General features: G+C 41.4%; 1 protein-coding gene across 1 annotated transcript; it reads right to left on the reverse strand.

The window, feature by feature from the left end:
• Nucleotides 1-369: 369 nt before the first annotated feature.
• LOC140495505 (N(4)-(Beta-N-acetylglucosaminyl)-L-asparaginase-like) lies at nt 370-36102 on the reverse strand. Its single transcript, XM_072594599.1, has 9 exons — nt 35855-36102; nt 26470-26623; nt 25359-25471; nt 21973-22085; nt 21723-21840; nt 20288-20363; nt 16746-16853; nt 9926-10059; nt 370-3633 (listed from the first exon to the last, which is right to left on the reverse strand). Exons 1-9 carry the CDS (start codon nt 35970-35972, stop codon nt 3539-3541), a joined length of 1029 nt encoding a protein of 342 aa, XP_072450700.1. The 5' UTR covers nt 35973-36102; the 3' UTR covers nt 370-3538.
• Between the last annotated feature and the right edge of the window lie 35987 nt (nt 36103-72089).

A 72089-nucleotide genomic window follows, 5' to 3' on the forward strand; every position in this document is an offset into this window, starting at 1 on the left:
GATTCCCCTTCCTATCTCTGTAACCATCACCAGCCTCATACCACTTGGCAGTTTCAGTATTGCACCAATTCTTATCTCTTCTGTACCTGCACGATGAATCACACATGAATTCATTGCTTACCCCAATCTCAGAATTTCCCTCCCTTAATCTCTCTACCTCTCTTTTCTCCTTTGAAGTTTGACCAAAACTTACCTCCTTAATTAAGCTTTGGTGACCTGCCTTTGTGTTCGCTTATCGGACTCAATATCAAATGTTGTTTTGTAAAACACCAGAGAAGCATTTTGGGACATTTTCACCATGTTAACATTGCTTCATGTTTTTGATTTATAGAAACGTTCAGAAAATCAAATCATTCACAAAAAAAAGTGTGAAAATCTCCTTAAATTCTTTAATATCAGTCACTGTATGTACAAAACAAAAAAAAATCAACTTTAAGAAAAGAAATTAATTTATTTCATTTTTTCTGACAATTGCAACCATTTCAGATTTGGAATGGATATAAAAGATCAGAAATAAACACTGACTTGAGGGGAGATATGATCTGATGATCTTATTGAGTATGGTATAGCTATGTTGCAAGGATTGAGCTTATGGTGACATATATCAAAAAACACTGAGTTTTTTTGAAGAAGTTGCAAAGAGGATTGATGAGCAGTGGACGTGATCTACATGGACTTCAGTAAGGCGTTCTCCAAGGGAGACTGATTAGCAAGGTTAGATCTCATTGAATACAAGGAGAACTAGCCATTTAGATACAGAACTGGCTCAAAGGTAGAAGACAGAGGGTGATGGTGGAGGGTTGCCTTTCAGACTGGAGTAGTGGAGTGCCACAAGGATCGGTGCTGGGTTCACTACTTTTCATCATTTATACAAATGATTTAGATGTGAACATAAGAGGTATAGTTAGTAAGTTTGCAGATGATACCAAAATTGGAGGTGTAGTGAACAGCGAAAAAGATTACCTCAGATTACAACGGGATCTTGATCAGATGGGCCAATGGGCTGAGAAGTGGCAGATGGAGTTTAATTTAGACAAATGCAAGGTGCTGCATTTTGGGAAAGCAAATCTTAGCAGGACTTATACACTTAATGAGAAGGTCCTTGGGAGTGTTGCTGAACAAAGAGACCTTGGAGTGCAGGTTCATAGCTCCTTGAAAGTGGAGTCACAGGTAGATTGGATAGTGAAGGCAGTGTTTGGTATGCTTTCCTTTATTGTCAGAGTATTGAGTACATGAGTTGGGAGGTTATGATGCGGCTGTACAGGACATTAGTCCAGCCAGTTTTGGAATATTGCATGCAATTCTGATCTCCTTCCTAACAGAAGGATGTTGTGAAACTTGAAAGGGTTCAGAAAAGATTTACAAGGATATTGCCAGGGTTGGAGGATTTGAGTTATAGGGAGAGGCTGAACAGGCTGGGGCTGTTTTCCCTGGAGTGTCGGAGGCTGAGGGGTGACCTTATAGAGTTTTATAAAATCATGAGGGGAAGGGTTAGGATAATTCGACAAAGTTTCTTCCCTGGGATGGGGGAGCCCAGAACTAGAGGACATAGGTTTGGGTTGAGAGGGAAAAGATATAAAAAAAAAGAGGCCTAAGGGGCAATCTTTTCACACAGATGGTGGTAAGTGTATGGAATGAGCTGCCAGAGGAAGTGGTGGAGGCTGGTACAATTGCAACATTTAAAAGGCATTTGGTTGGGTATATGAATAGGTAGGGTTTGGAGGGATATGGGCCAGTTGCTGGAAGGTGGACTAGATTGGGTTGGGTTATCTGGTCAGCATGGACAAATTGGACCAAAGGGTGTGTTTCCATGCTGTACATCTCTACAACTCTCCCTGACTATGACATCAACATGTTTAAGTAGAACTGCTTGACTAAACCTTGACAATCAACAATGGTTGGTAGTTCAGGAGTTAAGCAGAAAATTGATATGTAGCAGCTTCAGAAGTGTATTCTGAGGGGCAGCTGCCGTACAGCTAGTTCAGCAACAACTCTGCATAACCAATGTTTGCTATTTGCAAACAAAGCAGTTCAATGGGTTCAAGGGTACTTGCTCCAGAGTTGTCATATCAAGTCAGAAAGGTCATTTAAAAATACAAGACGTCCTTGTCGGGAGTGCCCTTCAACTACAACAATTCATCTGTCTGTATCTATAAAATGAAACGTGCAAATGAACGTCAAATTTAGAGTTGTTATGTTCTCTCTCTCCTAGTTTGTACATGTATCCCAGAGTCCAGCACATTAGGCAGCTACATTTTAATGTTAGGGTGATTATACTGAGGGGCAGTTTTCTTTTTAAACATTTAACAACTTTGAGGCGGTTCCTTCAGAACACTTTTTGGTTAGATTAGACTCCTTACAGTATGGAAACAGGGCCTTTGGCCCAACAAGTCCACATCGACCCTCCTGAGAGTTACCCATCCAGACCCATTCCCCTATCCTATATTTACCTTTGACTAATGCACCGAGCACTATGGGCAATTTAGCATGGCCAATTCACCTGACCTGCACATGTTTGGATTGGACACTTGAGTTGTTGCCTTTCACCAGGCTGAAAGGATGGTGTGCCCAGTATGGCTCAAAGTGATGGAAGGTTCTTTAACTGGGGCTAGTCTTGTGTCTTAGTTTAGTGCACTCAGGGAGCAGTAGGTCAGTCTGACAATTTGGTATCACCACTATGTGAAGGCAGTTCTGAAATGATGGCTTCACAGTCCAGCACAGCACACATTTACAGATACTGCTCCCTTACCCTCAAAGGAGGTGTTGATGCTGGGTCAATTGAAATTTTCTGAACATGAGAGATCAATCAATTATCAGGTGTAAAAATCACAAGATATGGATCAAAAGCAGAGAGGTTTACAGCATGGAAACAGGGGTTCAAGTTGTCCATGCTGCCCAGTTTTCAGAATTAATTTAGTTCCAGGTGAATGGGAATGAGATTCTGATCAATCATTTCATTAAATTATATTATATAAGAGATGAGGGGATGGAAGACCTCCATATGTCCATATGGATCTCATGTATTTGCAAACATATCCATGAATGGTTGTTACTAGTGTAATTTTATGGTTTTCCGATTACTTATTGATTTTCGTTCTGGTTCCAAATATCTAATAGAATGGTCAATGGGTAGATAAATGGACTAATGGTATATTCAAAAATTGTGGTGCTGGAAAAGCACAGCCGGCCAGGCAGCATCCAAGGGGCAGGAGAATGGACATTTCGGGCGTAAGCCCTTCATCAGGAATGAAGGATTTCTGCCTGAAATGTCAACTCTCCTGCCACTCAGATGCTGCCTGAACTGCTGTGCTTTTCCAGTGTTCACAAAGAGTGTTCACATTTAGAATACATCTCACAATTCAAAGACAAACAATCTGCATACACTATATTGGCAATCAATATGGTCCAGTTACCAAAGCACATGACAACAAGGTTTCTTATGATACGTTAACAGATTGCAATGTGTCATTTAGGTTCAAAAGTGAGTGCAAATGATAACAAGCCTTAAAGTCTTTGAAAGTGATGCATCACTGTAGCTTTAAATGCAATCCACTATCTGCTCCGAGGTCCCTGATGGATTGTGAACCATAAAGTGGAATTGGTTGAATCCTGGACATTTACTGCATGCAGCACCTGTAAGGAAAAGTTCAGAAAGACTCAGTTATGGTTAATGTAACTCAACAGCAATAAGCTTGTTATCTTGAACCACACGATCCTTATTCGAAATTGTTTCTCAGGATTTTGAGTGAACTTCAACCTTATGTCACTGAGAAAAGTCACACATTTTTAAAAAAAAAGGCACAGTAAATTTCCAATTACTGCAATGTGACCAGCTGCAGGATAACTCTCCCTCGATTTGAACATTGTTCTTGTTTTAGCTTTAGAGGAGTATCATTAACTACAAAGTCAAGAGAAGCAGAATCGTTATAAAGAAGAAAAGCTATCATTCCTTAAAATCAACAGTACTAATTATAATGCAACTTCCACGACCAATCTTGAATATTCTTTGGGAATTAGCACACTGAATTGCTTTGACAATGTAGAACTCACCATTTTCTTTGTTCCCCTTCTATTGTACCTGTTGCACTTTCCTCTTCCCACTGAGAAAGAATAATTCATTCACGAATCTCATTGTTAAGAAGATATGAAAAACCACAAAGCAACTGCTTCAAATATTTTTGTCATGTCTTTCAAACCTTGCACTATGGTCAAGAGGGGTGACCTGTTCTTGGACCATTTCAGCTGTCCTCACAAAATAACTGTTCTAGTGGCTTTCCAGCAAAGCCCATTGGAATTATCAGGCTCTCTCAGTCATATAATTTATTGTCAAATGTTTAGAATATATATAATATTTAGAATAGCCAGTCAGACTTAGTATACAAAGACACAGGGAACCTCAGAGGAACAGAAGGATCTTGGAGTGCTCGTCCAAAGATCCCCGAGGTAGCAGGACAGGTTAATTGGACGTTTAAAAAAGCTTTATTACTCATGGCATAGATTATAAGGGCATTGTACTGAACTTTGGTTAGGTCATAGCTGGATTACTGTGTGCTATTCTGGTCCCCAATCTATAGGAAAAACGTGACTGCCCTGGAAGGGATTTCAAAGAAGATTCAACAGGATGTCACCCAGATGGAGTATTTCGGCAAATGGAGAGCGCCTGGGTAAGCTTGGGTTGTTTTCTTTGGAGGCGAAAGTGAAGTGCTGGAAAAGCACAGCAGGTCAGGCAGCGTCCGAGGAGCAGGAGAGTCGGCATTTCGGGCAAAAGCACTTCATCAGAAATGACTTTTACCTGAAACTGCTCCTCGGATACTGCCTGACCTGCTGTGCTTTTCCAGCACCACATTTTTCGACTCTGACTCTCCAGCATCTGCAATCCTCACTTTCTCTTACTTGTCTTCTTCAGAGCAGAGAAGATGGAGGGTGGATCTGATAGAGGAATATGAGATGATGAGAAGCATGGACAGGGTGAACAGAATGCAGCTATTCCCAGTTGCTAAATAGTCAATAACATGGTGCATAATCTTAAAGTGAAACACAGCATGTTTAGACAAGATTTGAAGACCTTTCTCACCAGTGTTGGTCAAGGTCTGCAATACATGGCTTGGGAAGTTAGTTGAGGCAAGAAACCACATGACCTTCAAAAAGTATTTGGATGAATACTTGAAATGCATAACAATCAAGGCTATGGGCCTAATGCAGGAAAGTGGAAGGACAGTAGATAGTGGTACATTTTTGGCGGTATAGACTCAATTGGCCAAAAGCTCTCTTTTGTACTGTATGATTCTATGGTTCGAAAACATTCAAAAATTGTTGTTACCATCATTCATCTATAACTTTCATTTCTGTGACACCGTTAAGAAAGTGGGATGTATTTTGAATTAGGGTGAGAGGCACAGAATGGAGAGCAATGCTGGCCTCAGTTTAGATGTTCATTTATTGGCCAATTAGTGGCTGCCAAACAGAGGTGCACTAAGATGATGGTCTGGCCACACTTGAACTGCTACAGTCCAAGGTGATAGCAACCTCAGTCAGCCACACTAACTTTGAGGTGAGAATGCAGTTGTCAAAACTTGGGCAGGAAGGAAGAGCAAGTGGAACAGCTGCCCAGGAGCCAAAGACACAGTAAGTACTAATAGTAATGGATAGGGGTATAGAAGAGGAGTGGGGTCAATGGAAAATGTTAATAGCAGAAAATAGGCAGCTCTACGTCAATCCACCATGGTGTTGGAAAGGGGATTAATCAAAATGGGGGATAGAATTCATGGTCAGAAGATGTTAAACTTCATGTTGAAACCTGAAGGTTGTAAAGTGCCAAAGTGGAAAAAAGGGTGCTGTTTTTCCAGCTTGCTTTGGGCTTTGCTAGAGCATCATGTCAGGCTTCAGACAAATGCATTAGCGTGGCCGCAAGTTGGAGAAATGTCAGAGGGATAGGTTGAGGTCCTTTTCCAAACAGGACAAAGCCATGCTACAGTGCAAGCACTCAGTCTGCATTTGGTGTTCCCAGTGTAGATGAGATCACTCTTCACAGACATGGCCAAGTCTGTTGAGTTTCTCCAGCACTTCTTTTTTTAAAAAAAAGTAATTTCTGCAGCATCTGAAATACTTTGGTTTTATGAACAAATATCTTGATATCCAGCATGAAACTGCAGTTCAATATCCAATTCAGTCAATTATTTCTCCTGACGCCTGTTGGATGTCTTAAAACTGGATCCCAAATGGATTAACCAAGGGATTTGGAAATTTGGAAAGATTACAAGCTTTTTTTATTTATTCATAGGATGAGGGCATCATTGGCTCAGCCAGCATTTACAGTACTGCCCAGTCCAAAGGATCAACCAACCATATTGCTGTGGGTCTGGAGTTAGACCAGACCAAGTATGGATGGCAATTTCCTTCCCTAAAGGACATTAATGAACCAGATGGGTTTATCCTGTCAACTAAATCATCATTAGACTCTTAATTCTAGGGTTTTTTTTTAAATTGGATTCTGCTATGGTAGGATTTGAACCCCAGTCCCCAGAATATTATCTGAGTCTCTGGATTAACAGCCCGGTTATAATACCACTAGGACATCGCCTCCCCTCTCCATCTGCAAATGACTGCAAAGCAAACTGTAAGTAAACTGGAGGTAGGGAAATTTTTTTTGGCCGAAAACCATTACAGTTACACTGAAGTTAGTGTGACTTCCTCTATCCTTAAAATGTTGTTATCATGTTAGAAAAATATTAGGAAAAAAAAACCAAGAGAGAATAGGAAGCTCAACATAAATATGGCCAAGTAAGATCTAAGTCCTGGGAGACTAAAATCTAATTGGAAATTATAATCACAAATATTGACTGCAAATCCAACAATAGACAAGTTACAATCCCAAAGTTCAAGACATTTAACAGCAACGTTCACGATTTACATACTGGGCCAAGAACTGATAGGGAGAGGGTGAGGAATTAGAAATATGGGATTTATAAATGGCTATTTCTTGAAGTGAAGCCAGTGGAATACTATATCGGTGTCTCTACTTTCAACATTGGAGTCAGTGATACTTACATGACACAGCTCACTGCACTCTGAAACGAAAACAGAATTCGCTGCAAAAACTCAACAGGTTTGATCCTGTCAAAGGACTGAATGGTCTACTCATGCTCCTAATTAATTATGGTCATTTTTATGTACCATTCACTGACAACGTTCTCTATTAAGCCAATTCCAGTTTCATTCCTCTGACAAAATTTGCATTGCAAATGTCCTCTGGACAAAATAGAGTGAGTAGTTTTGTTATTCAGATTTCAAGCCCTCTATCCCTTAGTGGCCTCACGGGATAATAATGTTGACCTGCGCATTTATACTTTCCAATATTCATTGCCTACTTCACGGCTGGTCGTGAATGTGAGAGACAAAACAAAACCAGTCAGCTGGTCACAAATTCAAACTGTTTCTTTTCCAGCAGGTGTTCTTTACTCGGCATTTCTATAAAGTGTCTCAATCTTATATTATGGAAACATGCTGTGAAAGAACTACAGCTGGCTTTTAGTCCTGGGAAAAAAACATATTGCATCACTCCAGGAGATAGGTGTGTCCTCACAGATCAGAATCATATTCTAGATTATTGGTGGGGGTTATCCACTTCAATGAATTAAAATGAACCATAGTAACCACCGTATTTTGCCAACTCAAACAATCCTCAGACCAGACTCAAAATCCTCAACACCCAACAGCTAATCACTGTAAAAGACCATGTCTATAACTGAAGATCTACATAGAACAGAGGTAGAGCCATTTATTTAATCAAGCATCATCTGAGGGATATGGGCCAGGAGCAGGCATGAGTCAGGATTAGTTTAGTTTGGAATCATGTACAGCATGGACTGGTTGGACCAAAGGGTCTGCTTTGACTCTGTATTACTCTGAATCCAGTGCCTCTCCTCAAGACAGTTTAACCTGGTATCAGCTTAGTGAACCTTTTCTGACAGCTCCAATACCAACCTCTTATGATTTTATCTTCCACTCGCTTTGAAATAAAGGCTAAGATTCCGTGTACCCTCCCTATTACTTACAAACGTGAATGCTCGCTTTTGTGATTAGTGTTTGAGGACCCCCAAATTCCTTGTTCTGTAGCTTTTCTCTATATAAATAATACACAGCTTTCATGATGTATGCTAAGTTCATGGGACAAAGGCAATTATATAATCAGCTGTGAACATTCAGAATTGGAATCGCGTGAGCTGTTAAACACAGACCAACTTTTAAAATCTGTCTGTAGCATGCTCCCTTTGTTAGAGTAGGTGTATTGTACCTTCAAACAAATAAAAAGTTTAATTTCCAATACACTACAATATATAGTCTGACAATGCCTTTGGCACTCTTCAACTCCAATACGTTCAGCCCTACCATCTTCTCACCCTAGCAACTAACTGGGGCTTCTCCCCTAGCTCCAGCTGCTTTTGGAGAGCGATCTATACATCTTCAACATGACTTCATGGACATGAACGCAACTGATTCGGCAACATATCTCACAATCTATTCATTGTGAAATTTGAAAACACAATCAAGGTATAGAGAACACTGGAGTCCACAACTGTCTTTAGGTCTCTTTATTCAGTCCCTATTTCTACTGCTTTGTATTGTCCATAGTGAATTTCCCTGACCTCCCTCTCCCATTCCATTGAGTATTCTTTCAGAAGATCCTGACTGCCTCTAAGTCCATCTCACACCCATTTTATTTAGACCCAATTATGATTAGAAAGCAAAATATTGTAGATGCTGGAAATGTGAAATAAAAGCAAAAACGATGCTGGTAGAGATACCAACTTAATATTTTATGCTCATGATTTTTCATCAGAACTGAGAAAAAGTTATTTTAACGGGATACAAGCAGGTCAAACGGTTGAGTCTTAGAAAGAATTTTTAAAAAGCATGATAAGGTGTAAGACATGGCAGGACCAAATAAAATGATTATGTGATAGGCAAACGACAAAATAAAAACAATAATAAGGCCAGAACATGGAAGAGATTACTGCCAGAAATTATTGAACTCATTGTTGAGTCTGGAAGCTGCAAGGTGCCTAATTGTATGATTCTCATCCCGGTGACCTATCTCTTCATAGGATCATTAAAATGCAGAAGCAGGCCATTTGGTCCATCGAGTCCACACTGGCTCTCCAAAGAGCATCCCATCCAGACCCATCACTCCAAACCTTATTCCCTGTCATCCTGCATTTCCCATTACTTATCCACCGATTACGTAGCTGCCACCTATAGCTTACAAATTAAGGTAATTTACAAAAAGGAATCTCTGGTAAGATTTTATCATGGGCCATTGAAAGTCCAGGTACCAAGCCATTTGATCTTTCCCATCCACCCCCTATCAATTGGGACGTGCTGGAAAAAGTCAGAGATGATAGTCATTAAGAAAGTATGTATTTACATCATTACGTTGTATCTAGGCAATGCAGTGATTTCAAATATTGGGCAGGAGGCCACTCAGTTCACCAAGCCTGTTCTACCTCAGCACTATCCCCACATCTCTCAATGTATCCGTCTCCAGAATGCTATGCCTTGAACATTCCCAGTGACTGAGGCTCCACAGATTTCTGGTTGTACTTCACTTTACTATGCACAATTCAAAGACAGGGTTTCAGCTCTGGCTAGGGTCATTTAATCAAAATGTTTCTCTAAATATCACAAAAAAACTGGATGCAAAAAATGTGGAATTTTACATATTTTTGTTATAACAAACACAAACCTGTACACAAGTGAGCAAGTACAGATACTTAATGATAAATTGAGTCTGTAAGGACATAGAATGAATGTTAAGCATAGTCAAGTTTACCCAAGACTGGTTTATTTCCTGCATGGCTTTAGATTTTCTCTCAGGACGTTAGTTTCACCACTTATCCTTACAACAGGTTTTGTTTTAAAGACTTACCATAACCCCCAGTTCTGTTCGCACAGATGATTGCGCCAAAAAACTTTGGGTAATATTTTTGAATTCTTGCAATAACTTTCTGGCAAGCTGTAGTTGGTTCCATTCCCAATCTCATATATTCCACTGCTTGGTAACTAATTTGAGGCAAAAATATCAAACTGAAATAATGTCCACATGGAAAATGTACTCCAAGATCAAAGAAAAGAACATTTTACACAACTTAGGATGAATTTTGTGCACAAAATAGGAAACTTTACTCAGTGAAAGAATGCTGATTGATTTTAATAAACTCTAGTCAAAACTGTCCATTTCTGAAACATTGCAGGGAGAAACTGTATTCAGAACTGAGAATTTATACCTTTTTCTGAACCACTGCAAGAAATAGGCTCTGTGTGACCTATCAGGAAAAATTGAACTGGCTAGTGCTCTTCTCCAGAGAATAAGAGATAAGGGTAACTTTTTAGAAGTCTTAATGGTAATGATTCTGAAAGGGTTTCATAGAAAAGACATAGAAAACGTCTTGGCTTGTGGGCTCGATCAGAACAAGGCACATGATTATGAGATGGCCACAAATAAAACCAATTGGGAAACTGTGAAAAATCTCTTCGAATCGAACTAAAAGGGGCAGTGTAGGTAAATGGTATGGATGCATTTAAGGAATACTTGATACTGAAATCATTGTGTTGTTAAACGAAGATGGGTGGGAGAAGAATTTTGCATAGCTTAACAACAAACATTTTCTCAGTTAATGGTGCTCAGAATGGAACACAATACCCCAAATAAGAAAGGCCCAACCAATGTTTAAGGATCAGTGTAACTCTTGTTTTTGCATTCTATTGCTTAATTAAAGTAAGGATCCCATAATGCCTTTCATCATAAAAACTGCCAGAGCTCTAATTTCTTCCATTCTCTTTAAATGGGAAACATTTGGTTGATTTTGTCTCATCAGACACTTCCTACCAAAATGCATTATTTCACGTTTCTCCACGTTAAGTTCCTTCCATCACTGACTGCCCTTTTCACCAGTCTCTCTATTGCCTCCTGAACTCTGTTACTGCCCTTCTCATTTCTGGGTCACTTCAAAACGATGAAAGTGTACTGTGTATATCTGGGTCCATATAGTTAATATAAAAAAACCAGCAGAGGCCCCAATACCATCCCTGAGGACCAGCAGTGTATACTTTGCCCCAGTCTGAAAAAGAACAGTTGAACACTACTTCTTCCCTCAGCCAAGTTTAGGCTCACTGATCCCTTCAACAGTGCGGGTTTTAATTTTGCTGACAGATGACACTTTGTCAAGCAATTTTTGAAATGTTATATAAACAACTTTGTCCTTCTCTGTTGCTTTAAAAGAACCCTAGATATTCAAACAGGAATTGATTTTAACAAATTTCTACTGTCAGCTCTTCTATAACGCGATAGTTGCATTCTTGTGTAACCCCATGTTATAGAAAAATCGCACTTCACAAACACTTCAAGCGCTGTTTCTAATGTAATCGCATTACAGCCAACACATGTTTTAGAAATTCGTGCTTTGGAAACAAGTGACCCCAATTTGTCAATCGCATTACAGCAAGTTCGCGCTAAAGAACCTCACGTTGTAGCTGAACAAATTGTACCAATGTTGGCAAATGCTAGTTTTCTAAATGTTAACTAATTTTGTCCTGGAATATAGGCTGTAAAGGTTTTCCCAGCTTGTTTTGTGAGGTTTACCCCTCATCATTTTCAGATAAAGAAAAGGCAGACTTATAATTTGAATAGTCTGGCACTAATGGTAAAGTTTCCATTGTTTTACCAGACCATGGGGCACATGTCTCATTGGAGAGAGACAACTCAAGTGAGGACAGAGATTGAGAAGGACAATCCTTCATAGTAATGTTAACTAGTGTGGGTGTTGAACCAGTACTCTTAGTATCACTAACTAGCCATCTAGCCAACTGAGCTAGTCTCCCTTGCACTCTCACCCCCTTTTCAAGCTCTGTACACTTTCCATACTCAGTTTGGTTCTCTATTAGAAATGTTACAATTCATCACAAGCCTTTTTTATTGGTTTCTTTTTCACTGCTCTACCTTTAATCATCCAGGGTACCTGAGTTTTGAATGCTCTAACATTCCACCCCTCAATGGAAATTTGTCTACTTTTGTACCTAAACCAATCCTCCAATTGGTTAACTATTGCTTTAAAATGAGTTTATTTGTTAAATTCCAATCCAAATCAGCTGGATTCCTTTCCAAGTTAATCTTCCTCAAATTATATTTTTATGTTTGATTGCACCTAGCCCTTTTCTGTGATTATTCTTAAAGGTTATGCTGTTGTAATATGAACCAAATTTCTTCCATTGAAATAAATTCCATTTGTTCCATTTTGTTCCCAATAACTAGCTCTAGCACTTTCTTCCCCATTGAACTGGAGATGCACTGATCAAGTGTATTGTCAGAACATCTCACTCTTTGTCCTATTCCACCATTGCAAAAGCCAGTTTCCAAATAAGCTTCTCAATAAATCCTCAAATACAGATATTGCATTTTTCTACACTTTGTTCCTTCCCACTATTTACTGGACTGTTAGTTTAAACTTAGTGGCACAAACTTTCTTCTGCTGTTTCTTAAAATTAAGGAAATGGACAATGCCTTTGACCCCAAAACAACATCATGCCTCTCCAGTGATGTAACAGTAGCTTTGATCAATACTGGCACCCAATCCTTTTGCCTGCTCGGATGTATCCTCAATGCTTGAGTGAGGACAACTAACAATATAAAAGGGAATTTTAACAGTTATAGTCAAGGTCTCAAAGGAGTACATTTCAACAGTCATTAAAATGGAAGAAAATACTGCGCAAATGATAAGAAAGAGGAAGGACCTGGGTCAGTGCGGAAGTTAAAAGTTAAGAAAGAGGCTGTTTTAGAATAGGCTATTAGGAATAAATCAAGATTAACAAAATAACAAGGTAATAGGAAGCGTACAGGAGGGTAATGTAGTCAGTGTATATAGACTTGAAAAAAAGCATTTGATAAAATGCAGAAAAGTTGAGCAAAGCTTGTGAGCATGGTTAGAACCAAATGGGGAGGAGGAAATAAAGGTACTCTCAATTTAAATTATAATTGGCTGAGTGTTGGAAACAGATGAATCCCTAAAGGCCATTTGACCCATCGAGTCTACATCATCCCTCTGAAAAGCATCCCATCCAATCCCTATAACCTTACATTTCCCGAATCTGCACATCACTGGGCTACGGGAGCAAGCCAGAACAGCCAAACAAAGGGAGAATGTCTGTGCTGAGTTTGCACTGTCACCTGAGAGCGGAATTACACCCGGGTCCCTGGCACTGAGGCAGCAGTACTAACCACTGAGCTGCCCCAGTTATTGCTAACAATTATTTTTCATATCAGAGGATATCTCTTGTCAGCTTTCCAGTCATCAGTGCTGAGACTCCCATCCTTCCTGACATATCAGTGACCCAGACTTGTGCAAGGTCACCAATTCAAAATTTATGGCTGATATAAAACAGAATTATTGTGAACTGTGGGGAGGATAGTGTAAATCTTCAAAAGGACATAGAAAAGAAAGACAAAGAAGTAGGCACAGAACTGGAAAGAATGCAATGCAGAGAAATATGAAATGATTCCAACCACACTGCTGCCTGCTTTCCCTGCTCTCTGTGAGGGAGGGAGGTGGATGGGGTGTGCATTTCGAGACAGCAGTGACAAAGCTGCACAGCGGCTCAGTGGTTAGCACGGCTACCTCACAGTGCCGGGGACCTGGGTTTAACTCCAGACCCAGGCAACTGTCTGTGTGGAGTTTGCACATTCTCCCTGTGCCTGCGTGGGTTTCCTCCAGGTGCTCCGGTTTCCTCCTAAAGTCCAAAGAAATGTAGGTTAGGTGGGTTGGCCATGGAAATTGCCTGTAGTGTTCACGGATGTGTAGGTTAGGTGGATTAGCCATGGGAGTTGCAGGGATTTGGGAAGGGATTGCAGGGGGTGAGTCTGGGTGGGATCCTCCTCAGAGATTTGGTGTGTGCTTGCTTGGCTGAATCGCCTGTTTCCACAACACAGGGATTCTATGACTCATTCTAGAGAGAAGTGGGGGAGGGAACATAAATCAATGCATAGAATTCTAAAGGGTGTACTGGAATGGAAATGTCTGTATATCATTGAAAGTGGCAGTGCAGGTTGGAAAGAATCTAAAACACATGAGTTTTATAAATAGCTCATAGCTACAAAAACAAGAAGAGGGTACAATCACTTTATGTAAAATATTGTGTCAGCCTCAAGTGGAAAACTGACTCATGAGAATGACTCCAGGAATGAGGAACATCCAATTCGTAGATAGATTGGAGAAGGAAATGGCTCTGAGCTGAGGCCAGTCTCCTTGAAGAAGAGAAGGGGAGAAGAGATATGATAGCAGTCTGTAAAGGAGCGAGTGGACAGGGAGAGTCGGTCCTGATTGGTGTCTTCCAGTTCACCAATTTATGACGGTTGACAAAAGAAGCAACAATAAGTTGCTTTCATTTAGAGTCATACAGTCAGATGCGCAGCACAGAAACAGACCCTTCGGTCCAACTCATCAATGCCAACTAGATTTCCTAACCTAATCTAATACCATTTTCCAGCACTTGGCCCATGTCCAGATGCCTTTTAAATGCTGTAATTGTACCAGCCTCCACCACTTTCTCTGGCAGCTTATTCCATACATGCACCACCCTCTGTGAAAAAGTTGCCCTTTAGGTTCCTTTTATATCTTTCCCCCCTTACCCTAAACCTATACCCTCTAGTTCTGGACTCCCTCACCCCAGGGAAAAGACTTTGTCTCTTTATTCTGTCCCTGACCCTCATTATTTCATAAACCTCTATAAAAGTCACCCCTCAGCCTCTGACGCTCCAGGGAAAACAGCCCCAACCTATTCAGCCTCTCCCTATAGCTCAAATCCTCCAACCCTGGCAACATCCTTGTAAATCTTTTCTGAACCCTTTCAAGTTTCACAACATCTTTCCGATAGGAAGGAGACAGAACTGCATGGAATATTCCAACAATGGCCTAACCAATGTCCTGTACAGCCACAACATGACCTCCCAACTCCTATACTCAGTAATCTGATTAATGAAGGAAAGCATACCTAATGCCTTCTTCACTGTCCTATCGCCCGTGACTCTACTTAAGAAACTATGAACCTGCGGTCCCATCTGATCAAGATCCTGTTGTACTCTGAGGTAACCTTCTTCACTGTCCACTACACCCCCAATTTTCATTTCATCTGCAAACTTACTAACTATACCTCCTATGTTCACATCCAAATCATTTATGTAAATGACGATAAGCAGGGGACCCAGCACCTATCCTTGAGCTTTTCTAGCATCACGCTCTTTGACATCTACTGCTCTGCCCTTAATCCTCTTTCTTGCTTCTTCAAAAGACTCAATCAAGTTCATGAGACATGATTTCCCACGCTCAAAGCCAAGCCCTGATCAGTCCTTGCCCTTCCAAATTCATGTAAATCCTGTCCCTCAGAATTTCCTCCAACAACTTGCCCACCATCAATGTCAGACTCACCGGTCTATAGTACCATAGCCATTCCTTACCACCTTTCTTAAATAGTGGCATCACATTAGCCAACCTCCAGTCTTCCAGGACCTCACCTGCAATTATCGACCATACAAATATCTCTGCAAGGAGCCCAGCAATCACTTCCCTGGCATCCCCCAGAGTTCTGCAGTACACCTGATCAAGTCCTGGGGATTTATCCACCTGTATGCATTTAAAGACATCCAGTACCTCCTCCTCTGTAATATGGACGTTTTCTGCCGCAAGTGATTTAGCTATGAAATGTGATGTACTTTCTGAGAATGACTGGGAGACAGATACAACCATGGCTTTCAAAAGAAACCTGAATGATTACCTAAAGAGACAACGTTTATAGGGCTATGGGGAAAAAGCCAAGGGAGTGGCACTGTTTAAATTGCTTTCACAGAGAGACAGCAAAGAAATAATAGGCTGAATGGCCTCTGTTGTATCTATTGTAAGATCCTTTAATGCCTGTGGCCCATAATAACAAGCTCCCAATCTTCCCTTTCTTTGAGCCAAATATCATTGTGACTGCTGCATCATTGAACTGAAATTTGCTAGAATAATTACAATTAGGTTCTTAGCACTTGCTGTTAGTATGGGAGCATTTGGAAAGTTATTAAATCTCTACACACTGGAAAAAAAATTCAAACATCCAGAGATTGCTGTGAGAGACACCTTTCTGTGCATAGGGAGCACCGTTACAGTTCTTACCCATAGACTCTGCATTGAAATAAATTTCACAGTGTGAACCTGCTGTCCTTGTACACTAACTCCATATGAATGACTCAAAAAGTTGGGATTGGTACATGCAGAAATCACCAAGGTTTAACTGAACAAACTCTCCAGCCCTATAAAAAACAACTTAGAACTGTGCTGTTCTAATCCCTCAAACAAAAATAAGCTTCTGGAAATATAACTTACTTGGATTAAGCATTGTATAAATAAACTCAATATTTCTTGCCCTGATCCCAGACACAAAGATGCCATTTTAGGAGGCTTCATGCTGGAATAAACACGGGTCTGTGCTTTAAAGCCAGTCAAATCTTCACTGGCAGCCGAAATTAGAGCAAATGGTGCATTTTCTTTTGTGGGGGACACTTTCACTACTAATTGTGAAATTTAGACTCCTTACAATGCAACATACCTTCACACACATACACTTCTAAATCCACTGACTTAAGTTTGCTCCCTGCTAGATCATTTCAATTTCTGAACTCCATCACCTGGTAAAAGGTGGATCTGGTCAGAAAGACATACCTTGGGAGAAACCGCATCATAATATCGCCCATTCCTGTAGCAGCTGCAGCTCCGGCTGTGCTATCGGCATAAGCACCTGCCCCAACTATTGGTGAATCTCCCACACGGCTAGAAGGAACACAAATAATTATTGGGAGGCAATAGCCTGGTGGTATTATTGCTTGACTATTAATCCAAAAACTCAGCTACTGTTCTGGGAACCCAGGTTTATATCCCACCATGAGTAGTTGGTAGCATTTGAATTTAATAAAGAATCTGGAATTAATGGTCTACTAATGACCATAAAATTGTCGTCAATTGTTAGAAAAACCCATCTGGATTCACTCATGTCTTTTAGGGAAGAAAATCTGCCATCTTTACCTGGTCTGGCCTAGATGTGACTCCAGACCCATGTGGTTTGACTTTTACTTTCCCTCTGGGCAATTAGGGATGGGCAAGAAATGTTGGCCTAGCCAGAGACACCTACATCCCATGAGTAAAATAATCATTGTTTTTTTGAGTAAATATCTATCTGGATCACAGAAATCACAGTGTGTCAGGCAGCATCCATGGAGAGAGAGCAAGCTAACATTTTGAGACAAGAGGACTCTTCATCAGAGCTGACGTGAAGCTTGCTCTCCCTCCATGGATGCCAACTGACCTGCTCCAGCATTTGTTGTTTCCAGTGCAGATTCCAGCATCTGTGGTAATTTGCTCTTCCATCCCAGAAGATTAAATTTCACGGTTTAAAAAATGCTTAGAAATACCACTCTAATTCACTGAACAATTCAACACCCCATAATTCTCTAAGTGGGGAAGAAATGCCTCTGGACTAAATGGCGAAGCTCCAATTAACATGAGGATTCACCCAGCAGTCAATGGGAACACTAGGCAACAAATGGAAAGTCAAATATTAGCAAATTTTGTCAAGCATTATAATTTTTTTTTCATTTTATGTTCACTGTCCCTTCCAGTATATCTTCCTACCAACAATTTTGAATCTTTATGGGTTTTCTTCCATTATCTCATGACACAAGATTCCATGAGACTGAGAGAGGGATTAAATTTAACTTCTAAACCAACACAATTTCTCTCACATTCTACCTCAAATAACTAAAGTCTTGCATGCAGCTGGCTGCAATATTGCAAAAACAACTTGCATTTATAAAGCACCACTGACATGGTTACACATCCAAAAGTTGTTCCACAGTAGCGAAGGTCAACAAAATCAAGTTGACAGCAAGCCAACTAAAACAAGGTGATGGAATGGGCAACCAAAAGCTGGTCAAAAACAGTGAGTTTTTATAGGAGCTCCTTAAAAAGAGAGAGACAGAGACTTAGGAAAGAAATTCCGGAGTTAAACACAAACTGAAGGCACAGCTGCCAGCAGAATGAGGAAGGTTTCGGCAAGAAAAACATCCAAGGTTTATTAGCTAGACACAACTTAGATATTAAGCCTAGGACTTTCCCCTTGTTTAGCAATCCAATGTCTAACTTCACTTCCACATTTGAAACTCCAGTCCCTATAATCCCTCCAACTATGGTTAGTTCTCCAACACTAGCCTCTGCTTCCCAGTCACAAAAGGACACACACCTGAATGGAGAGGACAAACAACTAAAGTGATTGAGATTATTCTTGAACAAATAGACATGGTAAACAAATTTAGTCCTTTAGCACCAGATATGGCTGGATCGCTTATCGACTTCTGCTCCTGTCTGCGAAAATTGCTCATAATTTCTGGATCATTCTGGGATGCAAAGGTATTTCAACTTCTCTGCAGTAAACAGTCTTTGAAATGAACCCATTCCTCATTTAAGAAAACTGACTGACTTGCTTCTGATACTGAGCTACATAAAATCTAATATATAATTGACTTTTAAAAGGTGCTGATTTGCCGAAGTCAGAAGTCACGTGACACCAGGTTACAGTCCAACAGGCCTATTTGAAATCACAAGCTTTCAGAGCACTGCTCCTTTGATCACAAGCCCTGAAAGCTTGTGATTTCATATAAACCGGTTACACTGTAACCTGGTGTCATGTGACTTCTGACTTTGTCCACTGCAGTCCAATGGAGGCACCTCCACACCATGGCTTTAAAAGTCAATAACTTGGTTGTGGTCAGTGGCAGATGGGTATTAGCTCATTCCTAACTTGATTGATAGGGCATTTGTAGATTCAACAATGATAACCTCTCTCAATGCCTCCAGTTTCTGAATTATTGGGCTGTCTGACATCTGGAACTGGATGACCAGAAATTAGTCTAACTAAATATATTGCCTTTGATCAACACCAGATACACCATTACCTAGCCATTAAACACTAGCCCGTCCCTGCTGAACTCGATTTGATGTCATAGTTGACGCAGAGATGGTTTTCTGACCATATAAGATCACCTAAATACACCTCCAAAAAATCCTCTGACTCAGTTCTACCTCTACTTATCAGCTGTTTAAACCATTCTGCTTCCCTTCTTAACCTCTGGACTTCACCCTTCCAAAGCTCTCCTCAGCTCTGACCAACAAAAGGATCTCTTCAGCTCTGGAAAGCCCTGGTCTTCCTCACTTTTCTGCTTTAAGATACTCCTTAAACTGACAAAGCATTTTGCCCAAAAGTCTCATTGCGGCTTGGTGTCAAATTTTGTTCAGTATCATTATTGGTGAATCACCTTGGAATGAGACTTTGCATTACAGGCACAGAATAAGTACAAGTGTTTGTTGTTAACAAGCTGTCGGGGATGTTAACACTAATTTTTACAACAAAATTCTTCAAATAATATGCTCCAGCTGTTGTGGCAAACAGATAAATGTTGGATTGCTTTCAAACCAGTTTTAGGAGTTGCAGTGAAATTCAGTCAACTGTTTGAAACACATTTAAAAAAACGTATATTGATACCAATAAATTGCCATCTGTTAAACAGTCAAGGTTTTACATTATGGGGGTAATTTTCAACTTCACTGCCAGGGCAGTAATGGAGCGGGACAGATTTTCCACTAGATCTTTTTCCATACTTTGATTGTCGTACCAATTTAATTTTAAGTTTCCACTTAACTGAATCATTATGCCAGCTGTGACAATAATACAAAGCAAGTGAAAATACTTGAAAAAGTCACACATTAACAATAACACAATGGGATGGCATCTTACTGTAACTCAATCCTGATGAATGATGGCATTTAGCCAAAACAATAGTTAGCCCCAAATATTGCTGGATGTCCACTCACATTTTTAAAATGAGACAGATGATTTCATCATATATACAAGAGAAGTTTCGAAGTAAATGAGGCTGTTGGCCCAAATAATATTTAGTCGAGTTGACAATCTCTATGCTAATATGAGAGACAGAGAACACGAGTGCGAGACAAGCAGAGAGTGCGAGCATGAAACAGATGGAGTGTGTGCAACACAAATGGAAAGAGAGTGAGAGCTCAAAAGTGATGGAAACAACGCAATGCAAGACAGATGGAGAGAACAAGATGGCGCGACAAACAGTGAAACAGAGATAGTGAGGCATACAGAGAGACAGAGTCATTCACTAAAAGCTTTAGAGCCCAAAAATACATACCCTGGGATTTTATGCGTTGCACCATTGGTAGATGTTCCAGCCACTATACTTCTACTCTTATCAATTACAATCATACCTAAATTTTAAAAATTCAATGGCAAAATATCATACAGGAATCTATAATTCCATACAACTAGTTGTAAAGTCCCCTTTAATAATGGCCACAATTACATGAAAGTCAACTCGCAAATGAATTCAGGAGAAAACACCACATAAAAGACATAAAATTAATTGTGATAACTCCCAAACCTTTACTTTATGAATGTCATAAATCATATGTAAATGATTGAGAATTTAATAAACTTGATCTGACAGCATATTATCAATGAGCTTTAATACAAATTACAGAGTGCAGTAGATCTTTCATTAATCAGAGATTAATACAGTACAGAAAAGGCCCTTTGGATTATTGTGTCTATAGTGCCTGCACTAACTACACTAGTTCGATTTTCCAGCACTTGGCCCATAACCTTGGTGTTATGACATTTCAAGTGTTCATCCAAGTACTTTTCAAAGGTTGTGAGGTTACCCTGTTGAAGACCCACCTGTGTGAAAGGTATGCAAAGACATCACTGAACAGGTTGGTTAGAAAACATCTACACCTATATCAGGGCAACACTGAATCTTCTCTGCTCCAAAGATAACCATCCGAGCTTATCCATCTCCTATTCAGAAGGTCTCCATCCCAGGCAACATCTTAGTGAATCACCTTTGCACCCACTCCAGTGTAATCACATCCTTCCTATAGAGTGGTGACCAGATACTCCACGGTACTCCAGCTGTGGCCTAACCAAAATTCTATACAGATCCAACAATGACTTCTCTGCTTTTATATTCTGTGCCGCAACTGATAAAGGCAATGTATTGTATGCCTTCTTAAGCACTTATTAACAATTCTAGTCTAAAAATTAAAGAGACCTACTTTTTTGCAATTTATTTTGAATTATTTATATATAGTAAAGTTCATAATTGTACACTTCATTTATATTGTATTTTCCTTTTAATTATTGTCTGTAGCTATGTGGTGAACGATGAATACTTGTTTTATTTGTATCATAATTCAACATATACAACCAAGATAATTTTCCAATAAACCAGTTACCTATCCACCTACTTTTAATCATTTCTTAATTATTACATGGGACGTGAACATCACTAGCTGAGCCACGATTTATTGCCCATCTCTATCTACCCTTAAGAAAGTGGTAGTGACGAGCTGCCTTCTTGAACTGCTGCAATCCAAAGAAAGTAGACATTCCTAAAGGACTATCAGGGAAGCAATTCCAGGGTTTGGCCCAAAAAGGGTGAATAAACAGAATATTTCCAAGTCAGAATGGTGCTTGGCTTGCAAGAGTACTTGGAAGTGATGGTGTTCTCAAGCAGCTGCTTGTACTCTTCAAGGCTGATAGAGTTTGCAGATTGGAAAAGAGCTTACCAATGGTGTCATGGTTGTGAACATCGACCACATGTGCTGGCATTCTATGTCTTTTTGACCATTGCCCTTCCTTTCGTTTATATGGTCCACAAGACGTTTTAGCGCTTGGAAAGACATTCTGTGAAAACCAATTTTTTTTTTTAAACACAATACCATGTAATATTATAAAATTCTTATTAATTTTCATCTTATGACCGAAAAGAAGTAAAAATATTTAACAGGACTTGTCCTTGACAGAAGTGGCACCCACCTTCCAGTAATTGGGCTGGCATTTTTTGCTCAGCCATTCTGCATGGATGGACAGAGATGTATTTGATGTTAAGTCTTCACTGAGGAATCCCATATTCTGAGCAAAGATTGATGCTGTTGGAAAAACATTACTTTCATATGAAAAATTCAAAGATACTGCATTGATACACAGAGCAGTACATTACAGGAACAGACCCTTTCGGTCAGCTATCTGTAAGAATTATAGGCATGAATAGGATAAATAGATAAAGTCTTCTCCCTGGGGTGGGGAATCCAGGACTAGAGGGCGTAGGTTTAGGGTGAGAGGGGAAAGATATAAAAGAGATGTAAGGGGCAACTTTTTCATGCAGAGGGTGATATGTGTATGGAATGAGCTGCCAGAGGATGTGGTGGAAGCTGGTACAATTGCAACATTTAAGAGGCATTTGGATGGGTATATGAATAGGAAGGGTTTGGAGGGATATGAGCCAGGCGATAGCAGGTGGGACTAGATTGGGTTGGGATATCTGGTCAGCACGGACAGGTCTGTTTCCATGCTGTACATCTCTATGACTATCACGTTTGTGCTGATGATGATGCCATTCTAAACTAAACCCATCTGCTAGCACATGCTTTGTATTTCTCTATTCCCTACCTATCTGTTTAAATGCTTTAAATGTTTCTTTTGTATCAGCTTCTACCAAATCCCTTGTCAGCATATTCCAGGTGCCTACCACCCTCTTAAAAAAAAAAGACTTGTCCTGCACATCTCCTTTAAACTTTCCCCCTCTCACCTTAACCCTATGCCCCTTGGTTTTTAACATTTCAACCCTGGGAATAAGACTCCGACTATCCATCTCCCCGAGTCTCTCAAATTTTTAAACTTCTGTCAGGTTGCCACTCAGCGTCTGACACTCTGGAGAAAACAATCCAAGTTTGTTCAACCTTTCCTTACAACTAATATACTCCAACACAGGTAACATCTTTTCACCCTCACCAATTCCTCCCTGCAGTGTCGTCACGAGAATTGCACACAATACTCCAAACATAGCCTAATTAAAGTCTTTTACGGTTCAAACCCGACTTATGCATTTGAAACACACCATTCTAGAGTCTCACTCATAGCCACAGAAATGCCTAACTGTGCCCCTGACTACAGAGTCCCCTTTCAATCTGTGAATTTTGTTACGTGCATGCAAGACGTTGAAACTGACCTTCTAAGTCTCAGCCCTTTAACTATCCTTTGGCAATGCAAAGATTTGGAAAAGTACTTTGGGCAGGCCACTGACTGTTTTCTGGTACTCCCCCTATCTCATGTATTCACGATTTTAAATCTACGATAATTTCCACTTAGCATTTCCTAACCTATCAGTTTTCTGTCCACTAAGATGACCCAGGAATGTATTCTTGGCTGCCTGTCATGTTCTCTGTCAACATATTCAAGAACTGCCACAACATTTGTCAAAGATCATGTATTCAGCATGAGCTAAATTCAGGCCAGCTTAACCTCAAAAACAAAATGCAAGGGATGAAATCTCTAGATTATAATAAGGTTTCCTCGGCTTGAACTGTTCTCAGTTAGCCATTTCCCACTGGAGACACAGTCGAGAGCATTGTTCTGGATGGTTGAATTGGTGGTCAGTGTGAAAGCAAAGTGCTGGAGAAACTCAGCAGCTCTGGCAGCATTTGTGGAGGGATCAAAGTTAACATTCAAGACAAACTCTTCTTCAGAACTGCTCGAAACGTCAACTCCAGCATTTTGCTCGTACATCAGGAAAGAAGATCTTGAAAGCAATTTTAAGCAAAAGGAAGAATTAACTCTGTTCCTCACTATAGTGTATAATATTGTTCTTGCATCACTAGAGACAGGACACAGGAGGCATAGAATCATTAAACTGGCAACTATTCATGAATGTATCAACTGTCCATAAGTTAATTATTCAAATCTGCTTCTAAGCAAATTGCAAAAAAAGGTCTTGTAACATGTTGCAAACTTTTTTTGTATTTAGGCTATGTTGTGTGCAGTTCTGGTCAGTACACTACAGGAAGGATATGGGGGCATTGGAGAGGGTGCAAATGATATTGCCTAGGGTGGCACGGTGGCGCAGTGGTTAGCACTGCTGCCTCATAGCACCAGGGTCCCAGGTTCGATTCCAGCCTCGGGTGACTGTCTGCATGGAGTTTGCACATTCTCCCAGTGTCTGCATGGGTTTCCTCCGGGTGCTCTGGTTTCCTCCTACTGTCTAAAGATGTGCAGGTCAGGTGAATTGGCCATACTAAATTGCTCATAGTGTTAGGTACATTAGTCAGAGGGAAATGCGGGTCAGGGTGGGTTACTCTTCGGAGGGTCGGTGTGGACTGGTTGGTCTGAAGGGCCTGTTTCCACACTATGTTGGAGTATATACTAGTTGTAAGGAGAGGTTGGATAAACTTGGATTTTTTTTCTCCAAGTGTCAGAGGCTGAGTAGCAACCGGATAGAAATTTGCAAATTTAAGTCACCAAGTGACTTACATTCCTCTCAGTAAGTAAACAAATATGCCACACAATCAGCATTGCATGATTTACTCTTTATGATATGAATCCTTTCCAATACATTAAACCCAAATCACTGCTTCAAACAAAAAGAAACATTCTGCTTTCCAGCGATATTATTTGCTGATAGTAAGATAACAAATCCAAAGTAAACCATAACTGTGCATTTTTTTTCAAAAAAAAAGTATACACCGCGGAACTGAACGACACTAGGAAATTTAAAAAATATAAATTGTCTTCAAATAAAAATGGAGTAATTATATTTATGTCGAATGTTCAAAGTCATTCAAATGAAGACATAAATAAATTGTGTCTGGTCTAATTATTTTGGACTAGTGAATCTACCCATTTAGTCGGACATTAAATGTGTATTTTTCTTAACTGGAGTTTGTCTGTCATTTCTTTGCAATGCATAGTTGGTTTAACTGCTGCTCAGAATGCAAGTGGAAGATACGCTTTGAACTGCCTGAAATTTCCATCAGTCTTTGTAAAGTGTTGTCCATCACTCAATGTTGCGTGCTGACAGAAGTCCAGGAAAGCACTTTGAGGGCTGCAAGAAAGCTTAAGGGAGTTACTATATAGATGCTATGGGGAAAAAGCAATTAAGACTTTGAGACATAGATGCAAAAGACCTTGGAAACTGAGTAAAACCCTATCGGCTGTAGTTTGACATGTCAAAAAATTTGTGAATGTTAGCTGCATTTGTAAATACATAGAACAAGAGAAAACTTATTTGGATTATCACTTCATGTAATGCCAAGTTTCCAATATCATACAATGCACTTTTGTAAGTTTTATGAATAAATTAAATCTGTTGAAAAACAAGAATATGTTAATACAAGTTCTTTTATCATCACTGAACAATGGAGATTTACCTGACTCTCCCACCAACAATGAATGACTGCTATGTTCCATCACTGCTCTTGCAACGCTGATTGCACTTTTAATTCTTCGCAAGTTTCCAACTGCTCCAACCTCAATTGTGTTACTGAAGAGTTTTAACAATATATATATAAAAAACGTGTGAGTGAAGAATTTCAATGTTTATGTTTCAATTAAGAAATGGCATGCTGTGAGCATTCACTTCTGCACATTTTCAAAGTTCATGTTCAGAGTGTTCTCATTAAAAATATTAAATGTGGCATCACACTTGAAATAGATTGAGAGAATCATATACAGACTTCATGCACATTGTGAACTGTGCGCAATTCAACTAAAATACATTTCCAACCACATACAAGATTGCGCAATCCTGAGGTTTTGTGAGGGGAGCATAATCCATTTCAAAATATTTGGGGAATGTGGGAAACAGGAAAACTAATCCTTCTCATGCCATCCAGTAATTATATCTACTCGTGTAAAAATGGAGTTTGTTTGAAACAAAACATGAAGCAAGAAAAAAAGGTCAGCTTACAATTAATACATGAGGAGTGGTGGTGGCATAGTGGTAGTGTCACTGGAATTAATCCAGAACCTCAAGTTGGTTCAGATCCCACCAAGGCAAATGGTGAAGTTTAAACGGAGAGGTAAAGATATATGGCCTCATGAAGATCATGTAATAATTGTTCTAATGTCACTGATGTACTTTGGGAAAGGAAATCTAACATCCTTACCAGGTATGGCCACATTGGACTCTAAAATCTTCTAGATAGTTAGGAACGCAAGTGGAAAAAGAGCAACAAAGAGAAAGACTCACTCGGGTGTTTCTGCCATACCACTCCAAAACATGAGCAAAAAGTACATGAAACATGACAGATTTTTCAGGCAAACGTCAACTTTTTCACAAGGTTGACTATTACTGCAGTGAGTTTGGCAGGGTGAACAGCAAATAAAATACGACAGAAAAAAGCAAAGATTTTGAAGCTAGATCTTATTTTGAATAAAGGTATTTGCAGAAGATTGTAATTCATCACACAAATCAATCCTGAAGGTTCAACTATAAACAGATAAAGTTATTTTCCGCACAGTGGTTGGTTATTTACTCACCCATTCATAATCATAGCATCCAGTGTCGTCTCCCCGTGTTCATCTGGACTTCCACCATATCCCACAGTGCCATCACACTGCTCAAACTCACACTGGCTGCAGCCTTTCTCTACTGCATCCAAGGCTAAACCTCCAGAATGAAGAGTGTCCCATGCTGAATACAAAACACATCTAAATTAATCCAAACAAAAAAAAAAGGTAGAAAACACACAGTTTGTTTTTCTCTTTGGATTTGGGGTTTGCTGGTAAGGCTACATCTGTTCTCATCTCTAACTGTAGTCCATAAGATGTAGTTGTGAAGTAGGCCATTCAGCCCATCAAGTCTGCTAAGCCATTCAATAAGATCATGAATGATCTGATCTTTTTTTAAAAGATTCCCTACAGTGTGGAAACAGGCCCTTTGGCCCAACCAATCCACACCGACCCTCCGAAGAGTAACCCACCCAGACCCATTTCCCCTCTGACTAATGCACCTGACACTATAGGCAATTTAGCATGGCCAATTCACCTGACCTGCACATCTTCGGATTGTGGGAGGAAACCTGAGCACCCAGAGGAAACCCATGCAGACACGGGGAGCATGTCTGTGTGGAGATTTCACTGTCACCCAAGGCTGGAATCGAACCTGGGACCCTGGTGCTGTGAGGCAGCATTGCTAACCACTGAGCTACCATGCTGCCCAAATCATCCTCAAATCCACTTTCCTGCTTTTGCCCCATAAGGCTTAATTCCCATACCGATTAAAAATCTGCCTGTCTCAGCCCTGAATGTACTCAACAACCCAGCCTCGACAGCCTTCTGAGTGAAAAATTCAACAGATTCACTAGCCTCAGAAGAAATTCCTCATCACCTTGCTCTTAAAAGGGTGTCTCCTTACTCTGAGATGATGTCCTTTGGTCTAAGGTGTTTCACATGTATAAGCAACTTCCCTGCATCTTAACCTGTCTTGATGATTCGATAACTATGGTAACAGATGGGTGTTTCTATGGTGTTTTGCCTCCCTGGTGCCAGGATCAAGGAGATCTGAGGTAGCACAGGGTATTTTGAAAGGGGAGGGTGAGCAGCCAGAGGTCATGATTGATAGTAACGACATAAGCAAAAAGAACGATGAGGCCCTGCAAAGGATATTTAAAGGAGTCAGGTGGAAAGTTGGTAGTATGACCTCTAGGGTTGTAGTCACAGATTTCTCCCTGTGCCATGTGCTCGTAAGGCCAAAAATAGTAAGATATTACAGTATGGATAAAGAGCTGATACAGAAGGGAGAGATCAGATATCTGGATCATTGAGATCTCTTCCTGGGCAGGAGAGGCCTTACAAGGACAGGTTGCTTGTAAACTGAGGGACACCAATATCCAACAGGGAGGTTGGCTGGTACCCCCACTTTGGAGGGTTTAAACTGGTGTGGCAGGGTTTTTGGAACCAGAGCAGTAGGTCAACATGTAGATTGATTGAGGAGAAGGTAGAGGTTAAGTCTAATAGGAAGAACAAGTGATGTTCGTGAACTGGTGGTCTGAAGTTTATTTTACCTTAATGCAAGGAGTACAACAGGCAAGGGAGGTGAGCTTAAAGCCTGGATTGGTAGCTGGGACTACAGTGTGGTCGCCATTACAGAAACTTGGTTAAGAGAAGCGCAGGACTGGCAGTTCAACATTCCAGGGTTTAAACATTTCAGGCGAGATAGAGAGGGTTGTCAAAAGGGTTTGGGGAGTTGCAGTACAGATTAAGGGGAACGCTACAGTTGGATAGCTCATCCAAAGAGGCAATAAAAAAGATGCAATCATGATGATGGGGTTATACCATAGGCCTCGCAATACCCATTGGGAATTAGAGGATCAGATATGGAGGCAGATTATGGAAAGATGTAAAAACAACAGCATGTGGTAAGGGCTGGTTTTAACTTGCCCATCTTTGACTATGACACTCTTACTACCATGGGCCTAGGTGGGGTAGAATTTGTTAGGTGCACCCAGGAGCAATTCTTGAAACAATATGTAGATATTTCAATTACATTAGGGGTCATACTAGATAATGAGGAAAGAGTGTCGCCAGGTGATTGAAGCTTCAGTGGGACTGCATTTTGGGAACCGTAATCATAATTCTAAAAAATGGATCTAAAGAGACTATTTAAAGCTAGTCTTTTAAATTTAGACATAGGAGAAATGATTAGGACATAAAAACTGAAAAAGCTAAAATGAACTGGTATGTTAAGCACGGAAATAAGTTACTACATATAGCAGTGGCAGACATTTAAAAGGATATTTCAGAATACTAAGAGTAAGCACATTCCTACAAATATGAAAAATTTCAAGGGAATGAACCACAGTTCATGGTTATTTTAAAAAGTTAAAGAAAGTTCAAAATTAAGGAAAAAGCATATAGTAGACCAAAGATGACAGGTAGGTCAAATTACAAAGAATAACAAACAACAAAAGGTGAATTAAGAACAAAATTGTGTGTGAGCCAGCGTTTTTTTTTTGAAAACTCAGCAATATCAAATCAGAGCTTCTGTAGGTATCTAAAAAGGGAAAATGTAAGTGCACTTAGTATGCAGGTACAGCAGATAATAAGGAAGGCAAATGGAATTTTGGCATTTATTGTTAAAGGAATACAGTATAAAAGTGGAGAGGTGTTGCAACTGTACAAGGCACTAGGTGATGGCACCTTGAGTTTTACATACAACTTTAGTCCCCTCACTTAAGGCAGGATGGAGTTGTACTGAAGGCAGTTCATAGGAGGTTCATTCTCATGATTGCTGTGTGGTGTTACCTCAAGCTTGAAAAAGGTTCATTCAGTATCTTCCACAAGAATACCTAATATATTACACAGTGTACTTTTGTTCGCTTGTACATTTTCCCACTGTATCTAAAGCCCATTAGTTTTTGGTGGCCCTCTCTCTCAAAGTGTTCTGAAAGAAATCACCATGGCTACAGAAATACTTGGAAGTTGATCATTAAATGCCTTCAGACACAGAAAATCCAATATGTTACTAATTTTTAAAAATCAGCAAGTCCAACTCAGAAATAAATGACACGAGAATTTAGATAAATTATACACCTTCCATCACAATAAGAAATAAGTTTGTTTGATGATTTTAAGTGAAAAGGATGAGAGAATAATGTAAATAAGGAGCAGTGATAAATTACAATATTAACATCCTGTTGAACCTTCCAACAGTTTGAATCTTACAACAGTTTTTGATGTTTCTTCATTTTAAGACCTTTAGATTGTAGTGGTGTTTTATGTGTACTGAATTATTTCAGTTAAAAATCACACAACCAGGTTATAGTCCAACAGGTTTAATTGGAAGCACACTAGCTTTCGGAGCGACGCTCCTTCATCAGGTGATTGTGGAGGGCTCGATTGTAACACAGAATTTATAGCAAAAATTTGCAGTGTGATGTAACTGAAATTATACATTGAAGAATTGATTTTCTGTTCAGCCTTTCATCTGTCAGAATATAGTGATAGTTTCACTTCTTTCCTGTGTAAATCACAAAACCCTTTTCTTAAAAGTTGCATTCTCTGGTTAGCTGTTAACAATGGTGACAGCTAGACAATATGTTGAAGGTGTTCAACACAGGGGGCTAACACCTTCAACATATTGTCTAGCTATCACCATTGTTAACAGCTAACCCGAGAATGCAACTTTTAAAAAAGGGTTTTGTGATTTACACAGGAAAGAAGTGAAACTATCACTGTATTCTAACAGATGAAAGGCTTAACAGACAATCAATTCTTCAATGTATAATTTCAGTTACATCACACTGCAAATTTTTGCTATAAATTCTGTGTTACGATCGAGCCCTCCACAATCACCTGATGAAGGAGCGTCGCTCCGAAAGCTAGTGTGCTTCAAATTAAACCTGTTGGACTATAACCCGGTGTGTGTTAACTTTGTACACCCCAGTCCAACACCAGCATCTCCGAATCAGAATTATTTCAGTGCTTTGATAACAAATTGCTATGTGTTTTTTTAAATCAAATTTCACAAGAATAAACCATAAATTTGTTATAACTAATGAAAACAGCTTGAGAATAAATGTCATGTTAATTACATGTTATCCTTCTCTGTTAGCTTGTTTAGCTTTTTTGAAGGCCTTGATAGTTTAATCTCAATAATGAACATTAAGAACAGTTTGTGAATGCAGTGTTGCATACCACGCAGCCTCTTCTTCTTGTTACCGTTCCAAAACTTGGATAGCTAATATGTAATTGTCAATGTGTTTGGAATTTTAAATTCAGTTGTCTTCTATTAAACTCTGGTAGTGTAGATTTGCACACATTCTGCACTAAAGCTTTCTGATCAAAAAGGGTAAGTAATTATACAAGAGCATGTGCCAACATTACCCATCTCTGTTACCAGAAGCATAACAGGACTTGACATACCTATGGAATAATGGTGTATAGAATTCAGAAAATAAATGTCATTTTGACCTAACTAATTACTCGCTGGACAAATGTGCTGCATACCACAGTCACGACAAGGATCCTGGTCTTCATTGAATTAGGTCATCTTACATGGGGTTGAAATATCGCCAGAGCTGTGGTGTCCCATCAAAAAGTGACATCAAGGCACAAAAAGTCACTTGGGATGAGAATAATTTAAACGAAAGTGAAACGTTACCAGTAATCACCTATAAGATCAAGACCGGGGTAATTAATTAGGATAAAAAAAACTAAGTCAATTTTATGATTCATCATCATAAATCATATGTATTTATAAAATTTCTTAAATCTAAGGGGATAATGTTTAAATTACAAGAGGTAACACTAAAATATTTTACATTTTCATTAAATTAAATGAGGTAAAAAACAAATCAGAATTAAAGTAGAGCATTTAATCGACCCTCCCACCCATAAAAAAAAAGTGATATTGGCTCAAAAGAAACAACCCATTAATGAACAGCTCCTGAGTCTTTTATTTATTTAGTCTTAATTTTGTTTCTTAGAACATAGAACATAGAACAATACAGCACAGAACAGGCCCTTCGGCCCACGATGTTGTGCCGAACTTCTATCCTAGATTAAGCACCCATCCATGTACCTATCCAAATGCCGCTTAAAGGTCGCCAATGAATCTGACTCTACCACTCCCACGGGCAGCGCATTCCATGCCCCCACCACTCTCTGGGTGAAGAACCCACCCCTGACATCTCCCCTATACCTTCCACCCTTCACCTTAAATTTATGTCCCCTTGTAACACTCTTTTAACTCAATTATTAGTCTCATAATCAAGGGCTTGATGTGACATTTTGTGCCATGTGAGAACTCCAGGTCACATCCCTTCCCAGACAGTTACAAGTGTTGTCAGCTGGAGGGGCATGAATTCCAGGCTTTGGAGCTTGAGTAGCAGCTGGCAGTCTACTTGCAAAGCTGAGAGTTTATTCGATAACATGTTTCCAGAAATGGTTACCCTGCAGCTCCAGGATGGACAGGTACGTAGGCAGTGGATGATTGCGTGACACTCGAGGTTTAAAAGGCATGAAACCCCTGAGTGCATCAGTCTACGATCAGTATTTAGCTTAAAATACTGATAAGAGGAATGGTTCAACTGGGGAGTGCTACCAGCAGTGTCAGAACCAAGATTCCATGTGACTGTTATACAGGAGGCATGAAGAATATGGGGAATGCAGCAGACAAACAACATGATATTTCTGTGACTGAATCCAAGGTTGTATGTTGCCTCCCTGGTACCAGAGTAAAGTATCGCACTGAGCAGCTACACAGCATTTTTAGGGAGAAGCACAAATTGTAGTCCATACCCATACCAATAATAAAGGAGGATTAAGTCCTCCAGGTCAATTTGAGCAAGTCGAAAAGGAAACTATGAAGCATGGCTGAAAACGAAGTATAGAAGTAAGTTTGAGAATTAATTTTGTGGGTGACGCAAGGATTGGGTAGCTGCAGACAATTCGGAGGATTGCCAAAGGATACAGCAGTATATTGATAGGCTGGAGGCTTGGACAGAGAAAGGGCAGATGGAGTTTAATCCAGATAAATGTAAACTGAGGCACTTTGGAAGATCTAGTGCAAAAGGAAAGTCTACAGTAAATGGCAGAACCCTCAGCAGCATCAACATATAGAAGGATCCAGGCATACAGGTCCATAGTACCCTAAAAGTTTCAACATAACTGGACAAAGTGGTCAAGAAGGCATATGGAAGTCTTGCCTTCAGCAGTCAAGGCAGAATATACAAATTGGTAGGTCATGATGGATTTGAATAGAACTTTGATTAGGCCACATTTGGAATATTGTGATGTGGAAGTGCTGCTGTTGGACTCTGGTGGACAAAGTTAAAAATAACAACACCAGGTTATAGTCCAACAGGTTTATTTGGAAATACAAGCTTTTGGAGCACTGATCCTTCATCAAGTAGCTAGTGGTGTAGGATCATACGACAAACTTTATAGCAAAATATCAGTGTCATACTCTGCTGCAATATATTGAACAAACCTAGATTGCTGCTAAGCCTTTCATCTTTTAGAATGGGTTGCAGGTTTCGATTCATTAACATGAAAATCCCAGGACTTCCTTCAAGTCACATTCCTGAGATAACTTAAGGTGCTATAAAAAAAGTGACATCTCAGCTCAGACAATGCATTAAAGGTATGGGTTAGAGTCTGTCTGTATTCCAATCTTGAGTCAGACAGGTTATATTTTCAAAGTAGGAACTTATAAAATGTCACATGGATTATATAAAAAAAAGACTGCTTACAGATTGCTAGCTTCTTGAACAAAATAGAATGTATCTGCAAATACAATTCAGCAAATGCAAATTCACCCCATACACTTATGTGTGTGTGCATACATGAGAGAGAGAGAGTGAGAGTGAGAGAGAGTGAGAGAGAGTGAGAGAGTGAGAGAGTGAGAGAGTGAGAGAGTGAGAGAGTGAGAGAGTGAGAGAGTGAGAGAGTGAGAGAGTGAGAGAGTGAGAGAGTGAGAGAGAGAGAGAGAGAATGTGAGAAAGATGGAGTATATGCCTGTGAGACAGTGTACGCGTGGGTGAGAGTGTAGGGTGTGTGTGCACGCGCGTGCGTGTGTGGACAGTTCTGTTGCCACACAACCAGGATGTGGTCACTTTGGAGAGTACAGAAAAAGGTTTACCAGGATGTTGCACGCCTTGGAGAACATTAGCTATGAGGAGAGATTGGGCAAACTTGCTTGGTTTTCAAAGGTTAAGGGATGATCTGATAGAATTTTACAAAGTTATGAGAGGCATAGACAGAATGGATAATCAGTCTTTTTACCAAAGTAGAAATGTCAATTACTAGGGTACATAAGTTTAAAGTAAAAGGGGAAAGTTTAAATGAGATGTGAAAGGCATGTTTTCACACAAAGAGTGCTAAGTGTCTGAAATGTGCTGCCAGAGGAGGTGTTACAGGCGGATACAATAGCAACGTTGGAGAGGCACTTTAACAGATAGGTAAAAACAATGACTGCAGATGCTATAAACCAGATTCTGGATGAGTGGTGCTGGAAGAGCACAGCAGTTCAGACAGCATCCAAGGAGCTTCGAAATTGATGTTTCGGGCAAAAGCCCTTCATCAGGAATAAAGGCAGCAAGCCTGAAGCGTGGAGAGATAAGCTAGAGGAGGGTGGGGGTGGGGAGAAAGTAGCATAGAGTACAATGGGTGAGTGGGGGAGGGGATGATGGTGATAGGTCAGGGAGGACAGGGTGGAGTGGATAGGTGGAAAAGAAGATAGGCAGGTCGGACAGGTCCAGACAAGTCATGGGGACAGTGCTGAGCTGGAAGTTTAGGGTGAGGTGGGTGAAGGGGACATGAAGAAACTGTTGAAGTCCACATTGATGCCCTGGGGTTGAAGTGTTCCAAGGCGGAAGATGAGGCGTTCTTCCTCCAGGCGTCTGGTGGTGAGGGAGTGGCGGTGAAGGAGGCCCAGGACCTCCATGTCCTCGGCAGAGTGGGAGGGGGAGTTGAAATGTTGGGCCACGGGGTGGTATGGTTGATTGGTGCGGGTGTCCCAGAGATGTTCCCTAAAGCGCTCTGCTAGGAGGCGCCCAGTCTCCCCTATGTAGAGGAGACCGCATCGGGAGCAACGGATACAATAAATGATATTTGTGGATGTGCAAGTAAAACTTTGATGAATGTGGAAGGCTCCTTTAGGGCCTTGGATAGAGGTGAGGGAGGAGTTGTGGGCGCAGGTTTTACAGTTCCTGCGGTGGCAGGAGAAAGTGCCAGGATGGGAGAGTGGGTTGTAGGTGGGGCGTGGACCTGACCAGGTAGTCACGGAGGGAACAGTCTTTGCGGAAGGCGGAAAGGGGTGGGGAGGAAAATATATCCCTGGTGGTGGGGTCTGTTTGGAGGTGGCAGAAATGTCGGCGGATGATTTGGTTTTATGCGAAGGTTTGTAGGGTGGAAGGTGAGCACCAGGGGCGCTCTATCCTTGTTACGGTTGGAGGGGTGGGGTCTGAGGGCGGAGGTGCGGGATGTCGACGAGATGCATTGGAGGGGATCTTTAACCTCATGGGAAGGGAAATTGCAGTCTCTAAAGAAGGAGGTCATCTGGTGTGTTCTGTGGTGGAACTGGTCCTCCTGGGAGCAAATCCAGCGGAGGCGGAGGAATTGGGAATACGGGATGGCATTTTTGCAAGAGGTAGGTTGGGAAGAGGTGTAATCCAGGTAGCTGTGGGAGTCGGTGGGTTTGTAAAAAAATGCCAGTGTCAAGTCGGTCGTCATTAATGGAGATGGAGAGGTCCAGGAAGGGGAGCGAGGTGTCAGAGATGGTCCAGGTAAACTTAAGGTCAGGGTGGAATGTGTTGGTGAAGTTGATGAATTGCTCAACCTCCTCGCGGGAGAACGAGGTGGCGCCAATGCAGTCATTAATGTAGCGGAGGAAGAGGTGGGGAGTGGTGCCGGTGTAATTACGGAAGATCAACTGCTCTACGTAGCCAACAAGGAGACAGGCATAGCTGGGGCCCATACATGTGCCCATGGCTACCCCTTTGGTCTGGAGGAAGTGGGAGGATTCAAAGGAGAAAGGCAGGGAATAGAGGGATAAGCATAGAGGCAAAAGGTTTCTGGTTTAGACTACTGTCACAGTAGTGTCAGGGCATCTTCCTATGCCCTACTGTCGTTTGTTCATTTCTAAAGAGAGAAAGAGATGATTGGTGGGGAGTTTAACAGGAAAGTTACCATATTTCAGGCCAAAGAGAGGAGGAGGAGGTGGAGGTGCCAGGATCCTTCACAACTCTAATGGAACTTAATCTTAAACAGGATTAGATGAAGACCTGTAGAAACAACCAGAGCACACATTTGCACAGCTCTCCTTGAACAAATGCTGATTACGTACAGTCTTACAAACTTAGACCTTAGACTTATCAGTCGTTTGATTGTTTTGCAGAGCCATGCCTGGGCTTGCACTTACCTCGCTGTGTTGCGTCTTTAAAAGGCCAAGTGTTGATGACCAGGGGGAGCTGGGCGGCAGCCCGGAAGCAGGAGGCGCTGAGCGCGAGGATCAGTGGAACGTAGCCCGGGGATCCCATAGCAACGCGAAGCGGGCTCCCATTCACAGAAAGGTCTGCTACTACTCAGCCCACCAAGCTCAGGACTTCCTCTTACACACCCACCTACGGTGGCTGCAAAAGGACGGCGAACTGCTTCCTTGTTTAAAAAATAAATTGAGCTGTTCGGGCACTATTTAACTGCAAGATTCGGTCTTCCTAATCTGTCATTGCCTCAAATCACCGCCCCTTCACATAACAGGGATGTGAGAAATTTCTTATTCTTTTCTTGCAATTGTTCCCTCTCCTTTAGAAACATTTTTTGTTTGAATGCCCCCTCCAGACACCAGACTCTTGGACGTTTAATTTTCATAAAAATGTTTTCTAAAGGTTCTGTTGAGTTCCTTAAATTGGGCGAACCCAGAATCATTTGTGTATCGGAAGGCAGAGAAATAAAACCAATATTGAGTTTCTCCCTTAACCCTTGAACTGCAGATATTCTGTCCACGCTCCTGCTGCACTTCATTGATATCCCAAACAAAGTACTCCATGACAGCAAAATGTTTTTTTAAAAAAAATAGTCAGCGCACCGTAAATTAAGCTAGGTGATGAAAGGGTTAGGATGCTTTTAAATGTTGCATTCCGGCAGAAGGCTGGAAAAACACAGCAAGTCAGGCAGCATCGGGAGGTAGAGAAGTCGAATTTTCGACTGTAATCTTTGAGTTACAGACGAAACGTCGACTTCTGCACCTCCTGATTCTGCCTGGCTTGTTGTGTTCTTCCAGCCTCCTGCCGATCTACTTTGGATTCCAGCATCTGCAGATTTTTTGTCCCTTCAAATGTTATATGAGCATAGGTTTTTTTTCAATCTAAAAGTAGGCAAATGGGACTAGTTTAGTTGGGAAACTAGCTCCTTGAAACTCCAGCTCCTTGAAAACCGAGTTAGGGAACTGGAGCTGGATGAACTACGGATCATCCGAGGCTGAGGGAGAAATTGAGAGGATGTACAGGGAGGTGGTCACTCCTCAGACACAGGATAAGGACGGCTTGGTTACAGTCAGGGGGAGGAAAGGGAACCGACGGTCAGTGCAGGGATCCCCTGTGGCCGTTCCCCTCAGCAATAAGTATACCATTTTGGATATTGCTGGTGGGGACAGCCTACCAGGGGAAAGCCATAGTTGTCAGGTCTCTGGCACTGAGCCTGGCACTGTGGCTCAGAAAGGAAAGGGGGAAAATAGAAAAGTGCTAGTGGTAGGGGACTCAATAGTTAGACGGATTGACAGGAGAACTTGTAGTCAGGAACAGGACTCCTGGAAGGTGTATTGCCTTCCAGGTGCCAGCGTCTGGGATATCACCAATCGGGTTTACAAGATTCTGGAGGGGGAGGGTGAGCAGCCAGAAATTGTGGTACATATAGGCACCAATGATATAGCCAGGAAAGGGGTTGAGGATCTGAAAAGTGACTACAGAGAGCTAGGTTGGAAGCTGAAGAGCAAGACGAGTAGTGATCTCAGGTTTGCAACCGGTGCCACAAGATAGTGAGGTGAGGAACAGTCAGTGAATGCCGCTTAACACGTGGCTGCAAGGCTGGTGCAGGAGTGAGGGCTTCAGATACCTAGACCATTGGGATACCTTCTGGGGAAGGTGGGACCTGTACATGAAGGATGGGTTGCACCTGAACTGGAGGGGCTCCAACGTCCTGGATGGGAGATTTGCTCGTGTGATTCGGGAGGGTTTAAACTAGTTTGGCAGGAGGGTGGGAATCAGAGTCACATGTCTGAGAGGGGGTCAGTTGCAGATGGGGCAGTGACAAGATGTATTAAATCTATCTGGAAGGTTTCTCACGCAATGTGCCAGCTTTAATGCAAGGAGTGTCTGAAGTAAGAGTGATGAACTTACAGCATGGATCAGTACTTGGGGCTATGATGTTGTGCCATAACGGAGATGTGGATTCCCACAGGAGCAGGAATGGTTGCTTGATGTTCCAGGGTTTAGAATGTTTTAAAAAACAGGGAGGGTGGAAAAATAGGAGGGGATGTAGCGTTGCTAATCAGAGAGTGCATCACAGCTATAGAAACAAAGGTTGTTGAGGAAGGTTTGTCTTCTGGGTCAGTATGGGTGGAAGATAGGAACAGCAAGGGAACAGCCACCGCATTGGGGGTTTTCTACAGACCACCTAATAGCAGTAGAGAGATTGAAGAACTCATAGGCGGGCAGATTCTGGAAGATTGCAGAAGTAGCAGGGTTGTTGTTATGGGTGATATCAATTTTCCCAATATCAACTGGAACCTCCTAAGTGAAGATGATTTGGATGGAGCTGTTTTTGTCAGGTGTGTTCAGAAGGGGTACCTCATTCAATATGTAGACAGACCGACGAGGGGAGAGGCCATTTTGGATTTGGTGTTCAGCAAAAAGCCAGGACAGGTGTCAGATCTCGCGGTGGGAGAGCACTTTGGTGAAAGTGATCACAACTGCCTCACATTTAGAATAGTCTTGGAGAGGGAAAGGAGCAGTTACCGAGGGAAGATATTTAATTGGGGAAAAGGAAATTATGACACTATCAGACAGGAGTTGGGAAGTACAGACTGGGAGCAATTGTTCCACAGAAAGGGCACAGCAGACATGTGGAGACTATTTAAGGAGCAGTTATTGCGAGTGATGCACAAATTTGTTCCTCCGAGACAGGTAAGAAGGGGTAAGATTAAGGAACCTTGGATGACGAGAACAGAGGAACTTCTCATCAAATGGAAGAAGGCAGCTTACGTAAGGTGGACAAATCAAGGATCTAGAACAGCTTTAGAAGATTCCAGGCAAGCTAGAAAGGAGCTCAGAATTGGACTGAGGAGAGCCAGGAGAGGGCACTAAAAAGGCTTGGCAAGAAGGATTAGGGAAAACCCAAAGGCATTTTACTCATATGTGAGGAATAAGAGAATGATCAGAGAGAAGGTAGGGCTGATCAGGGATAGCAGAGGGAACTTGTGCATGGAGTCTGAGCAGATAGGGGATGCCCTAAATGCTTCGGTTTTCACCAAGGAAAGGGAACTTGTTGTAAATGAAAACTTAGAGGAGCTGGGATACAGTCTTGACCAGATCAAGATTGATGAGGTTGATGTGCTAGAAATTTTGGAAAACATTAAGATTGAGAAGTCCCCAGGGCCAGACCAGATTTATCCTAGGCTACTCCGGGAAGTGCGAAAGGAGGTTGCTAAGCCGCTGGCGAGGATCTTTGCCTCATCACTCTCCATGGGAGTCATACCAGAGGATTGGAAGCAGTGAATGTTGTTCCACTTTTCAGGAAGGGTAATAGGGAAATCCCTGGCAATTATAGACCAGTCAGTCTTACGTCTGTGGTCAGCAACGAGTTTAAGAGCCGCAAGGTTTTGCTGCAGCTGTACAAGTCCCTGGTGAGACCACACTTGGAATATTGTGTCCAGTTCTGGTCGCCCTACTATAGGAAAGATACAGAGGCTTTGGAGAGGGTGCAAAGAAGGTTTACCAGGATGCTGCCTGGACTGGAGGGCTTGCCTTATGAGGAAAGGTTGAATAAGGTCAGGCTTTTCTTTCTGGAGAGAAGGAGGAAGAGAAGAGACCTGATTGAGGTGTACAAAATAATGAGTGGAATAGATAGAGCCAATAGCCAGAGACTTTTCCCCAGGGCAGAATTGACTGGTACGAGGAGTCATAGTTTAAAGATATTAGGAGGAAGGTATAAAGGAGACGTCAGAGGTAGGTTCTTTATGCAGAGAGTTATGAATTCATGGAATGCATTGCCAGTTGTGGTAGTGGAAGCAGAGTCATTGGGGACATTTAAGCATCTGCTGGTATTCGCATGGATAACAGTGGGTTGAGGGGTGCGTAGGTTAAGTTACTATAGCTTACATTAGGATTAAACCTTGGCACAATATCATGGGCCAAAGGGCCTGTTCTGTGCTGTACTTTTCTATGTTCTATGAATGAAGATGTCTGTTTCCCCACTAGACTAGCTTCATTGACCGATGGATGCAAGTGTTCCACTATAGGACAAGCTGTAAAACAGGATGAGTCTGCAGGTTAACAGCAGCTACATTTGGTGCACTCCTTCCACGTTCATGCTGGTAGCTCAGTCCGGAAAGTCGTGCACACTGTTCATTGCTGAAGCATTCATGGAACTTGCTAAATAGATTACCTTTGCTGATTAAAGGGATGATGGTCCTTTTAAATACTTGTTTCAGCACAAAAGGGCATCAGGTCTCTGTACTGCAATGCTATTTCGAAAAGGACTGTTTTGGATTCTTGTCAAGATTAGATTGGTGCTAGAAAAGCACAGCAGGTCAGGCAGCATCTGAGGAGCAGGAAAACCGATGTTTCGGCCTGATGAAGGGCTTTTGCCTGAAATGTCGATTTTCCTGCTCCTCGAATGTTGCCTGACCTGCTGTGCTTTTCCAGCACCAATCTAATCTTGACTCTAATCTCCAGCATCTGCAGTCCCCTGTTTTGGATCCTTGTCGTGCAGTGGTAGAGTCCATATGTCTGGACCAGGAGACCTGAAGTCAAGTTCCACCTGTTCCAGAGGTCACAATGAAGAGGTTGATTGGAAAATACCTAAAATTGAAGTTGGTAGCATTTGGAAAGAGGCTTGTTGCTGAAGCTTATGGTCCATTTCAACAGTCACCTTGCCCTACTTCCTACTAGGTCAAGGGGGATAAGATTCCTCTATAAAATCACAAATCCTTCAATAGCCCATTTTCCACTTCTGTGGCTTTGACTCTGGGAGCACTGACCTGGGAACTTCTACATCCCAAGATGGTGACAACTTTGAGGAAAAAAAAGATGTCATCCTCAGTTATTTTTAAAATTCCCTTGTGGCACGTGACCTTCAGTGGCTGGGGCAGTATTTATTGTTCATCAACAGGTTGATCTTGAGAAGGTTTGAAAAGTGTTAAATGTCATATAGTCTGCTAAATGATATAAAGATTTCCAGATTTCATGACCTATTCATGCCCTCTTGTCACTCAGACAAGTAACTGCTGTGGTAACATTGCCACTGTAAACACCAGCAGCTGTAAAGAAATGTAATTCAGTTGGAAGCTTAACTTAAAAAAATTATTGAAATAACCTGCAATCAATTATGTGAACTGTAATTATTGAATGCCTTGAAATGTATATCACTCCATCAAAGTAATGTACTGTTGGTATTTTAATAATTGTGTATTAAATATTAAATAAGGAATCAAATATAATTGAAAAGGCTAAATGGTAGGTTGACAGAACTCTTGTAAAACTTAAAATACATGAGTTTTGAGGAGATTTGTAGCTTATGTTGAGTATCTGGATGGAAGTTTGCTCGCTGAGTGAGAAGGTTCGTTTTCAGACATTTTGTCACACACTAGGTAACATCATTTGGAAGCCTCTGGTGAAGCGCTGGTGTTATGTCCTGCTTTCTATTTATGTGTTTAGGTTTCCTTGGGTTGGTGATGTCATTTCAGGTTCTTTTTCTCAGTGTGTGGTAGATGGGGTACAAATCAATGTGTTTGTTGATAGATTTCTGGTTGGAATGCCATGCTTCTAAGCATTCTCCTGTGTGTCTCTGTTTGGCTTGTCCTAGGATGGATCTGTTGTCCCAGTCAAAGTGGGGTCCTTCCTCATTTGTATGTAAGGATACTAGTGAGAGTGGGTAATATATTTTTGTGGCTAACTGATGTTCATATCTCCTGGTGGCAAGTTTTCTGCTGGTTTGTCCCATGTAGTGTTTGTTATAGTTCGTGCAAGGTATTTTGAAAATGACATTAGTTTTGTCTGTATAAAGTTCATTAGCTGCTGTTTTAATGTGTTGGTGGGTTTGTGGGCTACCATGATGCCAAGAGGTCTGAGTAGTCTTGTACCCAATACCCCATCTGATGAAGGAAAGCATGCCGTATGCCTTCTTGACCACTCTATTGACCTGCCTTGCCACCTTCAGGGAACAATGGACCTGAACACACAGATCTCTCTGTACAACAACTTTCCCCAGGACTTTTCCATTTACTGTATAGTTCACTCTTGAATTGTATCTTCCAAAATGCACCACCTCGCATTTGCCTGGATTAAACTCCAACTGCCATTTCTCCGCCCAACTCTCCAGTCTATCTATTTCTGCTGTATTCTCTGATAGTCCCCTTCACCATCTGCTAATCCACCAATCTTAGTGTCTATTTCACATCCACTCAAGCCTTAGGTTTTGTATGGGCTCTCAGGAGAGAGAAAGTATTTCCCCGATGAAACTTACTCATGAACTCAACAAACTTTTTGTCAAAGAAAGTTGCAACAGCTTGTTGGAATCTGCACTGAAAACAAAAAGTGCTGAAGATCACACCAGGTCAGGCAGCATCTATGGAGAGAATGCAAGCTAATGTTTTGAGTCTAGAAGAGTCATTCAGACTCGAAAGTTAGCTTGCTTTCTGTTCATGAATACTGCCTGACCTGCTGTGATCTCCAGCACTTTATGCTCTCACTACAAATTCTGTGTAGACTCTTAACAAACAGTGACCAGAAAATGGTGTGAGAAAAGAAAATGCATATACAACAAATATTTCTTGCCAGATTTATTGCAGTTGTTTCTTACAATGTGGCATGTCAAGCAAGAATGCACTTCCTGCTCTTTTTAGCTGACCACAAAATGTAATGGATGAGGTAGGAATTCCTAGGATTTTAGTGCAGCAATGCTGACGGAACTGGGATTATTGTAGGAATTTTGCCAGAATTGCAGGTCACCGTCCAGCAGATAGTATTTCCATATTATGGCAGAACTCATCTCTCCTACAGACTTGGCATTTCCCCCGAGTGTGCTTTGCAAAACATAAAAGAGTATAGGTTCCGCACTTTGCACTATCCAAACAAAATGAGGCAAGCATCCAGATAGGGTTATGATTCTCAAAGAATGTCAAAAAATTTTGAAGTTTAAGTAAATGTTAAGGCAGCCATTGGATCTTCACATTGCATTTTCCACTAATGCGGTATAATACAACACAACACAATAATTTTTAATATAAAAGCCATTACCATCATTGAATTTCTAAATATTTTACAACATTTCATTGCAGTCATTTTTAAAAAAAATCAACTGTATCATTTGTCCTTGTCAACCAAATTGCATGTCAGCTTCTTACTGGTTAATGCCAGCAAAAGCAATTGACATTTTTGTTAAGCTGTAGGTGCCGAAGATATTCATTAAGTTTAGTTTGTCAAGTTATCTCCCAGAGCCAGACAAGTTAATTATAAATATTCGACTACCTTCATCCAGAAGAGATAAAGGGTTTTTTTTTAAACCAGAGAGAGGCCTCAATTATTTTAGGTTACAGGAAGATGTGAGCTTAGTGCAGCCGAGTTTTAATTTCTACACACTGCAGTTACCAGCAACCTCCACTGGAGATGAAATCAGTACTTTTTTCCTGACAAGAGTTTTTATTTATGTAGATTCACTCAGAATTCTTGCTGCTTTACTTACATCCCAGCACATGCAATTTTTCATATCTTGCTTCCTTATTTAGTAAGACCAAAGAGGTACTTAGCATTTGTACTGCTGTTAGAAGCCATTATTAATTTATCTTTCAAAAAGGCTAAAGTCCAGAAATTGGTCGTGACACCAGTATTAAACGTTTCTCTGTACTTTGAAATAGCTTGTTCGAAATAAAGTTAATATTAAGTCTTCTTATTTTTGGATCCAAAAGCTGAAAATTGCCAGTTGCTAAATGCTACCTGCAGTATTGGTTTGAAATGTTAGTTCTATCTCTGTCTGTACTGATGTTTTGTGACCTGCTGAATGTTTTGAACATTTGCAGTTTTCATTTCAGATATCCTGCATTTACACGATACATCAGGAGCTTGTTTATTAATGTATTGATACTCTATAATGGGCTGAATTTCCTAGGAGTAGCAATTTCATGCCCTTGTTTTTGTAAAAAGAAGTAGCGTTGTGTTTCTGAGAAGGGATCTAATCAAGTCTCCTTCAGAAATGTGCAGCTGTTCTTCCATTCTGACGATTCTTTTGTAACGTGGAACTGTTAGGGGAAGGCAGACCATGCTTTTTGAAGTTCACATTAATGCCTCAATGAGGGGAGAAAAGTCTTGGATAGAATGGACAGGGTAGCCTTGTTTCCCCTAGCAGAGAGGACTATTATAAAGTGATACAGGAGGATTAGAGAGGATATGAAGAAAAACCTTTACACTTAGATAGTGATAGGTGACTGGAATTTGTCACCTGGCTTGGTGATAAAGAGGCAAAAGCTGTTAATTCATTCAAAAGAAAGCTTGACCTGCACCTGAATTGCTGTAACTTGCTAGGCTACAGACATGGTGCCTGTCCCAGATTAGAATGGGCAGCCATGTTTTCCAGTCACTGCAGACACAATGGATCAAATGGATCTTTCTGTGCCATACCCTTTCCATAGTTGTATGCTAGGAATTGAACATAAAAGCAAGGATGTTATTTTTGAGTTACAAGGACATTTGAGCTGAAATATTATATGCAGTTTTGGTCTCCTCATTTATGGGAATCCTGTATCCTATGTATCCTGCCCCACCAACTACTTGACGAAGGAGCAACGCTCTCAAAGTTTGTATTTTCAAATAAACTTGTTGGACTATAACCTGGCATCAAGTGATTTTCAACTTTGCTCATCCAGTCCAACACCGGCACCTCCATACCATGGGAAGGATGTAACTGTGGTAGGTTCAAGGGAGGTTTACGACCATTATCCTCGAATGAGCAGGTTATCTTTTGAGGGAAAATTGTGCATATTTCCCCTGAAATTCAGAAGAATGAGGGATGCATCAATAGAAGTACATAAGATCCTGAATGGCCTTGACAAAATTGATGTGAAATGATATTTTTTTCTTTGGATGAGTCCAGAACCCCACTGTTTTAAAATTAGGGGTCATCTTTTTTAGGACATAAGGAAGGAGAATGTTTTCCCTATCGAGGGTTGTGCAACTTTGTAACTTTCTGCCTCAGAAGGCAGTGCAGGGAGGGCCATTAAATATTTTTAAGGCAAAGGTAATTAGATTTTTGTTGTGCAAAAGAAACCATCATAAAATATACTTGGAAATTTTCTATTCCACAGGTCACATTTTTTAAATGGAATAGTAAAATTGTCAATTTGTGACAATTCAGCCATCTAAACTTGAAAGAAATGTGGATGTCGTCATTGACAGCAAATGGGATTAGATTAATTTAGGATATCTGTTTGTTGTGGGCGAGGTGGACTAAAGGGTCTGTTTCCATGCTGGCTCTATGACTCTCCAAAAGGACATCATTATTGACTGAAGCCAAAATTAACATTGACATATTATTCCAATAGTGATATGTGCCATTAAAGCAAGTTTGCAAATTTGGAAGCTTTTATTTGCATCTAGTTTTCAGCTTCTGCTTTCGGAAAATATCTACACAGCATTAATTTTATAATTGGCTGTGCGTCACCTAAACTGGAGATACAGGCAATTTTAAGTTGTATTGAACAGAGCAAAATTTGCATGTATTATATCTGAGTAGCTTCCAGATTGAGAGGAGAGAAAAATTGCTTCAAAATGTTCCAGGGAGGATGCATTTTGTTGCACTACGTCCTTGTAATTTTGTTATTTGTCTGTATCTGTGCTCCTCTCATTTAGGCCTCTTGTAAATTCCCAAATATTAACGCTTTACTGTTAGTGGCTGTATTTTCAGTTGTCTTGGATCCCGGCACTTGTAGTCCCTCCCTAACCTCACCACCTCTCTACATCACTTTCTTTCTTTAAGAGACTTCTTAAAATGTATCTCTTTCATCTTTCAAAGGACATAGAGTCATAGAGATGTACAGCATGGAAACAGACCCTTCGGTCCAACCCGTCCATGCCGACTAGGTATCCCAACCTAATCTAGTCCGACATCTGAACAAACATCCTCTTTTTATTCATTTATGGCTCATGGGCATTCCTGGCAGCCTTTGACTTATTGCCTGCCCCTTGTTGCTCTGGAGAAGGTTGCTGTAGAGCTGCCTTCCTGACCTGCTGTAGTCCACAGGCTGCAGTTAGATCCACAACACTCTTACGGATCGGATTTCAAAATTTTGAACCAGTGACAGTGAAGGATCAGTGATATATGTCCAAGTCAAGAAGATAAGTGCTTGGAGGGGAACTTGCAGGTAAGGTCGTTCCCCTGTACCTGCTGCCCTTGTCCTTCTAGATGGAAGTAGTCATGGGTTTGGAACGTACTGTCTAAGGACCCTTGGTAAGTTTCTGTATTGCATCTTGTAGATTGTACACACTGCTGCTACTGAGCATCAGTGATGGAAGGAGTGGAAGCTTGTGGATGTGATGCCAATCAAATGGGCTGCGTTGTCCTGGATGGTATCAAGTTGCACTCATCCAGGAAAGCGGGAGTATACCTTCACACTCATGACTTGTGTCTTGTAGATGATTAACATTTCTGCATCACCCAACTCCCCCTCCTCACATTCCTATGTCCATCTTGCTTCCTCCCATCTTTCCTCCTTCATCACTCCCCCGTCATCTCCTGGGTACTAAGGGGCAGGTGAAAAAGTAGGGTCTTAACAAAAGAAAATAGACATTTTTAACACAAAAGCAAAAATTGCTGGAGAAACTCGGTAGGTCTGGCAGCATCTGTAGAGAGAAATCGGAGTTAACATTTCAGGTCCAATGACTCTTCTTAAGACTTAGTAGTGGCTAGGAAAAGGTGGTACATATGCTGAAGGTAGGGCTGGGGAATAAAGGAGTGAATGATTTGTGGATACGGAGCTCAGAGAGAGAGGGAAATACAGTTAGACAGATAAACAGATGGATAATGGTAAGCCTGGGAGAAAGAAAAGCTGGTAATGGGGACCATAAGTAGGTAAAAATGGGTTGGCTGTGCTGAACCAGCCCATGTGATGACAGGGCCTGAGGGAGGGGAGTGAATAAAGGACATGGAAGAAGGTGTTCAGGCTGTAAATTTATTCTGCTGGCTATTGAATCCTGAAGGCTGCAGAGTCCCGAAGAGTTTTTGACAGGGTTATCTGCTGTGTCTAACCCATTTCCCCTCATGTTTCCCCTCACCTCTACTTTTCCCTCCCACAATACCAACAGGGTCTCCCGCTCTTCACTTTCCACCCCACAATCACCTGCTTTCCTGTGTTTTATTTTCATGTTTAACTCATGGTGACACCTCTTCCAAGTATGCCGACTTTGAAGAAGTTCTGCTGCTCTCTCTGAGAGGATTTCCATTCGTTCACTATCATTTCTGTCATTCTCATTCCTGGTGTTTGCCAAAACTCACTTCCACGGCCCATCTTATCCCTCAATGACAGCCTCCAACTCAGACTCATCCCAACTGGATTCCAACTAATATTTCATCCTCCATGGTTTGAATCCAGGATCGCAGGTTCAGTCCTCCCCCTGCCGCATCCTGAGGTCCACACTTAGTGCCATGCATTGCCACAGGACCACTCTCAACTTCTCTCTCCATTGGCACCATCTCGTGCTGGCTTACAGGTGCCCTGCACCCTGCCCCCCCCCCCATTTTCTAATTCCTTTCAGGAGTGGGCGGCACGGTGGCACAGTGGTTAGCACTGCTGCCTCACAGCGCCAGAGACCCGGGTTCATTCCCGCCTCAGGTGACTCTCTGTGTGGAGTTTGCACATTCTCCCCGTGTCTGCGTGGGTTTCCTCCGGGTGCTCCAGTTTCCTCCCACAATCCAAAAATGTGCAGGTTAGGTGAATTGGCCTGGCTAAATTGCCCGTAGTGTTAGGTGAAGAGATGGATGTAGGGGAATGGGTCTGAGTGGGATGCACTTCGGCGGGTCGACGTGGACTTGTTGGGCCGAAGGGCCTGTTTCCACACTGTAAGTAACCTAATCTAATCTAATAAAGGAATACAAGCTGCAACAACTCAGAGGTACCCATGCCTCTCTGGAACCTTCTCCCCAACTCTGTTCCATCACTTCTCATAACTTCAGCCTTTTGCCAGATATTTACTATCTGTTTCAGTCTCTGACACTGAATGTTTTATATTCAGCAAAATCATTAATTTACAAGTGCTTTGCACGTCCATCCCGGAGCAGGATAGACTTGTGGTTCTCCATTTCTTCCTGGAGTAAAGGCCTGAACTGTCCCTATCCTTCACCACATTCCTCTGCCTGACCGAGCTCATCCTCATACTGAGCAACTGCTCTCACTTTCTTCAGGTCAGAGGAGTGGGTAGGGTACCCGCATTGGCCCCAGTGTGTCTGTCTCTTCGTGGGGTACGTGAAACATTCCTTTATCCAGTCCTACCTGGGCACCCAGCCACAATTCTTTCTCTGACTCCTCCCTTCCCTTCATTGATATCTCTGTTTCCATTTCTGGTGATAGGCTGGCCACCAAATTCCACTGCAAACCCCCTGACTCCTACAGTTACCTGGACTATACATCCTCACATCCTGCTTCCTGGAAGGAGTCCATCCCATTCTCTCTGTTCCTCCATCTTCATCACATCATGTTCCAGTGATGCCGCAGGAGGCCTCAAATATTTCCATCTTTTTCCTGGACTGAGGATTCCCCACCACCATGGTTTCCAGGGCCCACAGCTGTATCCAACTGCTTTTCCGTGCTTTTTCTTCCCTCCCACAACAATAATAGGAACCCCTTTGTCATCTACCATCCCACCAGCCTCCGCATCCAAAGAATCATCTGCCGCCATTTGTGCCACCTCCAGCAGATGTCACCACCAGTCATATACTCCCCTCCCCTCCCCTCCCTTGTCAGCCTTTCCTGGGACCGCTCCCTCTGGTCCACTCCTCATTCACTCCCAACATCCCCCTCCCACCACAGTCCAACAGCACCCTCCCATGCAATCACAGAAGGTGCACCTGCCCATATACCTCCTTCCTCCTCACTATCCAATGGCCCAGGCACACCTTCCAGGTGAAGAAGTGATTTACCTGCACTGCACTCAATCTAGTCTACTGTATTCACTACTCACAATGTAGTCTCCTGTACATTAAGGAGATGCAACACAGACTTGGTGAGTCCTTTGTGGATCACTTATGTTCTGTTGTTATAAGTAACCCTGAGCTTCCAGTTGCCTGCCACCTCAACACACTGATTTCCCCGAGTAACATCTCTGTCACAGGCTTGCTGCAGTGTTCCAGCAAAGCTCACTGCAAGCTGAAAGAACAGCATCTCATTTGTTCTTTAATAGTCTCTGCAGTGTGGAAACACGTCCTTCGGCCCAACAAGTCCACACGAACCCTCTGAAGATTATCCCACCCAAGCCCATTCCCCTATTATATTATTCTACATTTCCCCTGACTAATAATGCACCTAACTTAAACATTCCTGAAGGCTATGGGACAATTTGGCATGGCCAATTCACTTAACCTGCACATATTTGGACTGTGGGAGGAAGCCGGAGCACACCCAGGGAGAACGTGCAAACTCAACACAGACAGTTGCCCGAGGCTGGAGTTGAACCCGGATCCCTGGCGCTGTGAGGGAGCAGTGCTAACCACTGTGCCACCATGCCATGAACATTTTCTATTGCAACCTTCAGGACTTAACATTGAAATTAATAATTTTAACGCCTGAACATGTTTGATGTCCTTTACCCACCCACACCCCCCAGGCCCTGTCATCACATGGGCTGCTTTCAACACAACCACCCTATTCCACCTACTTCTGGCCAGCATTAGCAGTGCTTCTTTGTCCCTGGCTTACCATTATCAATCCTTTTGTCTGCCTTACTGTCTTCCTCTAATGCTGGGCATTTTGGCTCCATTTATCACCTAGTTCCTAGTTATCACCTCTCCCTCTGACAACCATCGCCCCCACCTTTAGCATATATATCATCTTTTTGTAGTCACTACTGGTTCTGAAGAAGGGTTGCTGGACCTGCAATGTTGACTGTACTTTCTGTCCACTGATGCTGCCAGACCTGCAGAATTTCGCCAGCATTTTCTGTTTTTGTTTCAGGTTTCCAGCATAAGTAGTTCTTTCCCAACTTGTTTAACTAATTCATAGGATGTGACTGTCACTAGTTATACATTCATTGCCTGTTCCTGATTGCGCCACCTTCTTAAACCACTGCAGTCCACAGTGGTGTTAGGAAGGAGCTTCAGGATTTTGATCCAGTGACAGCGAAGGAACTGTGATATATATTCCCAAGTCAGAATGGTGAATGGCTTGGAGAGGAAGATGTTGGTGGTGGTGTTCCTTGTATCTGCTGTCCTTGTCCTCTAGGTGCAAGAGATCGTGGATTCGCAAGGTTCCCTTGAAGGAGCCATGATGAGTTATTGTGGAGTGTCTTGATAGTACACACTGTTGCCACTGTGCATTTGTGACTAAGGGAATAAATGCTGAATGTGGTGCATGAGGAGCTGTGGCCTAGTGGCATTATTGCTGGACTGTTAACCTAGTGACTCAAGTAATGTTCTGGGGACCTGGGTTCAAGTCCTGCTATGACAGATGATGGAACATGAATTCAATACTAACCTGTAATTAAAAGTCTATTATGAATTGATCTTTGGAAAAATCCATCTGGTTCACTAATGTCCTTTTAGGGCGGGAAACTGCTGTCGTGGAGTTTGCACATTCTCCCTGTGTCTATGTAGGTTTACACCGGGTCCTCCAGTTTCCTCCCATAATCCAAAGCTGTGCAGGTCAGATGAATTGGCCATGCTAAGTTGCCCATAGTGCTCAGGGATGTGTTGGTTAGGTACATTAGTCAGGGTTAAATGTAGAGTAATCAGGGTAGGGGAATGGGTCTGGGTGGGTTACTCTGCGAAGGGTTGGAGTGGACTTGTTGGGCCAAAATGGCCTGTTTCCACAAAGTAGGGATTCTATTCTATTCTATTTTTAGCTGTTCTGGCCTACACATGACTCCAGACCCACAGCAATATGGTTGACTCATAACTGTGCTCTAGACAATTAGGGATGGGCAATAAATGCTGGATTAGCCAGCGATGCCCACATACCATGAATGAATAAAAAAAAGAATGCGTGCCAATCAAATGGGTTACTTTGCCCTGGATAGGTTCAAGCTTCTTGAGTATTGTTGGTTCTGCAATCATGTAGGCAAGTGAAGAATATTCCACCGCACCCCTCACTTGTGCCTCGTAGTTGGATAGTAATTTGGGACAGAGAGGACAATTACTTGTCTCTGAATTCCTGGCTTAAGACATATTCATAGTTTTCTCTCCGACAGCAGGAATTATGTCTTAGAGGGCAGTCTATTAGGTCACCCCAACCAACCGAGAAAGGTCTGAAGGGGTCACAGAGCTGTCAAAGATCAGTGGGAGCTTCACGACAGCTGTTGCTATCTCAGAGCTTGAGGCCCCGACAGCTGATCTCTCAAACTCAGGTCACCATCCAGAGTAGGGAAGCCCCGATTTAGATTATCAGAAGCAGAGAGACAGAGGACCTATGGATGTTCCAACCCATCCAAAAAAAGGTTAGTGAGGCTATGATCTGCCCAGTGGTAGTGGGCCTTTTTAAACTTTTGTGTAGCCACTTAACATCAGTTGCCAAGATTATCCGGCTATTGTTGTAGTCGAGACCAATGAATCACACTGTTGAAGATTGACCACTAATTTAACTTGAAGGCTGATTTAAAAGAACTCCATTTAGCCTATGACAAGGCAATTCCTTGCTTTGTGACAATGCACACACCAAATATTAAAAGAGGGCAGGCTTTGTGAAGAGTTGGTCATGTGTGACGAATGCACTTGAACGTTTCAAGGAAGTCACTTACCTATTGGACAGAATAATCGATACATTTAAATTAATTGTCTAACAGGGTTTTTACAAATGCATTAAGGACAAAAGGGTAACTAGGGAGAGAAGAGGGCCCCTCAAAGATCTGCAAGGCAGTCTTTGTGTGGAGCCACAGGAGCTGGCGGAGACACTAAACGAGTATTTTGCGTCAGTGTTTACTGTACAGAAGGACATGGAAGTTATAGAAGGTCAGGAAATAGATGGTGACATTTTGAAAAATTTCCATATTACAGAGAAAGAAGTGCTGGATGTCTTGAAATGCATAGATGCAGATAAATCATGTCTCGTGAGCTTGATTGAGTTTTTTGAGGAAGTAACAAAGAGGATTGATGAGGGCAGAGTGGTGAAAGTGATCTATATGTACTTCACTAAGGTGTTTAACAAGGTTCCCCATGGGAGACTGGTTAGCAAGGTTAGATCTCACAGAATGCAGGGAAAACTAGCCATTTGGATCCAGAACGAGCATGAAGACATGAAGGTGGTGGAGGGTTGTTTTTCAGACTGGAGACCTGTGACCAGTGGAGTGCCACAAAGATTGGTGCTGAGTCCACTACTAAATGATTTGGATGTGACCATAGGAGGTATAGATCTTGATCAAGTGGGCCAATGGGCTGAGAAGTGGCAGGTGGAGTTTAACTTAGATAAATTTGAGGTGCTGCATTTTGGGAAAGCAAATCTTAGCAGGACTTATACACTTAGTGATAAGGTCCTAGGGAGTATTGCTGAATAAAGTGACCTTGGAGTACAGGTTCATAGTTCCTTGAAAGTAGTCGCAGGTAGATGGGATAGTGAGGCATTTGGTATGGTTTCCTTTATTGGTCAGAGAATTGAGTACAGGAGTTGGGAGGTCATGTTGCGGCTTTACAAGACATTGGTTAGGTCACTGTTGGAATATTGTGCGCATTTCTGGTCTCCTTCCTGTTGGGAGGATGTTGTGAAACTTGAAAGGGTTCAGAAAAGATTTACAAGGACGTTGGAGGATTTGAGCTATAGGGAGAGGTTGAATAGGCTCGGGTTATTTTCCCTGAAGGTTTGGAGGCTGAGGTGTGACCTTATAGAGGTTGTACAAAACCATGAGGGGCATGGAGAGAATAAATAGACAAAGTCTTTTCCCAAGTGTAGTGCATCCAGAACTAGAGGGCATAGGTTTAGGGTGAGATATAAAGGGACCAAAGATATAAAAGGGACCCAAGCAGCAACTTTTTCACGCAGAGAGTGGTGAGTGTATGGAATGGGCTGCCAGAAGAAGTGGTGGAGGCTGGTACAATTACAACATTTAAGAGGCATCTGGATGGATATATGAATAGGAAGGGTTTGGAGGGATATGGGCCAAGTGCTGGCAAATGGAACGAGATAAGGTTGGGATATCTGGTCAGCATGGACGAGTTGGCCGAAGGGTCTGTTTTATGCTGTACGTCTCTATTACTCTGTGACAAATCCGTTTCACCTTCCTGTCTTACTTATTCATTGTTAAAAATAAATCATTTTTGAGTCAAGGCAATCGTTCTGAAATTCGAAGAGTTTTGGAAATTTTTGTTTAAACATCAAAAACCTTGCTTCCTGAGATCACCTCCGACTATCAGCATATTTGGCTTTGTAATGTTGTTCTTGTCTGTTCATACATTTGTGAAATATCTTGGAATTTTCTTTTCTAAATTAACGATAAGGTAAAACTCCTTGCTATTGTTGCCATTGTTATTAAATTGCCAACAATTCAATGAACTTTGAACTCCAGCTAACTTTGACATGATAAGATGTTATGTAAATTATAATTCTGTCCAGTCAACACTTTTGTCCCCTTACTTTAATAGATTTACTTTGTAACATACTTTTAAAGTTTAACTATTGACACATCTTGCTTTTTCAAAAGAAATCATGGCTTAATAATTAACTCCAACAATGTTATCGCTGGATTTTCTGACCAAAATGAAGACAGTTTTGTGTTGGATAGGAGATGGAGGAACTGTCATCTTCCCATGTGCCCCTCCTTTATCCCTCCATCTCTCTCTCTCTCTCTCTTTCTCTCTCATATTCACTTGTCTGCCCCTCCAATCAGCCCCTCCTTCACACAAAGACATTTATGTTTTTCATGGTCTCAGAATGGAGAACAGAAGAACAGAATATTATTTAAATGTTAAGAAATTACAGATAGCTGCAACACAAAGGGACTTTGGGGTATTTGTACAAGAAACACAGAAAGCTAGCACATAGGTGCAGATGGTAGTCAAAAAGGCTAATGGGAGATTGACTTTTACCTCAAGGCAGTTGGAGTATAGGAAGTCTTATGACAACTGTTCAAGGTACTGGTGAAACCACATCTGGAGCACTGTGAACAGTTTTGGTTCCATTATTTTAAAATATACTATTTCATTACAGGGAATTCAGAGAAGGTTCACTAGGATTATCCCCTGGTATGAAGGAATTCTCTTATGAGCAAAGGCTAAACAGGTTGGGAGTCTACTCATCGGAATTTACAAAAATGAGAAATTGAAACATATGGGATTCTGAACGGGCTTGACACTGTAAACACTGAGAGGATTAAATGGGAGAGTTTTGAACCAGAGGACATTAGTTGGTACCTATTTATTGTGAAATTGAGATTGAGATGCGGAGAAATTGCTTCTCTCAGAGAATCGTGAGTCTTTGGAAGTCCGGGCCACAGAGAGCTCTGGGGGGGGGGGGGGGTAGTTTCCTTGTGTATGTGAGTTTTGAGAAAATTTGTAGCTCAGGTTGAGGTTCTGGATATAGGTTTGCTCGCTGAGCTCAGCATGCAAACCTCCAACCAGTTCCTTGTGTGTATTTAAGGTTGAGGTGGATAGATTCTTGCGGAGTAGGGTAATGGAGGGTTAAGGGTAAAGGGCAGAAAAGTGGATCTGAGGAATTTCAGATCAGTCATAATCCTACTGAATGGCACAACAGGCTCAATATCCTACTCCTAGTCCCATTTCTTCTAGTCTTATGTCTCAACTAAAAAGTCAATTTGATTGATTTGGCAAAAGTCAACTGAAAGTTTCAGACTTACTTTCCCAATGGAAGGAACTCTTGGAAAAGGAGCAAGGGTCTGGGTTACGCTTCTCAGGATAGATCAAGACCTGAGACAAGTAATTCAGAGGTTGGGCGCAGCACTGGGGAGTCATGCCTGGACCATTAATAAATTACTCAGACTGCAGCAAAACATCTCAAAAGCTGCAGTCAGAAAGGATGTCTGCAGTACCATGAATATTTGAGCAGGCAACGCAAAATCCGAGGCATATTCTAACCCTCTAGATAGCTTGTAGACATGACTGGCTGGTCAGCACAGGCGCTTAACCCATGCGTGTACAACTGATACGGAATGTGCAATGGATAAAAACATGTCCATTGGCTTTTTCTGGCAATCTCAGTCATTCCGGTCAGCATCCACTAAAACATCAGACAGAGTCAAGAATATTGGGGTAATGAGGGGGAAGTTATAATGTAGGAATGCTATTACAAAACCTTTCAGTGTATCTCGGCACATGTGCCAATAATAAATCAAATCAATTAAATGTGAGTTATCATAATATACAACCATATGCAGTTAGAACCAATACTGGTGCTAATTTCATTTTCCCAGTGCACAGCTCCTTAGGTCTGTGTGTGGCATTTACATCCCCAATGCATTGGCAAGTCGACTGGTGTGCACAGAACCCTGAAGGAACCTCGGAGCAGCATTGTACAGCTTGGCAGGAACATGGGATCAGATGTAATTTAATAAGCACAATGTGACGTCGATGCACTGCAGAAGTCCCCTTGGTAATCCCCTTGGTCCATGTCTATGTGTGGTCAAAAGTCACACAAAACCAGGTTGTAGTCCTACAGGTTTATTTGAAATCACAAGTTTTTAGAGTGCTGCCCCTTTGTCAGGTCAAGTGAAGAGAGCACCCGGGTCCAGACTTTATCTCTCTTCCTCAATTAATCAGATTATAAATCATCCCTTCAATTGTTATTCAGCTCTATTCACACCATCTGTGACTCTTGATCACCTGCAGAGACCTATCATTTGGCCTCTCGACACTCCACTCACACCATTTATATGACCTTTTGATTTCCCTTATTATAAGACCTGTGCCTGGGTACTGTCTTCACTTCACCTGACAAAGGCACTGTGCTCCAAAAGCTTATGATTTCAAATAAATCTGTTGAACTAAACCATGGTGTTGTGTGACTTTTGACCTTGTCCACCCCAGCCCAACACTGGCACCTCCACATCTACATACGATCAAAGAAACATGATGCAGATTATGCAACAGTCAACTGTACAATGGAAACTATATGGACTGCAATGTTGTATATTTAGGTATACACCAATTCAAGAAAAATCGATCCTGTCCTTAAATCAGCCATGTGTTATGTTTGAACCGACAGATACCTGCAAGGGTGAAAGGTGGAACTAGTGGAAATATATATGAGACATATTATGGACAGTATCTGACCCAGTTCTCTAATGTAATCCCATTATTGCCTGAACAACTTGAAGGCATTCAAGATAATGCCCAGTGAGAACATAAAATGTCTGCAAACAAACCATTTGGTGGAACTTGAGGAATTGGAAATTGGATATGTCGATATAGTTTGGTAGAAGATTTGTAGCTCGGGTGCTCGTTGTTGTGGTTCTGTTCGCCGAGCTGGGAATTTGTCTTGCAAACGTTTCGACCAGCTATCCTTAGTAGCCACACACACAGACGACAAGCAACATGAATTCGACTGGGACAACACTACTATTATAGGGCAAGCCAAACAGAGAACAGCCAGGGAATTCCTAGAGGCATGGCACTCATCCACAGACTCTATCAACAAACACATCGACCTGGACCCAATATACCGGCCACTACAGTGGACAGCTCGAACTGACAACCAGAAGCGGCAGAGACAGGCCACTATAAATGCCGGAGGAAACAGCACAGAAGCGCTTCACAGGAGGCTCCCAAGCACTGAGGATGTCACCTAGACAGGGGACGAAACGTTTGCAAGACAAATTCCCAGCTCGACGAACAGAACCACAACATATTTAGATATAGCCATGGATTAGGATCATCTCCCATGCTTTTGTTGTTGCCCAGTAGATATTGATTGTCAATCCAGCTGATTTGGTTCACTGACACACAAGAGCTGGTAAAGAGTGCATGAATTGGAGAATATGGTGTTAGACTGCATACACCAGGTCGACATTATGGAGCCAATCTGTACAGATGGAATAACTAAGTACTTTTGCAACCCTAAACTTGATACCTGATGAGTACCTAAGGGCAGGGGAGTTTAAAGAAAAAAATGCTACCATTAAGTTGCCTAACTTGGGTTGGGCCAAGGGCCTAAGTGGGGGATCTGAAAAGTTAAGCCAGTTAATGGTTAAAGCTTTAGTAGTATTGTCAGTGATAGTAATGCAGGTGCAAACAACAGAGATACGAAGAGACATACAAGAAGCATAGAAACCACAATATCAGCATAACAATGATGACCATGCAATAAATACAGACAATGCCTGAGGAAAACTGTGGGAAAACAGCAGACAATGCAAGACACCTGGAAAGAGAAGTGTGGGAATTCTAAATGTATGCACTGTAATGGTTAGAGCTGACTGTAAGAGACCAGAGTTATTTTTACACTTCATGGTGATAAGATTGGATTTCCCTGCCTACACATGAAATAAATGATTGGTAATCTGATTTCCCTGAGTCAAGTTGTGCAATGATATTCAGAAATAAACTGTTCGCCAAAGGTCAGTGTGGGTTCCATCTGGATCAGTCAGCTGTTGACTTCATTACAGGCTTGTTTCAAATGTGGAAAAAGAGTCAAGTTCCAGACATGAGGTGAGTGGGACTGCTCTTGATGACAAAGTATTATTTGGCCAACTGGATCATCATGGAACTTTTGTAAAACTGAGCTCAATGGAAATTGAGAGAATACTGTTCACTGACTGGTCAAAACCTTGTACAACGGAATGTCTCTGGAAAGAAAGCAGAGTCAACATTTTAGGTCCAATATGTTGGCTCTACTTTCTTCCCACAGATGCTGCCAGACCTGCTGAGTTCCTCCAACAATTTGTTTCAGATTTCCAACACCTGCAGTTCTTTCAGATGGTGGTGGCTATTGAAGCCTAATCATCTCAGTCCCCAGGGTTCACAGCAATATCATAATAACCAGATAAAATATCTTTGTGATGTTAATTGAAGAGATAAATATTGTCCTGGACACCAGGTACAACAATCTTGCTATTCTGCGAAAAAAAATGCCATGGATTATTTATGTCTACATGAGATGGGTATTTTTGTTTAATGTTTCATCTGTAAGACAGCATTTCCAACAGTGCAGCACCACCCCAGGAAAGCACTGTTGGAGTGTGGGCTTTCTTTTTGTGAGTCAATGTAATGGATAATTGAATTGAATTAGCTTTAGTGTCACATGTACTCAAATGTGTACAGTGAAAGGTTGGTATGTCACCGTTTACAGTGCCATCTTAGGTATAAAGGTACCTAGTACAGCTTCTTCAGTTACAAAATCTTAGAAAATAGAGAAATAAAAAGTCTAGCATTGCAGAAGTAAAATTTCAGGATAACTGTCTTCCAGCCCAGACCGGGCTAGCATCTAGCTCCAGTCTCTACCAGGTTTCACTTTAAGGTTCATGAGGCTGGGAGATTGCTCTGGAATCACCTCAAGACTAGGAGACCAGGCTACGGCAATGCCAGGCCGAGAGACTGCCTCATGCCACCAGAAGAGCAGCACACCGGGCCAAGAGGACACCATATCGGGTTGGGGGGTAGGAGTGGAAGTGATTGCTATGCCAGGCCGGGAGGATGCTACATCAAGCCACGGGACCACTACAGGAGGCCGCTACACCAGGCCGAGAAGATCCCTCATCATGTCTGTGCTAAGGCCTGCAGTCGTTGGAGGCAGGAAGTGACAATGATGACACTTGACCTTTCTGCTCACCCATGGTTAGAACTGAGGCTGAGTCAAATGTGTTATCAGAAATAAAGACACAAATGTACACTTCGTTCTTGCTAGATAAGAAAGCCAGTGCAATTAAATAAATATTGAGACCTAGAGCTATTGAAAGGACAGCCCATCAATCTAAGCAAGCCAGAACTATTCAACATTAATTCACATGAATAATAAATATAAACAAATTCTTGTGCTGATTCAGTTATTGCTTTTATAAAATCATGCAGAGTACTGAACGTATGTTATCATACATCACTGGGACTGCTCTGACCTTTGGAGGTGCAATGTAGCAGGTTTCGTGAGGAATGGCAACATTTGTTAAACAGACTAAGTAACAGCATTGGTTCATGATAAATAATTGTAACAAAAATACTGTGGAAGAAAAGAGTTAGCATTTTGAGCATGTGGCACAGATTTGATGAATGCTAAGTTGTAATGACAGTCACAATAATGAAGGGATATGGTACTGTAATGGGACTCCAGGGCTGGAGTAACTGCTGAAGGATTTTCAGTGCAAGCCTCACTACAGCAGGTTTCACAATAGAATTCAATGAATAATGACAATGTTTTGTTTTGCAGAAACCAGATTGGTTCACTGTTGTCCCTCAAAAAGAGAACTAGTCAGACCTGCAAACTATATATGATCAACTGTTAAACACCTCTGACTGTTCAACCACTTTGAAACATTCTCTTTAAGAAAAGGCACCACCATCATAAGTAATCTAATCTAATCTAATCATCTATAACAGTCAACGAAGAATTAGTCACAAACGTTACATTGCCCACATTTCTGAACTCATTGCTGTACTTTTAGATTAGATTACTTACAGTGTGGAAACAGGCCCTTTGGCCCAACAAGTCCACACCGCCCCGCCGAAGCGCAGCCCACCCATACCCCTACATCTACCCCTTACCTAACACTAAGGGCAATTCAGCATGGCCAATTCACCTGACCTGCACATCTTTGGACTGTGGGAGGAAACCGGAGCACCCGGAGGAAACCCACGCAGACACGGGGAGAACAGGGAGAACATGCAAACTCCACACAGTAGTCGCCTGATGCGGGAATTGAACCTGGATCTCTGGCGCTGTGAGGCAGCAGTGCTAACCACTGTGCCACCAACACTGTGTTATCTGAGCATTTGACGATCTGAACATGTGATTATCTGAACAAAATACTCCACACCCTCGTTGTTCGGATAGTCAAGGTTGCTCTGTATATGGAGATAGTGCCCAGAGAGAAACAAAGGAGAAGCAGACAAAAAGATCATAGGCCGGGAGAGATATAAATGTCGAATGGGTGCTAACTGGAAGTATAGATAGTTAAAAATGGGTTGGCTGTGCTGGGACCAAATTTAACAAACAAGCATGAAACATCTTTCTGTGTTCATTACCCACACCCAAAGCCCCAGGAAACAGAAATTGTGTGGAAAACAGAAATTGCTGGTGAATGCTTATTTGTATGAGTTTTCCCTAGCATACTCTCTCTATCTCACTGGGCACGGTCTCCGTTTATTCAATTCCTTTCCCACTCTTAAGTTACAACTGCTTTTTTGGCTGTATTAGCAATATTGCAAAAACGTGCTTTGAATTGTAAGTAAAAAATATTCTTGGTACTGGTCTGTTGCAACAGTTTCCACCTTTGGAGATGGTAGGGTCTTAATGTGGAAGAGATATGGATAGTTAAGTTTAATTTCTCCGGCATAAACAAATGTGCTGTAATTGCAAAATAAAGGAAGAAATTGCATTTATGTAGTGCTTTTCACAACCTCAGGGCATCACAGAGCACTTTAAAAAAAGTTAATGAACTTTTGAACTCCAGGGACTGATGTCATGCAAAGAAACGTGACAGGCAATATCAAAGATCCCATGAAGAGCAATATTGTGAGTACCTAGTTATTTTAATTAGCTAAGACATAAACACTGCCCAGGCCACTGAGAATAGTTTGTAATGTAGAGTTGCACAAGTATCAGGTTCTAGTACCAGTTTTAGCAGGACTACCCCACGTTCCACACAAAAATCTGTATCATTTGCAATGTTTTAGACAGTTGCTTTTGCAACATTAATGATTGCACTTCAAATTTATTGGTTGTTAAGAGTTTGGAAACTTTGGACTCTCCCTGGAGATGGCAAGGAATGTGTCAAGTAGGGCAAATAATTGTGGGAGTTGGCCTTGAAGAGATAACCTCTTTCTGCCACTTCAGCAGCTAAGTGCTGAGCAAGGAGTTCTACTGGGGACACTATGTGGTCAATAAACTGCCACTAAAGCTTAAGGATCATCACATGATGCAGTTGTACTGTGTCAATGTCTGAGCCAACAGGGCTGGGCTCAAATCCTGCATGTCCTAGCAATGTGTCATGATGTGTCTGAGATATACAATGGAACTGAGGGTTCTTCTTTAAAAGTAGGGGAGCACATAGGATCAACATTTAGTCAATAGTAATGGTACAGGTTGGCAGAGCCAGCCTATTAGGTGGGCGGCGCAATGGCACGGTGGTTAGCACTGCTGCTTCACAGCACCAGAGACCTGGGTTCAATTTCTGCCTTAGGTGACTGACTGTGTGGAGTTTGCACATTCTCCCCGTGTCTGCGTCGGTTTGCTCCGGTTTCTTCCCACAGTCCAACAATGTGCAGATTAGGTGAATTGGCCATGCTAAATTGTCCGAAGTGTGAGGTGAAGGGTTGGGTTGGAGAATGGGTCTGGGTGGGTTGTGCTTTGGCGGGTTGGTGTGGACCTGTTGGGGCGAAGGGCCTGTTTCCACACTGTTGGTAATCTAATCTAATTATAGAAGACTTTTTGACTAGTGTAGATGCATCACTGCTTAATATTCAATGAGCTCAGACTTAGCATGAAAGGAGATAGGAGAGACATCGGAAAAATCTGCAAATTCTGGGGAGAGCTTTAGGGAATATTGATTTGAGGGGTAAGGGGAGAGGAAGTAAACTGTACAGCTAGTTGATTGAAGGTTTCAATCTTTGTGACGATTAAGTCCATGAACTCTTTTGCACTTGGTCTTGAACATGAGGATAGAAGGGGCAGAACAGAGGAGCTTAAAAGGACAGACTGCAGGAGAGAAAAAGGTGGCATGTTGCACTTCAAAATGCTCAGCAAAGTGTGAGCAGTTTTCCCAAATGAGAACCAAACCCAATACTGGTTATCTGATCTTGCTGCATCTGGCAATGAATGACGTAAATTCTTAGCTGCTGTAACCATAAAAATGTAACCATATTTGCTCAAGCATACAAAATAAGATGATTAGAGGTTCATTCGGAATGTAAGCATCAGCAGTTGTGCTGAATGATTAGTTTCTGTGCTGTAAAACTCTATGTAATGCATACATAACTATGAAAGTGAAGACGGGTTTAGGTTTTACATTTTGAAAGCTATATAAGTCTTAGGTTATCAACATGGATAATACATGGCCTTTTATTTTTAAGTCGCATTTCTCCAGTCCCTCTTATCCTTTCTCCTTGCTGCAGTTCATAATGATTTTTTCTCACAGATGGTTCTGCATAATACTTTGTAATTGCATGTTTTCTCACGAATAAAATAAAACCAGTGAAAAGACCATTTATGAAAGGAAATGTTCTTTTCTTGGACAGTGCATGTCAAAGGCTTTGAGCTTTTGCAGCAGAGATTGATGTGGTAGACTCTTTGCTTAAACTACTGACCTCGCTCCTTTGTTTTGAGTTCATGCCAATCAAAAAGACTGAACATTGAGGGTCAGAGTCATTATTGTTAATATCAAACAGCATGGAAAAAAAAGTCAAATGTCATCAAGTAGGATTTTGTGAAGAAATTCCTTTTCAGAGACAGCAATTATTTTTATACCTTACCCTGCAAAAATATCATTTTGAGTGATTGCTGCTTTTAGATAGAGCTTGAGATCAGGTCTTCATTTTTCATTCTGTTTTCTTGCTGCCATATCAAATTTGTTTGAAATTTGCCCTAAAACCTACACAGACTGGTACAAACAGACTTGAGAAAGACAGCAGTCTCAGATTTCAAGATGGAAAGCTGCTGGAATTGAGAGGTACAGTTTCTAAATGTAAATGCACTCGAAATGCAAACTAGACAGAATAAGGCAGATTGAGTGACATGATACTGCACAATATTGTGGTTGCTCGAAATCTGAAAGAAAAAATGTCTATTGGACAATATGTGCTGTTAATGGAGGATAGCTTCACCCGAGTCAGCGAGAATGCATGAGACATTGGCTGTTAAGGGTTAACCTGGTGACTTCAGGACAAGCTAGACAAAAAAAATCAGGGTGATGTTAAAAAAATGTTAAATTCACTTTGTAATTTTCTTGCAAAATCTTCCATATAAAATATGGAAAGCAGGAGAAAATAAAAGCTAATTAAAAGCAGAAAGAACTCTGGATGCTGTAAATCAGAAACAAAAACAGAAATTGCTGAAAAAACTCAGCAGGTCTGGCAGCATCTTGAGAGAGAAAACAGAGTTAACTTTCAGGTCCAGTGAGGAATTTTGATTTCTCTGCACAGGTGCTGGCACACCTGCTGAGCTTTTCCAGCAATTTCTGTTTTTGCTTCAGAAAATAGAAGCTATTTGGTTGACAGTCATCAGCCAATTAGAAAATATGTCTTTTCCTCTGTTAGATGCATATGCAAGCTCACTGTGTTGTTTGTGGTGCTGCTCCTGATGAAAGTTGCTACCGCCATTCTCTGTAAATGTAGGAAACTTCAAGGCTTACTTGGTCTAGTGTGGTAAAAGGAAAACAACTTCTGGTCTAACTAGGAAAGTCTCTTGTCGACAACAAGGGATAGCATATTGGATTTTAGCAACTACATTTTACACTGATATGATAGACATTGTTACATCAATTTTGGGGAGATGATAAATCTCACTCCATTCAGGTCCTAAGCTGTTCTGTGAACAAACCCATCATCCTAGTGTTATAGCATTTCTCAATATTAACTTCGATATTTGGTCACAGAAATTTGAGGGTGCATACATGAGGATCAATGGTCGGCACAACACCGTGGGCTGAAGGGCCTGTTCTGTGCTATACTGTTCTATGTTCTATGTTCTAACCTGGGGGTGAGAAGTCAATGGAGCAATTGTATTTTCACAGAACTAACAGTCCAGAGACCCAGGATAATGCTCTGGGGCAATGATGTAATTGAACAAAATAAAAACAAACATAGGATTCTTTTTAAAAAGCTCTTCAAACAATGATCATAAAACTATTGTTGATTGTTGTAAAAACCCATCTGGTTCACAGATGTCCACCCATTAAGGAAGGAAAATCTGCCATCCTCATCTGATCTGACCTACATGTGACTCCAGATCCAATGTAGCTGAATCTCAAAGGAACAAGCAAGCTGATGAGTAAATGCTACTAATACCGCCATGCCTGATAAAAGGAAATAAACCGACAGCCAACTCCCACATTGATCAAGGCAGCAGAATGAAAATATCATATATACACACACACAATCCTTTGCACCCTGCAAATTCCTTCAGACTAATATCTACGTATTATTGAAAAAAATCTAATTAAGACAGCTGTTATGGTAAATATGAATATATAACTACAAAGTAATATATGTTGGGATGTTGCATAAGTGCAACTTTTGGGTTGCGTGCTCAAGTCAGCCTTGAGTTACTGTGGTCTATCAGGTGACTAAAGGTGAAGAAAGATGACCACAGTACAATGTGGTGGTCTGCAGCAATCCAGAAGACAATTGTGGCAGAGTCTGATTAGATTTAGATTAGATTAGATTCCCTACTGTGTGGAAACAGGCCCTTCGGCCCAACAAATCCACACCGACTCTCCGAAGAGTAACCTGCCTAGACCTATTTCCCTCTGACTAGTGCACCTAACACTATGGGAGGGGATATAATATAGGCTTAGTACGATTGGTTATGCTAATATAACAGGGATAGGATGTGGCTTTTAGAACAGCATAAACATTAGAGTACTCTCGCTGTTTGCAGGCTTTCAGGGTTGGCTGCTCTGATAGTCATAGCTTTTGTTTGCAAATAAAGGCTTATCACCTTGAGGAATTCTCTGCGTCTCCTGGTCATTCCTAAAAGGTGCTATCAACTACAACATTGTCTCACAGTCTAGTCAAGATAATTATTCTGACAGAATCAAACCTTATAGACAATGTTGGAGATATCATCAAGACTGTCATCAGAGATGGTAACATTGTGGTTTACTATCAGGAGGGACTTGTCCTGAGAATCTTTTGGAAACCATAATAATTCATGGCATCAGATCAAATATGGGCAAGGAAGCCCCCAGCTGATTGCCACTGTGCCTCTTCACTTACTCCCCAATCTCTACCTTGCCTCACCTAACAAATTAATCCTCCATCTCATTGAACACAACTTGGAGAGACTTAAGCACAGATATACTCTAGGTGGGGGACTTCACTAATACCCACAAGGAATGGCTCTTTAATACCACTCCTGACTGAAGTGGCCAAGTTCTGATGGTCATCACTGATGACTAAACATGCAGCAGGTGCTGAGGAAATAAGGCAAGAGGGAAAAACATTCTTGTCTTCATCCTCATCAATCTACCTGTGATAGCTGCATAGGTTTATGATAATATTGGTAGGATTGACCACCATACAGTCTGTATGGAGACTTGCCTTCACATTGAGGATACCCTGCTTTATGTTATAAAATCCCTAAAGTTTGGAAACAGGCCCTTTGGTCCAAAAAGTCCACATCGACCATCCGAAGAGTATCCCACCCAAACCCATTCCTAAGTGCTCTACATGTATCCCTGACTAATGTGCCTAACCTACACATCCCTGAACATTGTGGGCAATTTAGCATGGCCAATTCACCTAACCTGCACATCTTTAGATTGTGGGAAGAAACCGGAGCACTTCGAGGAAACCCATGCGGACACTGGGAGAATGTGCAAACTCCACACAGATAGTTGCCCGAGGTGCGAATCAATCCTGGGTCCCTGGCACTGTGAGGCAGCAGTGCTAACCAGTACTAACTAAGCCACCATGCCGCCCTGTGGCACCACCCATATGCTGAATGTAAGAGATTTTGAATAAACCTAAGAACTCAAAACTAGTCATCTATGAGGCACTGTGGAAGATTAGTAGCAGCAGAATTGTTCTCAAACACAATGTCTACTCTCCATGGCCTGGTAAATACCCTACTCTGCCATTAACACCAAGCCAGGAGATCAACTCTGGTTCGATAAAGGGTGCTGGAGAGCTTGCCAACAGCAATGCCAGACACACCTAAAAATGAGCTGTCAATCTGATGAGGCTACACCACAGAACTATTTGCCTGTGAAAGGAAACAGTGAAAGCAGCCCATGATAGATATGGCTAAGTAGTCCCACAAACAAGATCCAATTTATGTTTTGCAGTCCTGTAAAATTCATTTGTGCTGGGTCCCTTGTTGAGATATTTGTATCATTGATAGTCACAGATGAGGTGCCGGAAGACTGGAGGTTGGCTAACGTGGTGCCACTGTTCAAGAAGGGTGGTAAGGACAAGCCAGGCAACTATAGACCAGTGAGCTTTACATTGGTGGTGGGCAAATTATTGGAGGGAATCCTGAGGGACAGGATGTACATGTATTTGAAAAGGCAAAGACTGATTAGGGACAGTCAACATGGCTTTGTGCATGGGAAATCATGTCTCACAAACTTGATTGGGATTTTTGAAGAAGTAACAAAGTGGATTGATGAGGGCAGAGCTGCATATGTGATCTATATGGACTTCAGTAAGGCGTTTGACAAGGTTCCCCATGGGAGACTGATTAGCAAGGTTAGATCTCATGGACTACAGGGAGAACTAGCTATTTGGATACAGAAAAGGCTCAAAGGTAGAAGACAGAGGGTGGTGGTGGAGGGTTGTTTTTCAGACTGGAGGCCTGTGACCCGTGGAGTGCCACAAGGATCGGTGCTGGGTCCTCGACTTTTCATCATTTATATAAATGATTTGGATGTGAGCATAAGAGGTACAGTTAGTAAGTTTGAAAATGACACCAAAATGGGAAATGTTGTGGACAGCAAAGAAGGTTGCCTCAGGTTACAATGGGATCTTGATCAGATGGGCCAATGGGCTGAGAAGTGGCAGATGCAGTTTAATTTAGATAAATGTGAGGTGCTGCATTTTAGGAAAGCAAATCTTAGCAGGACTTATACACTTAATGGTAAGATCCGTGGGAGTGTTGCTGAACAAAGAGACTTTGGAGTGCTGGTTTGAGCCTTTGTGTGCTAGACATAAAAAATACAACCCAATAGTAATGAAACTTTAATTCCCTCTAAGACGTTAAGACCCTATAGTACCATATACACCACTTTCTAATTGATACAGAAAGCAAAGATAAATGGTGTGAGATATTATGAGATATTGCATTATATGGTATTTTTATTAACTCACGCACCAGCTAGCTACATTCATTAATAATCATTTATAACTCTTTAGTAATCCATTATTTATGATAACACAGTTCCATTCATTCATTCATAATACTGCGGTTCTGTAGTATTGCATATTTTATTATCCAAATTTAAAAACGACCCTTTCAAATCCATTACTGCATTTTTACACCTTATCAACCCTTGCTACAAGCAGTGTTTACCTCTGAATAAGTGTAGCATACAGAACGATACTATCTCCATCAAGTTTTCATGAAACATTATAGGTATAATCAGCCCTTAGTAAATATCTCCTGGTCCTAAATAAATTCCCCAATTAGTAATTACTTGGTAAATACCTTTTAACGGGGCCATTAACCCTTTTATTAACGAACTGACAAAACAGCGCTTCCATAAAATTGCATGAATGAATGAAACACATATAGGCAAATAGTAAATAAATCTCACAACCCAGCTGCATTAATCAGTTTAATATCCTTTATTTTTTATTACATATAGGTACAATTTCTAATTTAAAAGACAGAAGCACTAACACCTCTTAATTATGCAAGCAGACTGGACAGACACTCTTAATCCCATCAGAAGTAGCAGTTAGCATTTAGCACATTTTAACCCATCTCCTGTCTCCCAGGATAGATGCCCTTCAAACCTTTATGTGCTAGACATAAATGATATAACACCATAGTAATGCAATTATAATATATGCAAGAACTGTGTGGAAAGGGGCTCTGGTAGGTCCTGTAATTGGGGATTCTATTGCTGCCTCTAACTTGAATTAAAAGAAGCAATTTTTGCCACTCACTGATTTCAATCGATATACATGATCCTACAATGTGTTGGCCAATGAGTGATTGGAACGTGGAGGCAAATCATATAATGAAACATCCAGAACAGATAAACTTACATTTGGCAACTCTCAGATAGTTGTTTGGGCTGGAAATCCTCCGTTAGTACATGAATGACAGGGCAGTTTGTACCTTTGGGATCAACATGATTTTCTTCCACTACTTTGCTGCACCACAGGATATTTCCATTTGTCACTTTTTCCCCCAATTTTCCTTCCTCCTCTACTCCTCTCCTGTAACCATTTCTACATCTTTCATTTCTATCTTTTGTGCATCATGTCATCCATGAGGACATGACCTTACCAACCTAGAAATACAAGAATGCCATGACCTGTGTGTTCCCTTCCAAGACACACACATTCCTGACGTGCAAATTTATCACTATTTCTTCCTTGCTGCTGGGAATGAAAATCCAGAACTCTCTCGCCAATTCCCTCTCTCATACACAAGCTTTCTCTCATGCGTTCACACAGACACTCCTACTCTCACACACACACCATCTCACAAACTCATACCTCTTTACACTCACAGTCACACACATACACATGCACACACTCACAGACACTCACACCCCACACACACACCCACACATACACACACATGAATTTGTGGGATGAATTTGTACTTGCAGAATTAGATTTTGTTTTGCTCAAAAACTGCATGAATCCATGTAAGATTCTGTAAATTCCTATTTTAGATTAGAATCAGTCTGTATATTGTGGCACAGACAGCCTCACACAGGGCATCTCACACCTTCAATGCATTATCTGTGCCAACATGAGACTTCTTAAGAAAGTACTGGGATTTACATATGAAAGAACTGAAACCAACATGCCCATTCTAAAAGATGAGAAACATATTGTCTATTAACAATCCAGGTCTTTTCAATGTATATTTTCAGTTACATCAAACTGCAAACTTTTGCAATAAATTCTGTACCCTACGATCTTGTACTCCACAAATACCTGATGAAGGAGCAACGTTCCAAAAGCTAGTGCTTCCAAATAAACCTGTTGACTATTATCAGGTGTTGCGTGATTTTAAAGTTTGTACACCCCACTCCAACACCGGCATCTCCAAATCATAATTCAAGGAGGTGGGTCAATGCCATCTTCTCAAGGAGTGGACAATTAACATTGGCCTTGCATCCAGATTCCGAGCAAGAAAATATGTGAAAAATGTGATTCTGTATTAAACAGCATTGGAACAATATCTCTAAATAAGTGCATAAATCTTTAACTGATGTTGCCAAAGTACACATCTTACTGTCTCACAGAATTGTTCTTTTACGCTATAGAGACACAACTGTTTCAGTGTTGAGATAAGCGTAAATGATCTTTCAAGGTTCCTTGCAAAGATGCAGTTGAGATGCACTTATAGAATGTTATCATGCTTAAACAGCTGCAAGAATCTCACACAATGAATACTAAAATTGCTGATACATCAAAAAATGTTACACCAGTTCTGCTGCAGCAACATACTGCAAAGAGCAATGAAATGAATCTTAGTCTACTCCCATTGGAATACAATTGCATCTGCTCCTGGAAAGACATAGGTACTTAGAGCACATGGACTGCAGCAGTTCAAGAGGCAGCTGTTCTGCCATCACCTGAAGGGCAACTAGAATGAGCAATAAATGCTGGCAAAGTCAGCAAAGTCACAACAATAAAGTGATTTGGCCTTTAATACAGTGGGTACTTCACAGGGACATTATCTAACAGCATTTTAACCTAAGCAGGTATTAGGCATGGGTAAAAACTGGATCAAATTGGGACCTTCAAGGAGAGCATTGTTTATTGCCCACAACAACTGTTGGGAAACACTTGAGAACAGGAACAAAGAACATAGAACAACACTACACAAGAACTGGCCCTTTGGCCCTCCAAGCCTGTGCCAACACATTTTTCCCCTCCATACTAAAACTGTCTTCACTTACAAGATCCATTTCCCTCTATTGCCTTCCTATTCATGTATTTGTCTAGGTGCTTCTTAAATGCTGCTGTTGTGTCTGCTTCCACCATCTCCCATCTCCTCTGGCAGCACATTCTGGCACTCACCCACTTTATATGAAAAACTTGCCTTGTACATCTCTTTTACACTTTCCCTCCTCACACCTTGAACCTGTGTCCCCTAGTAATTAACCCCTCCACCCTGGGATAAAGCCTTATACTTTCCACTCTATCAATGCCATTCACAGTCTTATAAACTTCTATCAGGTTGCCCCTTAACCTTCTATGTTCCAGTAAAAACCAGCCCAGTCTATCCAACCTTTTTTCATAGCTAAAACTCCCAAACCAGGCAATATCCTGGTTAACCTTTTCTGTAACCTCTCCAAAGCACCCACATCCTTCTGGTAGTGTGGTGACCAGAACTATTTGTAATATTCCAAGTGTGGCCTAACTAAAGTGCTGTAAAGCTGCAGCATAACTTGTCTAATCTCATATTCAATGCACCTTCCAATGAAGAAAAGCATTTACTATTGACTTGCGCTTACCACCTTCAGTGATCTGTGGGCCTGCATACCCAGATCAATACTCTGAAGGGTTCTGCCATTCACAGTATAATTTCCACCTGTATTTGACCTTCCAAAATGCACCACCTCACATTGGTTAAGATTAAATTCCATCTGCCATTTTTTCTGCCCATGCCTCCAACTGATCTATACCCCGCTCTATCTTCTGACAATCCTCCTCATTATCTGCAACTCTACCAATGTTTGTATCACCTGCAAACTTACTAATTAGACTGGCCACATTTTTCTCCAAATCATTTATGTAGACCACGACAGCAGAGGTCCCAGTACTGATCCTTGTTGAACACCACTAGTCATAACCCTCCATTCCAAAAAGCATATTTCCACTGCTACCCTATGTCTCCTATGACTAAGCCAGTTCCAACTTGATATCATATGATATCACCTTTTGTATCAGTCTGCTATGAGGGAACTTGAGTCTAGATTAGAGTGGTGCTAGAAAAGCACAGCAGGTTAGACAGCATCCGAGGAGCAGGAAGATCAATAGTTCAGGCAAAAGTCCTTCATCATTCCTGACCTGCTGTGCTTTTCCAGCACCACTTCAATCTAGACTCTGATTTCCAGAATCTGCAGTACCCACTTCTGCCTACAAGGGAACTTGTCAAATGCTTTACTAAAATCCATGTAAACAATATCAGCTGCTTTTCGCTCATCAATCAGCTTTGTCACGCCCTCAAATAACCCAACCAAGTTAGTGAGACATGACCTCCCCATGCACAAAACCCTGCCGTCTGTCATTAGTAAGTCCATTTTCTTCTAAATGCATATAGAATTTGTCCTGAGAATTTTTTCTAAATATTTCCCAAGCACCGATGTGAGGCTCACAGGCCTATAATTTCTTGGATTATTTCTGTTACCCTGCTTAAACAATGGGACAACATTGGTTGTCCTCCAGTCCTTTAGCACCTCACCTGTGGCCATATATGATACAAAGAAGTCTGTCAAACCTCCAGCAATTTGTCCTGTTGCCTCCCTCAATAATCTGGGATCAATCCCATCAGGACCCGGGGACTTACTATCTAACTCATTGCCCATGTAGTGCCGAAAATGCCTTTGAGTGGCTCAGAGAGTGGGAGATCTAGATAGCGAGGATCTGTCAGCAGAGTGAGGGTGGCAAGGGTTCTTTAGGTGACTAGGCCCATGCGCAAGCACATTCCCTACAACTGTGGTGGGATGCCATTGGTATCTTCTGCACATGTGCAGGTGGCCAGCTTGGCGATTTAAAGAAGAGAGATGTTTAGAAACAGGATTTCACAGCTTATGGTGTAGATGACGGATCACAACTGTTTGGTGCAGAAAGAGAACATTCAGCCCATTATGCCTGCACCAGCTCTTCAAATGAGCATTATGCCCTATTCTGACTTTATACCCATACTCTTGAATGTTTTTTTTAATCCAGATCCCCGTTCAATGCCCTCTTAAATGTCTCAAATGAATCTGCCTTTACTAGTCTGGAATAGAAAACCAGGAAAATTTGCAAATGATGCATACTGGTCCAGCTTGATTTGTATGTTTTGGATCAGTGCTCCAGTATGTTAATTTCTAAGAATTAACCTTTGTTTTACTAATCTTTTTCCCCTCTGGAATAATAATATGCAGTGTCTTCTGTACCCTAACTATTCATTCAGTGAAAAGGTTTTACTCAAATCTTCCTTGTTTCTATCGGAAGTCTCTTTAAATCTTTTCTCTCTCTCT

The sequence above is a fragment of the Chiloscyllium punctatum genome, chromosome 2 (assembly GCF_047496795.1).
Source record: "Chiloscyllium punctatum isolate Juve2018m chromosome 2, sChiPun1.3, whole genome shotgun sequence".
NCBI classification, from domain to species: Eukaryota; Metazoa; Chordata; class Chondrichthyes; order Orectolobiformes; family Hemiscylliidae; genus Chiloscyllium; species Chiloscyllium punctatum.

Excerpts from the sequence above, each read along its gene's own strand:
- LOC140495505 (XM_072594599.1), bottom strand. The coding sequence starts at position 35,972 with ATGGGATCCCCGGGCTACGTTCCACTGATCCTCGCGCTCAGCGCCTCC. Across the intron at positions 22,086-25,358 it reads ATTGTTGGTGGGAGAGTCAG|CATCAATCTTTGCTCAGAAT; the intron begins GTAAATCTCCAT and ends TTTTTCCAACAG. Across the intron at positions 10,060-16,745 it reads ATGATGCGGTTTCTCCCAAG|TTACCAAGCAGTGGAATATA; the intron begins GTATGTCTTTCT and ends GCCTCAAATTAG.